General features: G+C 42.3%; 1 protein-coding gene and 1 pseudogene across 3 annotated transcripts in view; both read left to right on the top strand.

Annotated features, from left to right (window-relative positions):
* The first annotated feature begins 7405 nt into the window (after positions 1–7405).
* Positions 7406–44282, top strand: LOC147010508 (cathepsin K-like; annotated as a pseudogene). The gene is made up of 10 exons (XR_015052229.1): positions 7406–7481; positions 7654–7680; positions 9646–9736; positions 13845–13987; positions 19841–20026; positions 30773–30964; positions 34930–35096; positions 35632–35734; positions 39734–39833; positions 43760–44282. The product of XR_015052229.1 is annotated as a cathepsin K-like (transcript).
* A 7203-nt stretch (positions 44283–51485) lies between these two features.
* Positions 51486–67585, top strand: part of LOC147010507 (cathepsin K-like) — a 43272-nt gene continuing 27172 nt past the window's right edge. For both annotated transcript variants that reach the window (XM_085858916.1, XM_085858917.1), the window contains exons 1-6: positions 51486–51602; positions 51761–51797; positions 51962–52052; positions 59044–59186; positions 62177–62362; positions 65170–65361. In XM_085858916.1, coding sequence (XP_085715042.1) covers positions 51789–51797; positions 51962–52052; positions 59044–59186; positions 62177–62362; positions 65170–65361 — 621 coding nt within the window. In that variant the 5' untranslated portion in view covers positions 51486–51602; positions 51761–51788. The remainder of the gene's footprint in view (positions 51603–51760; positions 51798–51961; positions 52053–59043; positions 59187–62176; positions 62363–65169; positions 65362–67585) is intronic.

Raw genomic sequence — 67585 nt, 5'->3', positions numbered from 1 at the left:
GCTCCATCTTCAACATCCTTCTCCCGAGAAATTCTCCCATTGAGAAATGGTGCTTCACCGGGCCAAAAACGATATAGTTCTGTATAGCATGATATTTCAAAAATGTAATGGGCCCGATATGTTCTCGTGGATCAGACTTTGCGTGGTGAAGGTATGCGCTCTACCGAGTGCCCTTCTTGTTTTGAATTTGTGATCAATTGATAAACATTTGGTAAAATATTGAAAAGTTAAATTTTTGGTCATGTTAACCCTTTGAACCCTCATGGCCATTGTCCCAGCTGCTATTCAAACTTCCATATTCCCAAGCGGCCGGATTTTTCTTGAGGGAACCCAGGGTGGGGAAGCCGAAAGTCCAAGGAGCTCAGGGTTCAAAGGGTTCAAAAGTAATTCAGGATTGTAATATCGTTACCACCTTAAATGTGCCTGATTCATTCATGATTCATTTCGATATTGGATGCTAAGTTGAGTTAACCCTGGTTTGTACTTCAGTGGGAGACTACCTGTTATGCCTGGGTGGGCAGTCTGCATGGCTTACTTTGGAAGTATGCTTCCCAAGCCTCAGCAGAAACAAGTATACTGCACAGCACTTGCATTGCATGTACCTTTTATGTACAAAGTGGTAACAACAGTAGGCACACCTTTTTAGAGGTTTCACGTTTCTCAAAATCCAGGTGTTTGAATTCTTCTGAACATCTGTTTTTCTTACTCTGAATTTTTTTTAATACTTCTTAAAGAAACTAGAAATGAGGAAGCTTGCTTACTTACTTCCACATCGTTCTACAAACCACAAAAATTCCCCGAACAAATAGCTGGTGCACATCAACCCACACAAACTCTCACGAGCTCAATCTCTCACTCACACAGCAACATTATTACCCCGCGTGCACAGTGCCAAGCGGGGTCGAACTATTGGCTCACTCTGTTTGTCTGTCTGTGTGTGTGCAGACTCCAGTCTATGATTGAGGAACTACTTCATTGCAATTGAATTTTATACTTTGAACACTGTAGAACACGATTCAGAACACGAATCGGAACATGGACCTACAGTTTTAGCAGTACTTTGGCTCTGAATTTGCAAATTGTATGGAATCTCATCCCGAGTGCGCATGCACTACCCTAACCCTAACCCTAACCCACAAGAGTAAGGTAATTGTTTTAGTCTGTCTGTCTGTCAAACAAAATGACCCCTGCGATCGGACCATAAGGTGGTCCATCTCTTGCCGAAATATCGAAAAAGTTGGAAAGAATGCCTGTTTTGTGCAAGAGGGTAAAAACGAAAACAGTGGAGGATAACGAACCCTGAAGGATTGTTTCCTACGCACAGACCAAGATGTATTTTTGACTCCTGTGAAGAACCCGATGACTTACTGAGACTATCACAGATTACGTGAAGTTCTGCGAGAAATTTGCGACGACAGAGAAAACGCAAGTTTCCCAATAACAAACCCTGAGCTGAAGTGAATGCTTGTTTGACGACGAGAGAAACGTGTGACATTCCTGCAGAAGGATGTCTGCGCCCTCAGGGTGGCAAAGAAGGAACTGCACGCTGTCATTGGCAAGTGGAAACAGTTTTTATAGGGATGAGATTGAAGAACAACTACAGTGGCCTGCAAAACTATTCACCCACTACCAATAATGCCACATTGAGATGAACGAGCAGAGTACTCACCCTATGGGCGATCTTGTTCCAAGCATGCAACACGTTCTTCTGACGCATACTTTTATTTGGGCGGTGCGTAGGCAACTGACAGCTCTGTATAGGAAAAAACGTAAATAACTTGGGTTACGCGCATGAAGCGCAAACATACCTACTGCTTATGATTCAAAACATCTCACTGCACTGGAAAACGTGGGGACAGGAATACTGTATTGTAAATGGAGGAGACTTGTAAATGCTGGACACTTGAAAGACCCTCGCCCACTTGAAGTTGGCATTACACGGTATCCATTTACATAGAGAATTTGCATTCTACCCCCTCACCCGCCCCCCCCCCCGCCGACAACTCCCCAAGACCACCGGTAAAGATAAAAACACCACTATACATTAACTAAGGGAATGTTGTTCCTCTGAAGCAAAAGTGGTTATAATCAGCCCAGAATTGCAGGAGGACGAGAGCGACAAGCACACCCACAAACAAACACCCGTCCGTGAATTAGAGTAAGGACAACGAATTATTCAGAAACAATTTTTCCAAAACATCTTTTTTCTTCATAAGTGCAGACATCAAACAAAACACTGTTATTGTGGCCGGGTTGGCGGTGACTAAACTGTCTCCCCCACCAGATTTCCTGGTGAGGAGGGTGTTTGGATACGTACACCCAGCAAGATTAAAAACAAAACCTGTCAAAGGGTGGCAGAGCTCCTTGTGAGCCAATGGTCAACCGTACTTGGTGCCCAACTGTGTCCGTGGACGTCCTCCTGCAGTTGGGTTACCTTTGTATCGGAGGTTGGTGGCAAGAATTGCACTCCGGCCACCGTAAAACAAATCATTATGCAAAACACAGAAAAAAAAACACAAAGAAAACTCAAAACCCACTCTGTGGGAGTACCTCCTGTTCAGCTGCCCTTCGTAGGGCAGCTCACCACATGACAAGATTAGAGCAAAGCCTTCAATACCCCCATTCTTTGATGATAGGAGGAAAAGCATGGGGTAAATTTCATGGGTCAGATTGTGGTGGTGTGTGTCAGGGTGGTGCTGAGGTGTTGTCCACCAGACGGCGGTCTCTTTGCGTTCACCTGAGGCAGTCCCTTTGGGTGGGTGCCTGGAATGTCCTATTCCTAAGAGAGGATGATATCCTACCTCTGCTATCATCTGAGCTCCAGCATTAGAACATCGGTATTGCAGCACTCTCTGAGGTTCGAAGAATGAATTGTGGGGAGATCATTTTACACCTACTATGGGTCTGGTTGCACTGATGGTTACCATGCCCAAGGAGTTGCTGTAGCTGTGTCCAATAATCTGACTCCATTGATAATTGAGGTAACACCGGTCAACGAGCGTATTATGAGACTGAGGATTCGTCCACTCCTTGGGTGTCATTTCCCTGGTCTCTGTTTATGCTCCGACTGAGGCGTGTGATCTCACTGTGAAGGACACATTCTATGCAGCGCTCCAGTCTGTAGTTGATCAGTGCCCCGGGTGAGATACCATTCTAGTCTTGGGGGCTTTCATTGCGTCGACTGGCACTGACAGGGATGGTTATGAGACATGTTGGTTCCCATTGGTCTGGAACTGCGAACCAAAATAGCACTAAGTTCCTTGATTTTGCAAGAAATCGTGGACTTAGGGTGACTGGTTCATGGTTTCAGCGCCCACAGCCTCATCGCTGGACTTGGTATTCCAACACTGGTGGTGTTGTAAAGGAGATTGACCACGTGATCGTTGATGGTCACTGGAGGATGATCCAGAACTGCAGGGTCCACTGAAGTGCTCAGTTCCTGAACACCAACCACAGGCTTGTGGTGGCAACTCTGAAGTTGCAGCTTAAATCTGGGAGAATAGTATATATTATCGGGTATGCTTTTAGGACGAATCTCGGGTATGCTTTTAGGACGAATTGAAATTTAGGTGAGTTGGCACGAAATGACCCAAATTGACACTTGCGCTCTCAGTGTTGAGGAATATCGAGATTCAGACAAAATTTTGGCTTGTAGGAAATATAGAACATGCTCAGAAACCCAGATCCTGCCCATGTCCATTTTCTCAAGGCTGTGTTTGTGTGGTTCCCCTCAAATTTCCCCATCAAGGCGAAAAAGAGGAACGCACTGGTCACGTCGCTGCATCCACTTTTTGCCGGGACTCCAGGGGCCTCCGTCTGGCTACCCCCCCCAGGCAGATGCCTGGCCTATCCTCATCTCCTTGAGATGCCAATCAATCTGCTGCAACCATGAGGCATGTAGTTGGCCCACTGACCTCCTCCACTCATGAGGCTCTTTTGCTGAGAGAATATGGTGAGCAGCATCAGCATCAAGAAAAAACATGTCCATACAGCTGCAGCTAACGCTCACGGACTATACAGGCAACAAATCTCATCAAAGTCTCTCAGTAATGGCTCATTATGCCTGGTGTTGGCTTAATGGTTAGGGTGGTGGGATTGGGATCCGAGGATCCTGAGTTCAAATACCACTTGGCTGTTGAGTTAATACCAGGTGGGGTTGACTCTGCCTGTCACCCTTCTGAGGTCGGCAAAAATGAGTGCCAACATGTTGGTATACTGTGTCGGAGTGGCGACCCGTCCAGGATTGTGTCCAATAGCCAAGGAGACTGCTTAGGCAGCAACAACGCTCTGCACAGAGTATTGTCCCAATGGATGGATGGATGGAATGGCTCATTGGACACAAAGTCTGACTAGTGATTGTCAATGATTCTCTGAAGAGACCTGGTACCAAATAAGTTAAGTCTCCATCTCCAATCCTCGGTTAGACTCCAAGTCTTACATCCGTAGAGCAAGTCTGCAAGCACCAAGGACTTAAAGACTCAGACTTTCATCCTCCTGCACATGTACAGACAGCGCCACACCCCATGATCCAGTGAATCCGTGACTCACCTGGCCCGACCCAGATGTCTTTTGACCTCTGGCTCACAACATGCGCAGACATGATATTGAACCAACGTAAGCGAATCTCTCCATAACTTCAACATCCTCGCCAAAAGCAGGTACAGATAAGAGAGCAGCATCCAAGGTGTCAATGAAATTCTGGATCTTATTTTTGACCCAGGAAACCTGTAATCTCAGCAGCTCTGACTCCTCATTCAGTGCCTCGAAGGCACCCATGAGGATATCAAGCGTATCTGCGAGATGACTTCATCATCTGCAAAATCAAGGTCACAGATTCTGATATTCCCAAATGACACGCTGCAGGTTGATCTTTCAGATATCCTCCCCAGAATCCAATCCATACAAGTGCTGAAAAGTGTGTGGGCCAGGAGGGAGGACACCCCTGATGAACTTCAGTGACAACTGGAAATAAGTCGGAGATGGAACTACCACCCATGATAGCACTCTCAGTACCAGAGTATAGTCTAGAAATCAGATTGATCAGTTTTGGTGGCATGCCACGAGGAGTGATAATCCTCCAGAGGGCATCCGGAATCATTGAATCAAATACTTTGCAGAGATCAACATAGGCTGTGAGCAGCCCCTGCCGAAACTCTCATCTGTGTTCGTTGAGGACCCAAAGAGCAAGGATACGGTCAATCGTTGACCTCTTTGGTGTAAAGCCTGACTGCTCTGGGCGCTGGTGCTCAAGCAGATGGTGGCGAACCCGATTAAGAATTATCCTTGCAAAAACCTTGTCCGGCACTGAGAGCCGCGTCACCCCTCAGTAGTTGTTGCAGTCCTGGCGATCTCCCTTCTCTTTCCAGAGAGGTACAACAAGGCCCCTCTTCCAGTCAGTTGGAATGATGCCTGTATTCCAGGCAGAGCACAGAACTGCATGCAACAACATGAGTACAGCATTTACATCAGCCTTGAGAATTTAGCATGGATGCCACAGATGCCAGGAGCTTTACCCCCTTTCAACTGGTTCACCACAATCTGTTTCCACAAACGAAGGTGGTTCACAGTTGATTGCAGGGTCAGCAATAGAGATAGAAACACCCCTGACATCCAACTCAACAGCTGGTGTATCAGCCTGGTACAGCCGCTCAAAGTAACTGGCTCAGCAGGCCTTCACGTTGGACTCATAAAAGCAGGATGAGAATCACTTGTCCACAGGTGATGCGATACCCCTTCACAGATTCCTCGCATATAGGCCTCCTTGTCCACCCTCAGAGTACGTTCAGTTTTACGCCACAACTCCATAAACAGCTCAGCTTTGCTATTAAGCCTGGCCCTGCAACACTGGTCAATGGTATCGAGTGTCCCTTGGGAGGCAGTCATTTTTCACCTGACGGTGGGTTCCATGACATCCACTGGCAACATCAAGATGGTAGTCGTGAAAGCACTCCACAACTCTTCAGAATTCTCCAAAACACCCAGACCCCTCAAATCCATACTCAGCCTCTTTGCAAACTCCTCAGCTACCCTCTCTTCCTTTATCTTGCCAACATCTTGATCAGTAAAAATTACTAATTTTCATTGTCTCTGTATATCTGTAAATAAAAAATCTGCTACTCAACTAATCAAATTTGTTCTAATTTATAATTTGCAATCACTTACGAAAGTAATCATTAGCATGTATTTATGAATAAATAACATCCTAATCACTAATGTCTCATAAGAAGCATAATTTAGCCTCATGCGCACCCCTGCAAGTTCACCTTGTTTTGTACCAAGTGGGCCAAATTGCCATATTTGGCTTCCTAAAACTTGGAGTATGTGCTTTCTCGAGACATTCTGATGCCACAATCTGAAATTTTGTATACCAGTTTATAAAATTCTGCAGTAACTCTTTCCTGGATAGTTCCATTAAAGATTTATAAACTTCTGAATCTGAAAAAAGTGAATAATTATAAAAAACGTGCATGTAAATAAAAATTTATTTTACTATGAAGCCATGGGCGTTAGATAAAATTATTCGGTCAGGAGACACATCTTATATGAGGCAATCTTTAGAAAAAAAAAATGAAGGTCCTAAACCCTTAGCCACATGGTCAAACCATGGGACAAAATTGGTCCATTTTAGAGCCCTTGTAGGCAAGGGCTTTTGGTAAAACTTTTATAATTCATCACCTAACTATTATCCCAGCAAAAATGTATCTATGGATAGATAATGACCCTATAATCACTGTTATGAGGAAAAAATTCTAAGTTGTTCCATATTTTCAGGAGGGCTCCTATAGTTTCACCTTATTTTAGCTCGTTTTGGCCCAAAAGCAATTTTAGCTTCCTATAGAGTGAGAAATATGCATCCCAGAGGCTATCTGATGCCATAATTGAAAAAAATTGGATGTCAATTTGTAAATATTTGCAATATTAACTTTCTAGAAGAGTCCATTATAAAATTATAAGCCCCTGAAGTTGAAAAAAAATGCGTTTTTCACATTTGGCATTTTTAGGGCAAAATTTCAAAGGTCTCTAGAGATAGATATTTTTAAACTATGAGGAATTGAAAGCTAATGTTTTGCATGGTGGGTAGAGCCATATAGATCTACATTTAAGAATTTTTAGAGCAAAATCTGAGGAGGTGACCTGGGGAGGTTTTTGAAAATTAGGTGAGTTGGCACGGAATGACCCAAATTGACACTTGCGCTCTCAGTGTTGGGGAATATCGAGATTCAGACAAAATTTTGGCTTGTAGGAAATATAGATCATGCTCAGAAACCCAGACCCTGCCCATGTCCATTTTCTCAAGGCTGTGCTTGTGCGGTTCCCCTCAAATTTCCCCATCAAGGCGAAATTTTATTTTGATCAAGGAAGTGGTGCGGTTTTGGCAGAGATATTAATATCCCACCCCAAACTCGATAAGGGAGGGGTCTCCCCGACTACAAGCAAAGAACATTTGAGACACTCTCCTTCGTTGCAAACTTCACATCCAGGTGAGTATTTTCAAATTCCAAGGATTCTCAACACCACTTGTTCTCATCTCTTCCTGCTATATCTTTTGAGAGATTTATCCTGTGAAGTTGTTTGGTGAACTCAATATTATATCAGAGTTTCTCTCATTGGAAAGATATGTACAATATGTGTGACAGCAGATCATCATTGCAGGTGGAACGTTGAGGAATCGTGAAATAGGTATGTTGGGAACTCAGAATAATAGTGACATGAACATCGAAAAACCACAATCGGAGATTATTATTATTTTGGATTGCTTGATGTTTTCTGGGTTAATCGGATCAGTAAATGTGACTAAATTATCTCTTTTGTTTATTAGGGCTTCAAGCATGGCTGAAGCTCTATTGAAATCGTTAGTATTATTATTATTATTAAAGGCGTTTTTATGTTCTATTGACCGATTTTGTGGCGGATCTGGAGGGAAAACTGTTGGATGAAATTGAACGAAACTTAACACCATAATAACTCACCACCTGAAGTTTATACTATGAAACATTTGATGACGTAGGTCACGTGGTATGGCGGCCATATTGGATTTTATCCAAAACCTAAAAACATCTTCTTCTCCAGAAGGGATAATCTGACAGCCTCAATCTTTTGCACACATTTGCTAAGTTCCATGGGAATGTTAAGTTGTTAATTTGGTTGAAATCGTTATTTAATTTATGATTTAAAATGATGCCGATTCGCCTCATTAAATATGCAAAATATGCAAATGAGAGTTTAAAAAATTTAATGACACTTTTAGATCGGACATAAACAGGGGACTCCCAATATGTTTATACGATGCCTGTGTTTGACCCCAGTGAGGCCCCAGAGCCCCCCAAAGTTGAAAATGACCCATTTTTGAAATGTCATAAAATGAAAACAACGCTTGGAGGAAATTCAATGAAACTTATCCATTTAATAACTCTCCACCTGCAGTTTATACTTTGAAAATTTTGATGACGTGGGTCACGTGGTATGGTGGCCATATTGGATTTTCTCCAAAACCTAAAAACATCTTCTTCTCCAGAAGGGATAACCCGACAGCCTCAAGCTTTTGCAGGCATGTCCGATGTTCCATGGGAATGTTAAGTTGTTAATTTGTTCAAAATCGTCATTTAATTTATTTGATTTTAAATGATGCCGATTCGCCTCATTAAATATGCAAAATATGCAAATGAGAGATGAAAAAATTTAATGACAGATTTAGATAGGACATAAACAGGGGACTCCAAATATGTTTATACCATGTCTGGACTTGACCCCAGTGAGGCCCCAGAGCCCCCCAAAGTTTAAAATCACCCATTTTTGAAATGTCGTTGAATGAAAACAATGCTTTGATGAAATTCAATGAAACTTAACACCCTAATAACTCTCCACTTGATGTTTATACTTTGAAAATTTTGATGACGTAGGTCACGTGGTATGGCGGCCATATTGGATTTTCTCCAAAACCTAAAAACATCTTCTTCTCCAGAAGGGATAACCCGACAGCCTCAAGCTTTTGCACACATATCCGATATTCCATGGGAATGTTAAGTTGTTAATTTGGTCGAAATCGTTGCATAATTTATATGATTAAAATGATGCCGATTCGCCTCATTAAATATGCCAAATATGCAAATGAGAGTTGAAAAAATTTAATGACAGATTCTGATAGGTCTTGAAGAGGGGATTCCAAATATGTTTACACTATGTCTGTATTTTACCCCAGTGAGGCCCCAGAGCCCCCCAAAGTTGAAAATCACCCATTTTTTGACATGTCATAAAATGAAAACCAAAGAAGGTAGACAAAAAGTGACCACACATTCTGGAAGATATTTTAACGTTCTACAAGTTCGCCATTTACATTAATATGCAAATGTGGAGTTATTGGACTTTTTTGGGGACTTGAAAATTTGTCCAGCCTCGATTTGTCCAATGTGAAGTTTCTTTCTTTATCATGTATTGCTATGGGCTTTTCAATCCTTCATCGATATAACATGAGGGACCCCGTAGCTGGACCCCATTGCAGACTTGAACTAACTTTCTAACTCGGAAAACCCACATCATGTGACAGGGTGATAGTGTTGAAATTTGTTAAAATGAAGGCACGCCTTGAAGCCCGGGATTACTGGTTTACCAGTTTTAATTTAATTTTGTTTTCTTCTCCACCAGCAGGAAATGAAGTCCATTTGCTTCCTCCTCTGCCTGACACTGTACACAGTCAGCTCAGATGACTCTGCATGGAGCAAGTGGAAAATGGAGCATGGTGAGAGCAGTGCAGTGTAACTCACCTTGGACATGTGATATCTTCTTGGTGATTCAGCATAAAGTGGAAGTGGATTTATTGAGAACATAATCTTCCAATTACCCTCCTCCATAATCTTCACCACTTCTGTTTGTTTGTTTGTTTGTTTGACTGTGAGCAGGATATCTCAAAAGGTTATGGACAGATTCAGACGAAATTTGGTGAACAGATCAGGTGTGTGATAAAGACAAATTGATTAGATTTTGATGAAGATCCGAATCCAGACACTAGTATTTTAATAATGTTTTTAATGATCCTTCATCATTGAGAGATGGGAGCAAAAACGATATGTAACATTACATTTCAAAAAGTTGGGGACGGATTATGACAAAACTTGGTGGACAGGTTGGGAAGGTGACAAGAACAAGGCAATTAGATTTTAGCGAAGATCCAAAACCTGGATCCAGCCTATCAGTGGGATAGAAAATGTAAACTGTTCAGCCTGGTGGAGATATGCGCTCTGCTGAGTGCCCTAGCCCGTCCTCCGCTCAGCGGAATATGGGGTTTTGCAATCACTTATGTGTGCATCGGATCATATCAGAATCAGTTTTGGAGGGATATCATTGCTATCATTGGAGTGATAATAAATATTTAAATGTGTTATCGTTTTCTTCAATAACTGTGTCATTGTAAACACGTTTCGTTTGGACTGCAGTTAAACTTGCTTACTCTTTGTGTGGAATGCAGTAAAACCACATTGTGATCTCATTCTCACTGTTATCTTGGACATAAAATCATTTCAAACCCTCCATCTCAATGGCTTTTCTTTTTGCTTTCTTTTACACAGCTTGAGCTTCTTGTGCACAGTGAAACACTATCAGAGAGCATGTTGTGAAAGAAAGCCGGAGCACCAACACGAAAGCTGGATTGTTTCTCATTGTACTCACAAAACAAATTTATTTTGCCGGCATCATTAAAGGATATAAATATTCTGTATTCTGTCGTGCACCATAGATTAATTTGATCTCTCAGAAGGACTTTTCTTTCCTCCTCTTGCTCAGGTCACACAAACTAAACCACAATTTACGAAGTTGATTTTGAAGAGGTGTTGTTTTAAATTTTAGTCCGGATAAAAATGAAACTGATCAGTAATGAACTCTTCATCCTTTTCTCAGTTTTAGTTTTATTATTACATTCACAACACCGTATTTATAAATGGATAAAGTTTTGGCTTCTTTGGTGTTTGAGGTTTTTTGGTGTTTTTGTCACCTGGTTCGACGAACTTGTTCATATTCAGAACAATGTTGATGCAAACATGTAGTAAACACACTTTTTTTGCATTCTTTTGTTGAATTACACTGTACTTCAACCATGAGAGCACGCAAGCAGTGACAATCATACATTTGGTCTGAGTCCTGATAGTTTGATATCGCATGTTGGGGAATGGCATTCCACAGTACTGAAGTCAAGATGAAATTGCTTTTAATTTTATCAACTACCGGTTCTGGTTCTTGGACTATTGGTTCTGGTTCTTAAGCTGCTGTAGTGTCTCTCAGGGTCTCTGCCGACCTTCTCAAAGATAAGTTTCCCGGTCGTTTTTAGATCCTCGTGGAGGATCTCTAATTCTTACTCACGTTGTTGTTCTTCATCTTCTTCTTGTGGACTTTTTTGTTTCACAGCCTACAGTTTTCATCGAAACTTCCTGAAACTTGGCATATATATGTAAAAATACCCTGCGCAGACAGTAACCATCTCCGATTTTGAAAATTCCTCCGAGAAAAAAAAGTTATGACGTCAAAATATCTCCGCTAATGGAAATCGCCGAAAAAATTATCTCCGAACCTAGGCAAGCTTTTTGAATTCTGTTTGCGGGAATCGAACAGGGCATTAGCAGAGATGAATTAGCGCACATATGATACATCACTATGACATCATATCAATTTTTATGACGTCATTCCAATTTTTTGACATTTTTTTGTTTCACAACTCAGAGTTTTCATCGGTCTTCATGAAACTTGCCATGTATATGCAGAAAGCCCACGCGCAGGCAGTGACCATCTCCGATTTTGGAAATTCTTCCAAGAAAAAAAGTTGACGTCATAATAGCACCGCTAATGGAAATCGCCTAAACCATTATCTCCGAAACTAGTCAAGCTGTTTGAATTTTGTTTGCGGGAATCAAGCTGGGCATTAGCACAGATAACTTATCGCAAACTTGATACATCACAATGACGTCATATTCGTTTTTATGACGTCATCATTAAGAGGACGAGAATCTTAGCTCATTTGAGCTTGTTTTCCTCACAATCCCTCCACTCTTTCAATACCCTCTGTTTCATGTCTTAAAATATAACAAATAAATAAATTTCTACCTTTTCCCTTCTCACCTCATACCCAACGTAACCATGTGATTTCTTTACCTCCTCTTCTTCCTCCTTCCTCTTTTGCCAATCCATCATTTTCCTTCCACTTTTGCCAATGCACATTTACCATACACCTTAACGATCTGTTATTCAACCTTTCCTTCACTTCATCTTACCTCATCTTCAAAATAAAAATAAATTTATTCTATCTTTTCACTTCTCACCTTACCCCTCCCATCTTGCCCCTCATCCTACCTCCTCTCCACCCTCTTCACTGTCTGCTGCTTTGGTATCAGCTCCATCTCTGGTGTCCCAGACTGTGTGGTGTTTTAACATCTGTGGGCTCCGTTCTAACCTAACAGATATCTCACTCTCTCAATCAGTACACACCTCAACGTCTCAAACATGCTCTTTATTTCCTTCCATCACACCTCTCCCTCTTACCAACCCCTCAAATATTGTGCCTCCCCCTGCCCGCTCCCTTCTTCACCATACCACGACCAAGTCTCATCCTTCCCCTTGCCCCCCTGCCCCTTGCCATGCCTGCTCTCATCGTCTCGCTTCCCTCTCACCTCTCCCTCTCAAAGCAACTTTCACTCTCCCCCCCCCCTCCAAGCTTCCCTCTCACCTTTCTCAAAAACTCCCCCTTCACCCTTCTCACTCAACTATCCTCTCTCACCCTTCTCCCTCCAATCTCCCCCTCACTCCCCCTTCTCAAAGTTATCCCCCCCCCCTCACATCCACAAAGCTGCCTCCTTCCCCCGCCCTCTCTTCCAACTCATTCCTCCACCTCCTCCAATCTTCAACTTCCCTCTGCCCCCTCTCTTATCACTCCCCACTGTGCCTCATCACATCTCACCGAGCCTTTTCTCCTCCCCATCCCCATTTCTCCTCCTCCCCAAATTAAACTGCATTAAATCAGACTTTTTTCCACCTTTATTTACGCATCGTAACCCACAACTTCCAAAGGAAAAACAAATTCGACAAATTTGAGAAAATTGATTAAAAATACAAAACTATAATATCTTGGTTGGATAACCGTCCACCCCCGTTATAATAGCAATTATAAATTAGCTGAGGAAAAACCAATTACCTTCAAAATCACACACCAAGTTAATTGGCCTCCATCTGTGTTACATTGTAGTGATTCTGATTCTTTCATACAGTCAAGACAATCATTAACAAATGGAAGTCGTATGGTATCACCAAGACCCTGCCGAGATCAGGCTTTCCCTCCAAACTGGATGACCAAACAAGGAGGATACCGATCAGAGAGGCCACCAAGAGGCCAATGGCAACTTTGAGAGAGCCAAAGACCGGTCACTGTGTGCAGGTGACAATAATATCCCAAGCACTCCACAAATCTGGCCTGTACGGTAGGGTGGCAAAAAGGAAGCCATTACTTCCATCATCCCCCATCCAAAACCTCGATCTTTTCTACCCTCGTTAATCCACCCAAAACCCACCTCCTTCAAATTCCCTGCTTTTCTTCCTGAAAGTCCCTGTAGTGTCCATCTTGTATTCTCCATGTTCCCCACCCCATCCCTCTCCCTTCCACACATCTCCTAATGTCTCTGTTCCCCCACTGTTTTGTGCTTCCCTCTGTTGCCCCTCTTGTTTCTCGCTCCCTTTGTTATATGTTCTGTGTGTTAGCTCTTCTACGAGCCTCGACATTGTATACAAAAAACACACAAACAACTAGTATCGACTGGTTGCCATGTGAATTAAAGAACTTGCTTGAGGAATGAATGCTTCCTTGTGTGCAGGAAAGAAGTATGAAGACAAAGAAGCGGAAACATATCGCCGGCTCATCTGGGAGTTTAACTTGGAGAAAATTGAGAGGCACAATGCCTTGGCCGATCGTGGTGTGCACAGCTTCCACTTGGGAATGAATCACTACGGAGACCTGGTGTGGGATGGGATCTCTCTACACTGCTTTAGAGACTTTTTCTGAGCATAATTTACAACGCAATTTACTTGTTATTATTATTTCTCATGAAAAAACCCATCCTTATAGATGGGTTAATTCCCACAGAATTGGCATGTTTTCGTATGACTTGAGACACCCGCCCCCACCGAGAGCGACGCTATGCCATACATTTTTACATAGAGATAATTGTGGTCCTCTCCCCACCTCGAAACCCCGAGACTATGAATTTGGTTTACCACCGAAAACCTTCCCGTGCACAACCCCAAGTACAACCACTAGTTCTCAACTCATCCCATCCAGCTGTGCAGGAGTACATACAAGTCAAACACAGAAACAAGCAAACAAACAAGAAATATGTGTGGCACAATATTTGCTTGATCCAAATAAATAATAGTTGACATGGAAACAGCAATTTGGTAATTTCTATAATTTGACCTTTCATGTGTTTACTATGAATGATTGTTATGCAAAACAAATTTGGTTGATGCATTTTGTAATTGTTGACAAAAAAGTGTTTTACATGTTTCTGATGGCCTTTGACTAGTTTTGACCAAATTTTACTCACATATACTATACATCTATCTATAATTCCAGCAAAGTGTGTGTGTGTGTGTGTGTGTGTGTGTGTGTGTGTGTGTGTGTGTGTGTGTGTGTGTGTGTGTGTGTGTGTGTGTGTGTGTGTGACCGCTGTTTCTCGACAACCCCTGGTTCGATCTAATTGAAACTTGCCAGCTATATTGCTGGGGAGCTGAGTATGTGCCTTTTTCAAGGTTTGATATTAATCGGACAAGTGCTTCTCAAGTTATGGCCATTTATTTACCAACCAATGACAAGACACGTTGCTGCGTAGGCATGGCCGATGGGGGAAGAGATTCTCAGCCGTGTTCCCCATTACGGGTTACAACGTACGGACTTCCTCATAGGGATGACTTCGTGTATTCTAATCATTTCTCGATTTCTTATGCGCATTTATAGATAAACACAATGCCCCAATCCAGTCGTCATTTATGAGAGCGAAGGAACGGACTGTGTGTTTGTTTGAAAGATGGTTTTTTTTTTTTGCACGTACGTTTTTTTCTCTCTCTCTCTCTCTTCTCTTCTTTTTGTGTTTTTCCTTGTGATGACATTGCGAAAAGGCAAAATACGTTGGCGCTAATTGAATAATTGGCCATTAAAACTAAATTGCGAATAATCGTAACTGCGATATGCAAACTTCCGGACAGTGAGGACTTAACTTCCGGATTTCCGGATAGTGACAACTTATTATATTCTTTCTCGATTTTTTTCTCGATTTATCGACTTACTCTATTCTTTCTTTCTCGATTTCTGTACTTTCTCGACTTTTTTTTTTAACACAATGCCCCAATCCAGTCGTCGTTTACGACAGCGAAGGAACAGCCTGTGGTTGTTTGAAAGTTTTTTGTTTTTTAGGGGTTTGCACATACGGCCACGCACGTATGGGCACGTGAGAGTGAAGGAACGGCCTGTGTGTTTGTTTGAAAGTTTTTTTGTTTTTTTGGGGTTTGCACATACGGTCACGCACGTACGGGCACGCGAGAGCAAAGGAACGGCCTGTGTGGTTGTTTCTGGCAAGCGGTTTTAAAGTTTTTTTTTTGTTGTTTTTTTTTTGCACGTACAGCCACGCACGTATGTGCCTGCACTAGTATGTATAAATAAGCTGCTTAAGTTTCAGTTTGATATCTTGAAAAATTATTGAGGTAAGGTAATAACAAATTCAGAAAAAGTCCATTCGATTTTTATGGGGGTGAAATCGTTGGCATGGAAACTGTTGGTTAAAACGATTGTTTTGATTTTTGGTGAACCAATTCTGTGACCCAATATGCAAATGATTTTCAAATTTCAAACTAGTAGGATGAAAATTGATGATTTTATAGGACCTTGAGCTTTGACCTTTTGACCTTAAACAATAGGCTCCCATGACCCATTGTGCAAACTCTGTTCAAATTTAAAGTCAACCGGATTAAAATTGATGATTCTACGCAACATTAACCTTTGACCTCTGAAATAATATGTTTCGAGGTTTTGATAGGTGAACCAATTCAGTGATCCAATATGCAAATTTTAGGCCTGGTTGTGGTCACTTCTCTTTGTCCTCTGAGAGATCTGCTTCCAAAAAGCTAAGTAATCATTCTGGATTTGTCTGTGATGTCATAAATTTTATGTTCTCAGTTTGTGTTGATTGCTGTTCATACGAAGTGGTTACTCCTGTGTACTTTTTCATGCTCGTTCTATTTATTTATTTTTGTATACCTTGTCGAGGCTCATATGAGAGCTAACACACAACGCACAGCAAGGGGGGGGGGGGGTGGGAAGGACAAAACAGTGGGGAAAAGAGATATCAGGAGATCTGTGGAAGGGAGAGGGATCGGACGGTGAACACGGGGTAGACAAGATGGACATTACAGGGACTTCATTCTCCTTCATTCCCCATCCATTCTTCTTTTCAATATCCCCAAACCTTATAAAACGTTTCTTCCTTTAAAAGCTTTTAATAACGTTAGAAAAAAAACCGCTTCAAAAATGTCTTTTAAAATGCCTTAATCTCCTTACTACTCTATTCGAAACAACCCATTCATTCTTCTTCATCAAAATCTCTTCCTTTTCTTTTTCACAAGGCTTATTTCTCAAAACCACTTCATTCCTAAACACTTTGTTCATCCAGCCTCATCTTGTCATCCACATGACAATACATTTCACTTCACATCCATTCATGGTGTCAAACCCCTCCATGTCAGTGCCCTTCCACCCCCTATCTGCTTCTCCCTTTTTACACCCCCTTCTGCTTCCCCCTCGTTACATCCCCACTCAGCTTCCCCTCGCCCCACAACCCCCAGTTTCGCCTCAGTCCCGCACCCTCCAAGCTTTGCCCCGGCCCCACACCCTCCAAGATTTCCCCCACCCCGTTCCCTCACCATGCTCCTTTTCACATTCCTGCTCCCTACCAGCAACCCCTCCTCTCCTGTCCCTAACTTTGTGGACCTCAAGCACTTGAAGCCCCTGCTTCTACCTGAGAGATCTCTCAATCCAGGCCGCTGCCAATAAACCAGACATCACCTGAAGTTTTTGTCTTCACCTGAAGTGAAACGTCAACTTCAGCCGCCTCGTGCAGTCCACTGTAAGGACTTGGGAGAACGAGAGGTGTGAGTGCAGATAGATTAGTGACTGCAAAGAGGCCAAGGGTAAAAGGTTGCAAGAATCTGGGCTGTACCTCAGTGAAATATCGCGGTGTTGTATTGAGTATCTCGGTCAGTATTGAGGAACTGAGCACTCCGGTGGACCCTGCAGTTCTGGATCATCCTCCAGCGACCATCAATGAGCACATGGTCAATCTCCTTTGCCACACCGCCAGCGTTGGAATATCAAGTCCAGCGATGAGCTTGTGGGCGCTGAAACCATGAACCGGCCACCCTAAGTCCATGACTTCTTGCAAAGTCACCCTAAGTCCATAACTTGGTGTTATTCTGATTCACAGTTCCAGACCCATGGGGACCAACACACGTCTCATAACCATCGCTATCAGTTCCAGTCGATGCATTGAAATCCCCCAAGACCAGAAGAGTATCTTGCCTGGAGCACTGATCAACCACAGACTCGAGCTTGGCATAGAATGCATCCTTCACGGTGAGATCACTCGCCTCAGTCGGAGCATAAACAGAGACCAGGGAAATGACACCCAAGGAGTGACAAAAGTCCCATAATACGCTCGTTGACTGGTGTTACCTCAATTATCATTGTACCCAGCTTCAACAACTCCTGGGGCATGGTAACCATCAGAGCGACCAGACCAATAGTCGGTGTAACCACCCGCCATGATCTCACTGCAATCCGGCCTCCGAACCTCAGAGAGTGCTGCAATACAGATGTACAAAAACACTTGAGCTCAGATGATAACAGAGACAGGTGATCATCCTCTCTTAGGGATACGACATTCCAGGCACCCACTCGAAGGGACCACCTCAGGTTAACCCAAGGAGACCGCCATCTGGTGGACGACACATCAGCACCACTCCGACACACTCTCCCACAATCTGACCCAGGAATGTTACCCCGTGGTTTCCCTCCTGTCATCAAAGAGTGGGGGTCCCGAAGGCTTTGCCCCAATCCCGTCATCCGGTGAGCTGGCATGCGAAGGTCAGCTGTGCAGGCGGTATTCCCAAGGAGTGGGTTTTCAGATTTTGTTGTGGTTTTTGTTTGTGTTGTGGAGTGAATGGTTTTACGGTGGCCGGAGTGCAAATCCTGCCACCAACCTCCTTATTAAAAGTAATCCAACTGCAGGAGGACGTCCGCAGATTCAGTTGGGCACTCGATATGGATGGCCGTTGGCTCACAAGGAGCTCCTCCGCCCTTTGACAGGTTTTGTTTTTCATCCTGCTGGGTGTCCATATCATACATCCTGCTCACCACGAAACTTGGTGGGGGAGGCGGTTGTGTCTCCGACAACCCGACCATGGAACAGGTTAGTATAGGTTTACATGGTACCTGTAGCAGGTCACAGATCTAATTTGACCTGACCTGACAAAATGTGATCGTGATTTTATATCCAACCCCCTGAGACCTCAATACAATTTAGACCCTTTACACCCTTCAGACAGATGAGACAGCTTCGACCCTTGACCATTTAGACCTCTTGGAGCTTTTTACATTACAAGTAAATTAAAAAAAATATATATATATATCACCAATATTACAAATAAATTTGTACACAAGAAATGTTTGTATTATGATTGATGTAAATCATGACAGCACAGCAAATCTGTGAAACGATGTGTGGAGAAGCGACCATAGCAAGCTGATCCACGCTAATCTATATTATATAGCAGGAGTGTCCGTCTGTCCGCCCATCCGTCCCTGAACTACTCGCTCAGTTTTAAGACGAGCCCCGCCAAACCTTCGGTGGAATATTTTGGGGTTCCAGATATCCTAAGATGAGCGGTTTCGTAAATACCTCGATGCAATGATGATTTTGAGTTTCCACCCGGACGACCCCGCTTTTATCTATTCTAACGTGGGTGGGAGGTTTCATAAATTTCTCAACCCAGTTAGGATTTTAATTTTCGATCCGTATGAAGTGTTTTCTGTCTGTCCTTTCTCACCGGCAGATTCGTCTGCATTGGTTGTCTCGGGAGAACGGAGTCTATATTTGTTTCCCTCACGAATGTTTGCATGAAGAGTTTATGTTCGTTTCCCTTACGAGTGTTTGTATTTTGTTATATTAATGGTGTAGTATTAATTTGTGATTGGGATGATGCTGTTTGGAATGAAAATAATACAGAGATTGAGTTGAAAGCAGAATGAGAAAAAACTACGTGAGGGTTTCCACCCGTAACATTCGCGGTTTCGCCATTTACATCCACTTTACTTTTGTTGGAGTCAGCTGCAGTAAGTTTTTTTTTTCTCCAAGTTCTTCACTAACCGGCTGTCCATGCCTGACGTTCGACTGAAGGTGGCACAAGAATATGGAATTTATTGGTGCAAACTTCTTTTTTTTTGTGATGTCGGCCCCCTCTCATGCACGGGTACCTCGCTCGTCCTGGCTCACAACAGTCGTCTTGATGCTTCACTAAAGTGTAAACAACCTGATCTTGATCAGGTGACAGATCTTGTTGTACGATAACAACCAAGTAACTTGTGCAGATTTCACCATTTTCCAAAGCAATTCTTCCTGGTGGCAAAACAAGCAAAGTTGGAGGGAAATTCCTAATTTTGTTGTTGTCCAAAGGTGATGGCACAAAGGCACACAATGTATTGTTTTTTTTGTGTGAAACGATTTCATCCCTTTCCGTTTTCACTCCTCACTACCCTTTCCCATAGCTTCCCGAAGAATTTCGCAGACGATTTACTGGCTGCTATCTCAACGACACGAGGACCAAATCCCACATGATGTTTGAGGCAAAAGTGACTGGACCTCCTCCAAAATCTGTGAACTGGACAAGTCGAGGTTACGTGACCCGCGTGCGCAACCAGGGTGATTGTGGTTCCTGCTGGGCCTTCAGCTCAGTACGTGAGGATTGACACGCATCATGTATACATTTAGAGCCTTCGGCCATTCTACAACAATGTGATAACAAGAAGTAGTCATTGTATTAACTTTAAATTATAAGAACATAAGCAAAACCTATGCAATCATACTGTAGTAATAAGTGTGACAACTATGATTTTAGAATATCAGGAGGGTGCTGAGGAAGTAGTGCTTGCATTCTGTAGAAATCTGCAATATTGCATGCATTTCATATTAAATATTGCATTTCGTTCGTTACCTTCATACAGAAAGAAGATGTTGTGGCATAAGAAATTTAAAATGTTCAAAAGCTATTGAGATTTATTTGAGGATAGTTTAGAAAGGACAGGGGGTTTTGTATCCAATGTCGAGGCTCGTGAGGAGCGAGAACATAAAACAGATCTGGACGTAAAACAGAACAAGAGGAACAGCAGAAAGAGAGGGTAGAAACACAGCAACAGTTGGGTTGAGGGACAAAATGGAGGAAGATTTGGACAAATAAGGGATGTGGGCCATCTCATTCTAATTTGGAAGCATCAGGATCTGACATGACAGATGCAAGCCAGCCAGGGAGACAATCGAGATCTCAGTTAAATGTCAAGGACCGGGCCAGATGCCTGTTCTACAAAAATAAGTCCCACAAAATAGTGATGCAAATGCTGAAAGTTACCACATTTGAATTATTTGTCAGTCAATTGAGCATGCAGCAGAAACTCAAGGTGATGAAGACCTGCTGCATGTGCTCCATGGTGTGGGCAATGACCTGATGGCTGCAAAAGCCAAATATCACAAGGTATGCTTTTCAAACTACACTAGCAAAACAAACATCAAGCATCGAGATTTTCAGGACTGAAAGATGAAGACAAATGTGTGAGTGCTTTTTATGAACTGGTTAACGATCTTAAACCTGAATTAGAAGCTGGCAAGGCACATGATATGGACATCCATCACAATAAATACAAGTCTCTTCTTGGGGTACAAGGCAGCCACATACACAAAGCAGCATTTAAAGCTCAGCGTGATGAGGCATTTTGAAGAAGAGGTAGTGTTCCACCACCCCCACATAAAATCACAACAAGAACTGGTGTATCGCAGTTCCATCTTTCTGCAGGATGTTCTGAATGTATATTTTAAACAAGCATCTCACTCATCTGAACCCAGTGCCTCGACATGTGATGAAAAATATTGCGATCAGACAGAATGCACCAGGCTTTTGTACCACAATGCGATGTTGATCAGAAGTGATATTGCTCATTGTCATGGAATCTGTGTTAAACCTATAAACACCACAGATTTGAATCTTGTCTCAGCCAAAACGATTATTCTAGACAGTCTATATTGGTTCCCGCATTGGGTTATTTCCACCGATGAGAGTGATGATGCTCCAGAATGCAGAAATCAGTCGGACGAGAGAAGGATCCTCATGGTTTCACAAGATCTTTCGCATTGCTCGTCACACGCAAGAGTCAAGACCCCCCAAGTACACAAGTCTTGCCATGGCAGTACGCCGCATAACTGGATCAAAATAACTGATGACTTTACGAAACAGAATGGGCCATTCTGTTTGTTGTAAATCATGACAGCAGTCAATCCTATGATAGCACCTCTATCCTATGACGAGATAGAGGCCATTGATACTGGACTATGAAAGGAGATTCTGGCGAAGTCAGAAGAACGGGGTTGTCATTCCATCTATCATCTCTCCTGGTGCCATCAAGATTTGTGTAGCAGCAGAGCAAACCTGTTGTGCATTTTGTGATACAAGCACCAAATTTGGCATAAATGTACATTAATATGTTGCGAACATCTTCAGATATTGGGCCACTTGAAATTCTCTCTTTATGTCCGCCATATTGGATTTCAAAATGGCCGCTGTACTGTACTGAATTGGGAGATGCTTAGCAGGCAGACACGAAGCGGAGGAACAGTCGAGCCGGGCTGTGTTGCACGAGTGCGAGCCAGGGCGTACTGTGCCCGCGGCTCTCCTTTATTCCGTACGCGGTACACTCACGAGCCGGCCGACTCCAGTATTACTACGACGCCTCAGACGGCGTGCACACCTCATATCCCTCGCCGAACCCCACGGCCACTCCTCCACCATCACGCCCATCATGCATCATCATCATGCCCCTCCCCGTGAGCATGGCTACACCACACTCCTCCCTCCTAAAAGTATGATTATTAAATGATCAGTATTATAAGAAGCATGCAGAACACGAAGGATTTCGTATAATAATCATGGAAATAAAATGAAAATAACAAAGTATAATAGCACACCACATCATATAATGTGTCGATGCGAGCGAGTGGAGCAGCAAAGGTCAGGGTCTGACCGCGTTACCGATATGAAGCAGCAAAATGAGAAGCACAGCGGCATTATGCAGCAAAAACGCCCCCCCAGGCGGCCCATGCTGACATGATCCTGGCCAAGGTCGTAACGACCTCTCGAGCTAACCTCCTCCGGCCCCATCAAACGCCTCCGGCCCACTCCCCCCAGGCAGACCCGACGTAGATAAACACCCCGAGGCCGGCAGCCCGCTATCTGGAAGCCGTGGCGCCAGCCTTAGACCTTGGCCGGGGGCGCTGAACAGCGCCGCTGGCTGCATGCATTTAATGCGCCAAAACAACTCACGCACCACCATCAGTCGAGACGCCAACGCCCGTCCCAACGGCCTTGAGCGAACACAGCGAGTTGTGCTCGCAATCAGAGGTGGAGGTAACGCAGACCAGGGCACCAGTCTTGGTTCCGAGTCGATCTCCGAGACCCACACGGCCGCTAGACGGGAGCAACTCCACTTAAACCACACTGCAATCATAGGCTCGTTATAAATCATTACGAATAACATTCGAAGCATCGTAAATTCATTTTTCCGTACAGCGCGCTTTTTTGATAAAATCCCAGCACATGACAAAGCAATTACCTGCGGCCTGGAGCAACTGGAGGCTAACAAACCTTCTTTATTCGCCCCCACATCACATTGACCATAATCCAACTCCCATTGACTGATCTCCGCCACATCCACTTTTATATGAGAACTGCTGGCATTTATTTCAACAACGTTAAACTGCATCACTAGAGCAAGGAAAAGCACATATGCCATGAACAACAACCCACAACCCGCATCACGAGTCCGCTTCTTGGTTGTCGACTTGATGCTGCGACTCGCGACTCCCTTTAACGCCACGGGCCCACCGCCACCTGTTGAAACTGCCTGAACCACACCGATGCGCATTGCCTCACGAACCTTGCCACAGCGCGGGAACTCATCGCGAACGAAGCGCGGGAACTCATCGCGAGAGCTGATATGGCTCTCGCCGCTCCTGGAGCGCACATCATCGCCGCAGGCAGCAACGAACGGTCGCTCCCGCTGCATCGACGCGGCCCCCGCCGCCAGAGCCTCGCCCTCGGTATTCGACGAAGGTCTCGAAGAGAGCACTGGCACATCTGGAGGCACGAACCGGAACCCGTTCCGACCCAAAAGGGTCCGGCTCGCCGAGCCCGGCTCCTGCTCCGGCTCGCCGGCATCATCATGCCCCGGCTGCAGGCTGATCTCCAGGTCACTGGGGTCCTGCTGCGGTGCCCCTTCGCTCCCGGTGCGATCGTGCTGCGGTGCCCCTTCGCTCCCGGTGCGACCGTGCTGCGGTGCCCCTTCGCTCCCGGTGCGACCGTGCTGCGGTGCCCCTTCGCTCCCGGTGCGACCGTGCTGCGGTGCGCGCTCTCGTCCCGCACCGCTAGGCGTGCGAGCACCCTGCGGCACTTGAGCCATCGCGCGGACTTGCGCGGTCACCGGTGTCTGCTCGACAGACGAGACAGTCGCGATCGCCGAGTCGAATGTGATGTCGGTCAATGGCTGCTCGCAGACCAGAAATAAAATGATCTCTGAACCGTGCCGGATGCTCCTCTGCCGTGAATTTGCACGGCACAGCCGAATGCGATGCGCGGCCAGCACGAGTGGACTCCACCCGACACCCGATCCGTGCCTCGCCCCCTTCCCCCCCCCCCCCCTGCCACTGATCTTGTCATTTCCGGATCAATCGCAAGCAGGTTTCGACGCGGGACGGAAGGATCGCCTCGCACACCGCCATCTATGACCGTAACAATGGGCGATGACCCTCGGCCCACACACCGTAGACGACCTCGAGAGCCCAGACCGCCGTCCGAGTGATTGCATTGCCACGCTCGCCCACGACCCGCGCCGCAGACCGTGCGCATGGCCGTGCGTGCCTGGCCCATCGCGATGACCCCTAGACCATCTGCTGTGTCCCGACCATCGAGACCTCGGACATTCTCCAGAGCTTGCGCGACGTCCAACGCCGCGTTCGAGCCGAAACGCGTATCCTCGACAAAACGAACAAGAAAATGAACCAAATGAACGAACGTTGCCCACTCGACGTGGCCGAAGTCGATTCCGACGAAGGCGGGCACACGTACGTTTGCCATGCACCGACTCTTTGCCATGTTCGCGCCGGCGAGACCTTTGGCTCCGTAGGCTGGAACCGCACGGGTCATTTGCCGCCCTTACACACGCCGATTCGAAGATCCTCATTCGCCAACTGTGCTGTACTGAAATGGGAGATGCTTAGCAGGCAGACACGAAGCGGAGGAACAGTCGAGCCGGGCTGTGTTGCACGAGTGCGAGCCAGGGCGTACTGTGCCCGCGGCTCCCCTTTATTCCGTACGCGGTACACTCACGAGCCGGCCGACTCCAGTATTACTACGACGCCTCAGACGGCGTGCACACCTCATATCCCTCGCCGAACCCCACGGCCACTCCTCCACCATCACGCCCACCATGCATCATCATCATGCCCCTCCCCGTGAGCATGGCTACACCACAGCCGCCACTTGAAATCTACATTTGCTATTATCTCTGGACGTAATGTAGCTATTGACTCGATTCTGGTATCGAAATGTATGTTTTGGGGGGCAAGGAATCCAATGGTACCATTTTCAACTTAATATTATCTATCACAGTCTGTTATATAATTTTATTTGGAAATTAATCTCGGCAAATATTGGATTCAACACAATACTTTGAAAAGAATGTCTTAGGTATAATACTGACATGCTACATGGTCTAGTATTTCAGGCTAGGTGTACTGGTATCTGAGGCTAGGTATATACCGGTACTGAAGATACGTGTAGATAAACAGTGTCATGTTAACAAGTTCAGCATTGCCACAAGTACATGTATGTTGTTGACTCATCGTCATGTGCAGTCCCCTTCACACACACAGAGGGCTGTGCACTGAAGGGCAGCCTTTTTGCACTTGCAGCGCCTCACACACCCTTTCTTGCACTTGCAAGAAACCAGCTCAATGCAGCTGTGAGCTGCCTCAGTTAGCCTGGTCCAGTAAGGTGTGTATTGTCCTTCTCCAGTCCTTGACCAACCCCAGTTGGTTGGTGGAGGGAGCTCTGGTGCTGGCAGCAGTATCTGACCCCACACACGTCCACCTTGATACACTGCCCTCTTGACATGTTCCTCCAGAGCTGCCTTCATTGGAGGGATGAGCTGCACATTGTTCTTGCTTGCGAAGAGTTTCCTCCTGGCCTTGTCAATGTCTGTGCATTTGCTGGTTCGATCATACAACAGGATCCCGAATCTCTCGATGATGCGCATTGCATCGTCTGGTATGTCACGAGGTGCAGAGGACAGCAGCAGCAGCGCCTCAGTGAGTTCTGGCAGTACCGTCCAGACTGCCCACGCAGTCTTCTTGCCATGTCTATGAAAACTAGACACAGTGTCGCATCCAGTTAGAGCGTAGAACATTGGCAGTGCACGAGCCTTCTCTCGTCCCAATCCAGCTGCTATTTTGTGTGCTGCTCGGTATCGGAAACTCTGGCCTGTTCCGAATGACAGCCACAGTTTTTCTTCTGGTTGCAACTCCTGTGCCAGGGACACTGCCAGCACCACAACATCGGTGTCTACAGTCCGGATGAGTATTGCATGGTGTCCATGCTGGACTGCGTGAGATGCATGCAGCAACATCCGACTGTCAGCTTCTTCATGGTTACATGGGGCGAGTGAGGTCAGATCTGGCAGTAGTGGCTTGCTGAGCACTGCCTCTCCATCAGTAATGGCGAGTTGCTTGTCCTCCTGGTCAAACCATTCCATGAGAGCTGCTGAGAGGAACCTGAACAGCTCGGTCTTGTTGCTGTCCACTCGCAGGAAGTTCTGCCAGTTTCCTGGTATGGCTGCGGCAGCCACCACACGTCTCTGCACACCTTGTCCCCGCTTTGCACGTGTACTACCTTTCAGTGAATCAGCAAGGTAAGTATCCCAGACCAGATCCAGGCGTGACACTGTTTGCAGCTTCGTGGACATATATGGGATGAAGATCTGTTGTGCATACTCTTCAAAGGTCTTTGATGCAGCCGGCTTCAGCATCTGGACGATGGCTGCTCCATCAAGCACAATACAGGTCGTGACAGGAGTCTCTGTCTTTGCGTCGGAGACTTCTTCCAAGCATGTGAGGAGATCACTCTTGGTACCAGTGCAGAGGCTTCCACCATCAGACAATGCAGGAGGACATGCCTGATTCTCGTGACAAAAGAACTCCTCAAGGTTTCCATCCCTCGTCTGGCAGCCAATGTACAGGCGTGCGAAGAGTTCACGGTCATTCTTGATGGAGGCGAGCTGTTGCTGACCTATGCTCTGGCTTCTTGGAGTGGAAGTGCTGAACACCTTCAGCTTGTTTCGAGGAATGGGTGCGTCCACTGCCTTTGTTCTGTCCAACAGACACTCTCTGGTGAAAGCCTAGAACTGCTCTTGGACAATCCTCTTGGCATTCATCACGGTCTTCACAGCAGCAGGATCTGCGATCTCCTGTGTCCAGTTTGACTACATCCTGACTCTCCTCCTCGAATGGGTTGCCCATCTCCTCTATGACACCGACGAGAGAGCGAACATCTTTCACAAATGAGGCCTGTACACTTGGCGTCTGATCATGATGACGTGTGTCTGCTGTTTGCCATCTCCAGTGTTGGTTCCCATTCTAGAATTTTTCGATCACCCTGGCAACTTCTGGTCCCGCAACCATCCAGCGACGTAGGGCACTAGGGTTGTCAGTGAGCCCAACTGCTCCACCGTCTCCTTTTGCAAGTGCAAAAAGGCTGCCCTTCAGTGCACAGCCCTCTGTGTGTGTGAAGGGGACTGCACATGACGACGAGTCAACAACATACATGTACTTGTGGCAATGCTGAACTTGTTAACATGACACTGTTTATCTACACGTATCTTCAGTACCGGTATATACCTAGCCTCAGATACCAGTACACCTAGCCTCAAATACTAGACCATGTAGCATGTCAGTATTATACCTAAGACATTTACAGAACTAAGACATTCTTTTCAAAGTATTGTGTTGAATCCAATATTTGCCTAGATTCATTTCCAAACAAAATTATATAACAGACTGTGATGGATAATAGTAAGTTGAAAATGGTACCATTGGATTCCTTGCCCCCAAAAACATACATCTAGATACCATAATCAAGTCAATCGCTGCATTACGTCCAGAGTTAATAGCAAATGTAGATTTCAAGTGGCGGCCATTTTGAAATCCGATATGGCGGACATAAAGAGAGAATTTCAAGTGGCCCAATATCTGAAAATGTTCGCAACATATTAATGTACATTTGTGCCAAATTTGGTGCTTGTATCACAAAATGCACAATTCTTTTGAATATTTGGGCTAAGCCGCCCCACTAGATGATCTATCATTTATCGTAGGTTTAAACATGTAACAACCTGATTAATTTATGACCAATCCAATCATGATGTAGCATTGTGTTCTGTTCCGTTTGCCCTTCATTTATGTCAGATTGCCAGCAATGTTGCAAAAAATATTGTATTAAATAACACCAGGATGACATCATCGCCCCCATTTCAGACACTTTTTGAGAATCAACCCCGACCAGACATTGGCCTGGAGAAAAAATGTTATACCACAATCTGGAGTGACACCCACCCTATAAGTGTTCCGGAAGGGTTGCCCCAACAGAATATACCACCAAACCTTGTATGTTGTCTGGGTTGAGCGAGACCTTTTTTTCACAGGTTTTGCGCCTGGACCATATGAAGGCGATTTGTAATATATATATATATATATATATATATATATATATATATATATATATATATATATATATATATATATATATATATATATATATATATATATATATATATATATATACATACACCTTGTTTAAGTCGATAATTCAATTTAAATAAAGGTTTAAAGGAGGTTTAGGGGCATATAAATAAAATAATTCCGGGTTTTACCACCGTTTTACACAGTGTATATCACCATGTCTAACATGTTACGTTAGTTCTTCGTACCTGTTGTTTGTGTCCTTTATGACGTCCTTAAAAACAGTAGGTTTCCTGTTTGGATTGATTTGCAATTCTATTTGACTGCCAGACAGGCGGACAGAGTAAAAAATATTGTTCTACTCTTCTTTGCGCATGTGAGATCGGGACAAAGTCAAAGTCAAAGTAAGGTAAAACGGCAAACTTGGCTTCCTATTCACATTCTCATTCCATCCATCCATTGGGACCATACTCTGTGCAGAGCGTTGGTGCTGCTGAAGCATACTCCTTGGCTAATGGACACAATCCTGGATGGGTCGCCACTCTGACACAGCATACCAGCATGCTGGTACTCATTTTGCCAACCTCAGAAGGATGACAGGCAGAGTCAACCCCACCTGGTATTAATTCAACAGCCAAGTGGGGTTTGAACCCAGGATCATAGGATCCCAAACCCACCACCCTAACCATTGAGCCAACACCAGGAATACATTCCGATTGGTGTTCAAAATATAACATTTAATTTAAATAGGCTGCTCCTCGATCATAAACTGATAAGACAGACGGATAGACAGGCATTAACCAGTTGCTTAACCTCGCTTTTCGCTTCACGTGCGTGGGGGAAAAAAAACCCTGAAAACCTCGAGAGGGATGGGCTTGGGACGGAGAGGGAAGATTAACGGGGGTAGAAGAGATCATGGTTTTGGATGAGTGAAAGGGTTGTTTCCATTGGAGAAGAGAATATCATAAATGTATTTCAGATATTAAAGACAGATTGACACAGCAGAGGCAAATAATTATTTTGGAGTATTGAGGTTAAACTGTGGGGTTAGTGGGATCAGGGCATGAAACCTAATATAAGGTCATAGCCTTGTGGTAAAGAAAAGGAAAAAAAAAAGCTAGAACAGAAATGATACAAGTATTTTATTTTTCTCATCAATAACTGGTCATGTGAACAATTTATTGACAAATCGAGCAGAGCATGGAGAGTCATCGAGTTTAAAAGGGAGTCAAGTATGTCCTTCGAGACAGAGAATAGAGGAATATAATATTTTTTGTTCATTATAAAAGATTACGTGATATTGTCTTGTAATACAGGACTATGCATTATACAGTATGCCTGGTGTTGGCTTAATTGTTATGGTGGTGGGCTTGGGATGCTCGGTTCTTGAGTTCAAATCCTGCTTGGCTGTTGAATTAATACCAGGTGGAGTTGACTCAGCCTGTCATTCTGAGGTTGGCAAAATGAGTGCCAGCTTGCTGGTATCCTGTGTCGGAGTGGTGACCCGTCCAGGATTGTGCCCAATAGCCCAGGAGACTGCTTAGGCAGCACCATTGCTCTGCACAGAGTGTGGTCCTAATGGATGGATGGATGGATGGATGGATAGATGGATGGATTATACAGTAGAAAATTACCAAAAGTATTTGAACAGTATACTCAAATTTGGGTTGGCCTGTTTGGTATTCCCAACTGAGTATGGCACTCATGATGTGATGATCATATGATGCTATGACAAGTACTATGTTGATTTGTCCATTGTCTCATATTATATCTTTTATAAAAAATAATTTAAGAACCTTTTTGACCTGTATCTGCACATTTTGCAACGCAGCATGGACTTTGTGACCTCTTAGACACCGTTGCACTTCGGCTTTGATGCAGTACTACAGTGAAGATCCCAACGTCTACATTTCTTGCTGTTCTGCTGGGTGTGTTAGGAAATGGGTCGAGGGCAACAGTGTTTAGAATATGCAGTGATGAGGATAAAGCTCCAATTTAAACCCAATCAAACCATCTGAAATGGTGTAATGTTGTGTCTGATATGAATTAACAACATTTTGTATCAAGTGCTTGTGGCAGGAACGACATTTTAGAAATTTTACAATCATGAATTTACAACCCTGGATAGTTTGTTAAAGTTTCAGTAGTTTTGGTAAACCTGGTGCAGATGGTTGTGATGAGTAAATTAGTCATCGAGTACAAGTGCTTGGGTTGCTCCTCTTCATAAACACTGTCCCTTTCTAATGCTTTCCCACTTCAATATGATTTTTGGTTTTGTTCCTATCTCATCTTTTCCTCTCTCCCATATACAGAAGGTAAATGATAAACCTTTATATAATCCTCTTTCTCATCAACAGCAATTTTTGAAATAAAAAACAAATTTGGACGTCAAAAGTTTACACTTGTAAACTGTAATCCGTCAGCCATTCCCTAATGTGTGGTGTTGCATTTTGGTGCTGCGTACAAGAGATACATCACCTGGAGTTGGGAATTAATTTTTATTTTTCTTTATTGAACATTTTCTGGCTGGACTAAACCTGAATACGATCGTCATCACTGTAAACCTCACCCACCCCCTCACCCCCTCCCACTCTCCCCCCTCCACCACCCACCACCACCTCCTATGTGTCTTGCCTGTTCCCATGCAGACTGGTGCTCTGTCGGGGCAGCATTTTGCAAAAACAGGGAATCTCATCGAGCTAAGTGAGCAGCAGTTGGTGGATTGTTCTACAGACTTTGGAAACAAGGGCTGCAATGGAGGATTCAGGCAAAGGGCTTTTGAATACATAAAATGGCAGGGGGGGATTGAGTCCGAAAGCTCCTACCCATATGAAGGTGAAGTAAGTGCAAGTCCAATGGTGTTATTATACACGAAGTTAATCACTTTTTTTTTCTCATGGTGAAATTGCAAACATTCATAAATTAAAATACCTCAAGCAGCACGAAGACGATAAACTCATGATTCTCTGTTTTCATTGAATACAAAATTATGCCAATATGAAATAGTCATCAATAAAACGAGAAGGAAAGATGGCAGACATTGCTAGAAATGGTAGTGTGGCCTTGATGCTTGGTAGAGGATTATCTTCTGCACAAGATAATCTGTCCAGTATAGACCTGTCTAGTATAGACTATACCTGTCTAGTATAGACTATACCTGTCTAGTATAGACGATATCTGTCCAGTATAGACCTGTCTAGTATAGACTATACCTGTCTAGTATAGACTATATCTGTTCAGTATAGACCTGTCTAGAATAGACAATACCTGTCTCGTATAGACTATATCTGTCCAGTATAGACCTTTCTAGTATAGACTATACCTGTCTAGTATAGACTATATCTGTCCAGTATAGACCTGTCTAGTATAGACTATACCTGTCCAGTATAGACCTGTCTAGTATAGACTATACCTGTCTAGTATAGAATATACCTGTCCAGTATAGACCTGTCTAGTATAGACTATACCTGTCTAGTATAGACCTGTCTAGTATAGACTATATCTGTCCAGTATAGACCTGTCTAGGATAGACTATACCTGTCTAGTATAGATGCTTCCCAGAATCCAAGGATCACCCGTCTGGTGTAGACACTCCCTCGAAGAAAAAAACAAAGCAAACCACATCTTGTACATTCCAAAAAAAAACATTGATTGACGACACGAGCTATAATCAACAGAAGATGGAAAAGTGCTGTGCAATCTGCCAATTAAAGACTCTGCTAGGTACAGACTGTTGGACAGATCATGAAGTCCTTGTGGCAAAACGACGAGTCATATTGAAAAAGTGTAAAAATCAAAAACTCCGACTTCATATGACCTTGAAAATGTATCTAACCAGTATGCAATAAAAGTTAAAAAAAAATACGTTTTGCAGAGTTGGATTTGGTTGACCGAATGCTCAACGAATTGTGGCAAGAGATTGAATACATTGTGAAAGAAGAGGCCAAAATCAACATCCTGAAAGCAATCAGAAAGATGAAGGCTAAATGGCTATTCGAAGAGACTATATATATATATATATATATATATATATATATATATATATATATATATATATATATATATATATATATATATATATATATATATATATATATGTATTGCAGACAGAAGAAGAGAGAAGAAAAGCAAACGTGCATGAAAAGGGGACATTATGCGGCAAAATGCCAACTTCCAATGATAAACTATGAAAGGCAGAGAAAAACTTCAAAGACACAAACATAGAGATAGAAAGTGACGAAAGAGCGGGAAAGAAAAAGAACAGATATTTTGAAAGATCAGAGACCACAGGAAGGTTTCGGACTGCGATTAGGGTCCTTAAGAGTGGAACACAAAGGGATCTCGTGAAAGAAAGATGGAAGGACGATACCAAAACTCTATACAAACGAGATGACAATATGATGGCAACCTTTGAAGAACGAGAATATGAGCAAGACCCAATAGTGCTGGAATGTGAGTGTCGAGAACGTAGAGCCTTGAAAGAGCCAGCAAATGGAAAAGCACCACGTGATGATGAAATTCCAATCTTACTCTTTCAGGTAGTTGGGAGGAGGCAATCAAAATTTTAACAACTATCTGTGCACAGACCTGGAGCCGAATTATATGGCCTAAAAGGTGGAAGTGGTCAGTCTACATTCCAATGCCAAAGAAAGGAGATCCAAGAGGATGTTCAAATAACCAAAACCATTGTTTTGGTTTCACATGCAATCAGCATGTTACGAAGATCATTCAACACAGAATACAAGATTTCATCACGTGAGGAATGCCAGTTGAGCAAGCAGGTTTCAGAAGGGAGGAGGTACTTGAGATCAAATTGCAAATCTGAGATGGATCATGGAAAAGGCAAGAGAATATTAAGATTGCAGCAAAGCTTTTGATTGTGTTGATCATGAATTGATGTGGATTATGCTGAGAGACAGGGGGGATGTTACTGTGCACTAAACATGAAACTACAGTAAGAACAGAGAATGGAGAAACAGAATTAATAGTTTGGAAATGGAAAATGGGTCAGACAGGGGTTCATTATCTTCCCTTACTTGTTCAATCCATGTTGTGAGTACATCATGATGAAATCAAACTTGGATGATACAGAGGCTGGAGTCAGGATTGAACGAAGACGGATCAATAATCTAATCCTGCTCCATTGGCTCTGTTGCTGATGATACTGCTCTGTTGGCAGAAAGTAAAGAGGACTTGATGAAACTGCTGCAGACAGTGAACAAGGAAAGTGAAAACACTGGTCTTTATTTAAACCTAAAAAAAGACCAAAACGTTGTCAACGAAGAAGATCGACATGTTCAGATTGGGAGAAAATCATGTGGAAATCGTGGAAAGTTTCATTCTCTTGAATTCTAAGATGGAAGTGAGTGTAAAATGTGGAAGAGAAATTAATAATAGATGGTTAGCATTGAGAAGAACAACAATGTCTGGATTGACATGGATCTGGAATGACAAATATGTGACCATACAAACCAAGAGGAGTCTTGTGTTTGTTTTGGTATTTCTAGTTGCAATCTGTGGTTGTGAATCATGGGCAGTGAAAAAGAGAGAGGTAGCAAGAAGATTGACTACTGTTGTTGTTGTTGCACATACAAGATGGTGTACTCTTGGGACGGAAGCAATCAAAAGCTCAGACAAGAAAGAGAGAGAGAGAGAGAGAGAGAGAGAGAGAGAGAGAGAGAGAGAGAGAGAGAGAGAGAGAGAGAGAGAGAGAGAGAGAGAGAGAGAGAGAGAGAGAGAGAGAGAGAGAGAGAGAGAGAGAGAGAGATGAAAGAGTGGGGATTATTTGGACCTTGACTTGCATTGAGGGGTACAGCCACTGTGAAGGGTCATCCACAGTTGTTGTAGATTGACAGTTTTGAAATGTGGTGTTGGAGACTAATGTTAAAATTCCATGAACTGCAAGAATAACAAACAAATCAATGTTTGAAGAAATTAGACCACCATGTACATTATTATTTCGTATGCAGCCTGTGGCTGGTGGTTGCATCATTGCTGGGAGCGCAGTTGTTCTGCTGATGCAGTGCCCACTGTTTCCAGTAAGCTCGTACTCATTTTGCCAACATCGGAAGGACAACAATACGAGTTAACCCACCTGGTGTTATTTAACAGCCCGATAGGGGCTGAAACTCCAGACCCTAACATATTAAACCAGCCACCATAACAGTAAAGCCAATACTAGGCTTACCATGTATATTAGAAGCGCTGATGCCAAAACAAAAACTGTCATACTTTGGACACATTATGCGTGCAGAAAACGAAAGTCTGGAAAAATCAACCATGATGGGTATGGTTGAGGGACGAAGAGGAAAGGGCAGACCTTGCAGATGTGCTGGATGGATAGGGTCAAGGCTCCAACCAAGCTGTTACTGGCAGAGCTTTGGGGAGCAGTGCAAGATCAGAATGTTTGGAGAAATCTGATCATGAATGTCACTAGAAGTCGGACACGACTTGACGGAACAAGATAACTTGTCAATAACAAAATAAAGTATTAAAGTGACCCCAAAGCATTTTGGTTCCACAACTGCAATTGTTGAATGCAGGATGAGAGACAAAACCTACTAGATTTGCAGATTTGCAGATCTAGCCTACTAGACTACTAGATCGTTAAAACTAGATTTGCAGCCCAACTTGCAAGCTGTGTTCAGCATTTTGTCTTGTTTGGTAATATGTGATGCGACCACTTCTGAGCAGCAAATTTTACATGGAATAAATATGTTGGAATAGATTTACAACTTTTGTTTATTTCACTGAAAGTAGTGCTCCAAGGACTGTTATAATGGTTTCCTTCTTTTTTATGTTTCAGGATCTGAAATGCAGATTCAACAAGTCCCTGGTGGCAGCAAAGTGCAAAGGATTTCGATACATTCAAAGTCGCAATGAGACAGCCCTAAAAATTGCCGTTGCTGCAATTGGACCGATCTCCGTCGCAATCGATGCTTCATCTATTTTTTTTCCAGTTTTACAAATGTGGTAAAACCATGGGACTGGGAAATAATACATTGTGGTCGAGTAGCCTGGGGTTGTAGGTGTTCAGCCAGGTGGAACAATTCCAGACCAAGTCTTTCTGGAACTAGCTGGCCAGGCCTGACATTTGACAGAAGGTGGCAGCAATTTTAAATTTGTTTAGGATGCCAGCGCTAACTTCCTTTATCTCCATGAAAGATACCATGGGATATTTAATGTCTATCAATGCCTCAAGTGCTGGTAGACAGGTCCTCCGGCTTAATGTCATTCCGATGGATGGTACACATGCTCGTGCCTCATCCAGCATGCGAAACACCAGACCAGGGTGACGTTATTGCTTGGTCAACATTCAAACCCAGACTTATAGACAGCTCAAAAAAAGTGTGCATACCTCTAAGCTATCCTGCCACCACAAGAAATCCACTGTGCATCACAACAATGAAATAAAAAATTAATTGGAAGACCAATACTTCCAACAATTTAATTATCATTTTTCATGAAAAGTGTAAACTGATGGATTTGCATGTTTGCTTACCTGCAGGTGTTTATGATGATCAATCCTGTAACCACCTTCTAAACCATGCTGTCTTGGTGGTTGGATATGGTGAACTGGATGGAAAAGACTACTGGCTCGTCAAAAACAGGTAATTTTAGGCTCACTCTCATTTACTTGAATTCATTTTTCTTTCTTGGGAAAAATAGTTGACTTTTAGGTTCCTTAAAACAAATACACACATTTGATTTGAAGAACGAGTTACCTTTTGTGAGTCTACCTTAAGGAGACGGTATAATCAAATTTTTAAAACTGAAAATATATTCCAACATCAGGTCCGTGATCAATCTTGACCTTAGTTTGAAAAGTTTGCCATTTATGCAGCAACTGCAACTTTAGTGAATTTCACACAGGCAGAGAGGGTGTGTAATGAGCATCTGGCATAAACACATTTTCTATTTGCTGTGAAAGTTAGAATCATAAAACACATCTTCTCTACTGTTTAACCAAGCAGACAACATATTATAACATCCTATAAGCAAACCATTACCTTCATTCATTTACAGTTACCTTTCCACTCATCAGCCGCCGTACACCGAGGCGATGATTCCTTCAATGTCAGCTTTTAAATACAAAGCACTGTTGTGATTGTTGGCAACAGACATTAGGAGGATAAAAATGTTTGTAATCTGGACAATCACTTATGTGCTCAACATCTCTTGGAGGAAAAATCACTTCCAATGAGGAAGTGAGAAGAGAAGGTGAACAGAGGACGGCTTCTTCAGGACCATCAATAAAAGAAAATACAAAAGATTAGGGCACAATGTAACATGTGAGTGAATGAGACTCGGCTAATAGTGAAGAAAAGAGGTCGAGGAAGAAGAATGTGTGAAGACAATTGGAAATAATTATGGTTAGGCTGCAGAAGTACACGACAGATACATACATTAGTCACCAACCAAAAAGGATGGAAAATAAGGAAAAACTTAAATTTGTATCACAACTTCCATTCCTGGGAAAACACTTACGGAAAGTTTTCGTGCTTCTCTTTTTTGTTCTTTTCTTTTTGTTAATTTCGGGGGCATGAGCTGCCTTGCCCTCGTTTTTACGAAAGAGAAGTAGCTGCTGACTTTGATCTTGTCTAATGTTGGGTTAATGGCCGTTATACCTTGACTGCTTGACTTTGTCGGTATTGGTTCTACAGTTTACCAGGTAAAACAGCCCCTTGCCACTAGGTATCCTGATCAGCCATGACATCTATTTTGTTTGAGCCAAAACATTATAGCCAAGCATCAGGAAGTTTTGGGTCATAATTTTAACAATAAATGTAAAGAGGTAAATTTATGTATTCCCTGTTTTTTTTTTAGCGCACCTGGCACGTAGATCCAGGGAGCTTATGGGATGGCACGTCGTCAGTCCGTCCATCCATCTGTCAGTCCACAAACACTTGCAACTTCTTCTCTGAAACTACACACACGATTTCGATGAAACTTCACCACAACCTTCATCACCCATGACGTACCAAAGTCTGTTCACAGCATTAGAAAAGGCGGGGTCTAAGGGGTTTTACGGGGGGGGGTTGCCCCCCAAAATAAGTATTTTGTCTCTTCTCAGAAACTTCGCACACAATTTTGATGAAACTTGACCACAACCTTCATCACCCATGACGTCCCAACGTTTGTTCACTGCATTGAAAAAAACAAATCCATAGGTGTTTACTTTCTTCTCCGTTGCATATTTTGTGGGTTATCCACACCCACCAGTGGTTTCCTGGTTTTCTTATCCAGCCGCTACCAGATGAGCGCCCAGGGGTATTGCCCCTATTTTTGTGCTGGATCCCTAAGCTCCATAAAAACCCATATAAGTTTAGGTTTATAGCAGGTGCTCGGCAATGTACTTTGAAACAGTTGACGGTTATGGTTAACTCAGGTTTACGAGTGGTTGGGGAGAAATTTCGGAAATACTGTATTGTTGAGCAATCAGGAAGAATTCTGGTATGAACACTTTCCGGAGTATTAGTTCCACTTTAGAGTTGGGCTGGAAAGAGGGTCCAGAGGTACACACCTGCCTCGAAGCTGACCTGCTTCTCAGCTGTCTAGCCTGGGTTCAATTCCTGACTCAGCTATAAACTGTCATCCCAGTGTTTCATAGGCAAGGTGATTCATCAATATGTGTGTGCTGTCCCTTGGATGGATGTTAAATGAGAATCCTGGCTGCCAGCATTTGTTGGTGGATGTTAAGGATCCCATGGTGTCCTTTGAAAAGAGTAGGCAAGTCATCGCTGGCACCATAGCCAAATTCCAAATTCCAAATTCCTGCCCTAACAACCTAAATGTCAGGCCTGGCCAGGCTGTTCGTGAAGACTCGGGCCAAGCTTCCCCTGGCCGACCCCACAATGTGGGATAATAGTGGCCATTAATGAAGAAGAACAAGAAGAAGTTCCACTTTAGAGTTCTTAAATAGGATTAGATTCTTCAATATTAAATCTGTTGATGTTTTTGATTTTTCGACCTCGTATACAATTTTGGATTTAGCACTGGTTAAGGATGCACTCTTTAGTGTTGTTGATAAAGTTTTAAATGCTTCCAATGAGTTTTTATAAATCACGTTTGATGAGTCATTCTTTTCTAAGAAAAATATTTGGGTTTTAATTGTTTTGACCAACAGAAATGTAAAGATGCTGTTAATTTTATTATATTTCACACTTTTGAATTTTTTGTGGGAAAATATTTCAACAAATAAGGCATTCCAATGAGAGTGAACTGCCCCCCTGATAGTGGACATTTTCCTTGTTTATTTTGAGGTATTGAGACACATGAAATATCAGAATAACAAACGGCAAATGGTCAATAGACACAAAATGGTGAGAAAGGACAATAGTTGTTGAAGAACAAAGGGATGTTTGACAGCACAAAAGGAAGAATTGTGGTGACGGGGGGGTAATGTTCCTTAATTCTCTTCCTTCTTTTCCCAACATCGCCACAAACTTTTATAATTCCATCATAATGCAACACAAAAGCCCCTCCCAAAAGTATCAAGACAAATCTGTTCACACCTGCCTTTCAAGGGAGCTCAGAACTCAGAAGTCCTATAGTTTTTATACCTTGGGTCTACTTTGTACCTTGGGTCAACGCGCTGCTCCGACGCGTGCTCCCATCCCTGACCTGGGTCTACTGGATCTCGTCAGTCGTGTTATGTAAGGACAATAAGGATGTAAAGTGAAACATTCGATAATCGTCAAACATGATAATTCTCAGCATTTGGAATTTGAGTTTAGTTCCCTTCAAGGTCCACATAATACACATTTACATTTTCATGTACAGTATACTTTAGTTTCGTTCATGAATAAGTTTTAATAAAAGAACAAGTTATCTTGCTTAACTCATGCAGACAGTTGTTACAACATGCGTGCGAAGCGAAAAGCAGGATTAAGTAATTGGTTCACTTCTGTCTGTCCGCATGGTCCACAAATGTCAGTTTATGATGGAGGACCAACTTAATTTCACTTGATTGTTATATTTTGAACACGAATCGGAACATGAATCACAAAACGAACCTGCAGGTTAGCATTAGTTTGGCTCTGAATTTGTCCCAATCGCACATGCGCAGAGAGGAGTGACATAATTTTTTTACTCTGTCTGTTTGGCAGTCAAACAAAATTGAAAATCATTCCGAGCAGGAAACATTGTTTTTAAGGATGTCATAAAGGACACAAACAACAGGCATGAATAACTAATGTAATGTGTTAAATATGGTGATGTAATAGCCACTGCGTGAATGGTGGTAAATTTCTCGAATCCGTTTGTTTATACAACTTTTACAATGTTTATTTTATTTAAATTTGATTATATATTTGAACACTGCAGAACACAAATCGCCTTCTAATCGCTTCCAAAAACCTCCAGTTTTACAGTACTTGGACATGTCATATAAGGCGGTATATCAAACTACATAAACAGCTCTAAATTTCCGGATTCTTTTAATTCTTCCTTTAAAATCATTATTATAGTTCAATTGAATTGCAGCCTATACTTTAACACAGCAAAGGGTAAGGTGTTCTATGAACTCTCTAGTTGTCATATTGTTGACATAAATTATAAAGGAAAATATTCACCAAATGTCCGAATGCATATCCATCTTGTGTTTGCAGCTGGGGTACATGGTGGGGAATGAACGGATACGTGCTTATGAGTCGAAACAAGAACAATCAGTGTGGAATAGCAAGTCGTGCTGTTTTTCCCCTCGTCTAGGTATGAATTTTTAAAGTTTACTTGTTGGGATTTTACTCCATCATTAATTTTGCAGATTTATGAACAACCACAAAAACTACAACAAACTGCTCAGCACATCTCATTATTTTTATCAGCACATCAAGTATTTTGTTGTTGTATGGAATAGACAAATGACACACTGATGTTTCTTTCTGAACTAATTATATGCTGTATATATTCGCACCTTGATATTGTGAATTCTCACCCGCCGGTGTGCGAACGACCGCGTTTAGCGAATGGCGGCCGTCTCGCCCACCGAACGGACAATCCAGTCGTGGTTTTCCAGATCAACGCCGGAAACCAGCCACGGGTGTGTTTTTAAGCACACGACAGCCTAGTCAATATTCCACCCACGCGCGACAGGGTCAATCGCCGAATTGTCGATATACCTAATTATTCGCGCGGGCAGACTACCGAGAGACTGTACCTCAACGGGGCCGCTTGGAAACGAGCCGCTTAAGCAGCTTGCTTCCTTTTGGGATAACCGAGCGGGGTATTATCACGCAGTCCCGCTGGACCCGATCACTTTACCGGCTATTTAAAAACCAACTATATTCCGAGTGCAAGATGGCAGCTCAATTAAGGGAAGAGGACGCAACGAACGGGTTAACATTTGAACAAGAACATTTATTTACAAAGCACACGTAAACAATGATGCAGTCATGCAGGTATGTAATTATGCAAGGCCGAACATGTATGCAATTATACAAGGCCAACACGTATGACAGGAGAACTACAACGGTTCTACACAATCACTTAACAGTTTTTACTACTTAGTAGACACGGGCCCACGGACACACGTACGCACACACACACCCAAGAAATGGTGGCTGAGACCTTTAATAACGGGCTCCAGCTCGGAGGACAGGTGAGCTGAAACCCAGAGCCTATCTCGAACCTCTCCACCTCGTGTGGTCTTCAAGTTGTCCGGACCAGGGCTCCAGCGAGAGCGAGCTGGATCCAATCGCCGTGAGCCGCGATCCTTCCCGAGCTCCTGCGAATCCTCCCGTGCTTCTCAACACGTGCTGGTGAGACGCGGCACCGATCCTTCCCGTCGATGCGTCGCTTCCCCGAGGAACAACCTCCAAGAAGAGGCCGATGAGTCGCACCAAGCCGGGAACCAAACGGAGAACAAAGAGCTCCACGAACCAAGAAGAAGAAGAAGCCACCATTCGCAGCTCGAGCCGAGCAACCGGCTCAACTTTCTTCCAAACAAAGCAGCTCTCCAAAAAGCCTACCGAGCCAAGAAGGACCCGAAGGTCTGCTGAACGACGCAGAACCCGAACAAAGAAAGGATCTCCTCTTTATCCTTCTCCGCCCCCTTCCCCGCGCCTGGTGTGACTCATGCCCTCGTGATCCATCCCCCGCTCAACCACGGGTGGGAGGGAGTTGTTGACGTCATGAATCACGGGACGGCTGGGCTCTTCTTCCTCTTCACAGAAGATGGGGAGGGACATCTCCATTGTTCGCTCCCTAACAATTAAATCGATCCGCAGCGCATCTCATCGATTTCTGAACATTTAAACAATGGAAGGTGAGCTATCTAGGGAACATGCACTTATCGACATAGCTGATTAAAGGAACCTGTATGTTGTGTGCAATCAAATTCCAAATTCGTAACAATATAAAGAGTGTATCTTTACTATAAATTATTGCACAACATGGTGAACTCTTGTGAGGACGGGTGGGTTTAGGATCGTTCATCTTAACAAAACATCCGTTTCAATCAGGATTTATAAATTTAATTTATCTTTCTTTTTCACAATTCATAAAGAATCTTGAAAGAGTTTGATACATGTACTACTGTACAAGGAGTTCATAAAACAAGGATGTATCTTCATTAGACCATGTATTTGCTCACCTTTTCTCCAAACATGCATCATGCCCCAGGGTTTTCCTCAGAAATAAGTGGTCAAAAATTGTCTGTAAACTGACAGGGGAAATATATTTGTTATGTACATAAATAGGGTGACATTTTTCACCCTCCCACATGCTTCATACTTTCCCCTTCCCTTGCCTTATTCCGAGCTCCTAAAAATATTTTCCTTGTCTCCCAACACTTTATTTTATGGTTTTAGCCTCACCCTCTCTCCCCTTCCCACCTTACCACATCACCATCACCGAGCATCACCTACACTAGCAGATGATGTAATATATAGATCGAGCCAAAACAAACTGAATCGATTCACCGTCAGTCAAACCATAAATATTTATGAAACGAAAAATTTCACACTTATGGAAGAGTAATAATTAACGAGAGTAATAACTAACGAAGCCAGACAACAAAGAAGCTAAAAGCACGAGAGGAATGGCCCCAGAACAAATAATACGCAATTTTCAAAATGACAAAAAAAGTGACGAATACTTGTTGTTCCACGGATTTTAACCATTATGGGATTGCCTCGGTGTGAGGATCAGATCATGAACCATGTTCTACACAGAGCGTCGGTGCTGCTGAAGCAGTTTCTTTGGCTATGGTTACAATCCTGGGCAGGTCACCAATCTGCCAGGAATTTGTATTTTGGCCACGGTGCCGGTGATAGCTGCAAGTGCAAGGACCAAACTTTTAAACATTTCAGGCTCGATATTCTGCAGTGCTTTGGGGGAAACCCTGAAATACTGCATCTGACAGGACAAAACAACTTAGGTACTCGTTTGAGGAATTTTAGCTTTGTGCTTCACATGAGTACCATGAAGGTCTTGGTCCATCAATCTGAAATATCCCACTGATAATCTGAAGCACCCAGGAAATGTCATATCAGCAAGGTGTGGTGCTTACAAGGCTCTGCCACCTATATTCTGCCATAGATCCCTCTTCCTCTGCTCAGAGCCGGACTATCGTTAAAATGGGCAAATGGAGAGTATACATTGCTCACAACAGGCTGAAAGCTTGCTCTAATGGGATGATGACTCGGCAGCAAAAGCCATTGCAATGTACTGTTGCAGAACTCCACATCTCACAGAGTGATTGACTTTTGACTGTGGGGGAAGAAGCGTGAATTTTTGGTGTCAGGCCAAGGTGTTAGCAATAACTCACTTACTCTTTGTGGAAAGACACACACGTGGGATCACCCTGCCTATGAAGCACCAATCCATCCATTCATTGGGACCAAACTCTGTGCAGAGCATTGGTGCTGCCAAAGCAGTCTCCTGGGCTATTGAGCACAATCCTGGACAGGTCACCACTCCGACACAGGATACTCAAATGGCTCAATCATCCCAGCAAGGTGGTACTCATTTTGCCAACCACAGAAGGATGGCAGGCTGAGTCAACCCCACATGGAATTAATTCAATGAAAGAGCAGGATTTTAACTCAGGACCCTAGGATCCCAAGCCCACCACACTAACCATTAAGCCAACACCAGGCATATGAAGCACCAATCTGACAGTTTATAGTTGGGTCAGAATTCAAATCCAGCCCTCTCTACATGTCCTATCAATACATGTGTCTCTCTCTCTCTCTCTCTCTCTCTACTCTTCACAGAGCACTGTTGCCACCAAAGCAGCTTCCTCAGCAAGGACTATACTGGGGTGGTTTGAGCCATTCCAGCAGTAGTCAGGGCAGGAATTTGTTATTTGGCCATGACACCAGCGATAGCTCAACTACTCTTTGTGAAGGACACCATGGGGTCTTTAACATCGACCAACTAATGCTGCCAGTGGAAGGCAGGACCCCCTTTAATGTTGACGCAAGGGACGGCACACACCTTGAAGAATCACCCTGCCTGCGAAACACCGGGATGACAGTTTATAGCTGGGTCGGGATTCCTACCCAGGCTTGATAGTTTAAAGGCGAGTGTGTTTACCTCTCAGCCATCCTGCCAGTAACTCGAGTTTAATTTTCTCTAATCAAATGCTAAACTGTTCATATCTTGAATGTTTTTTTTATTATCCTGTTTTTCAGTTTCACACAATCATGGCATGAAAGTGGAAGTTGCACAATGTCCATCCACTCCATAACCTCAACTTGCTTTTCATTTACAACCAATATTTCATTGTATTTGTGTTCAGTCATCAAACCGAAGATTGTAAAATATAAAAATAGGATTGTAGAGTCAAGAAGCGTTTTGGAACAGCAACGTGTCACACAAGAAGCCATCTACATATGACGTACACTGTAGTGGTGAAACTTTTTCACCCCTTTTTCTACCCCTAGCACTCTACTCCGAACATTCCCTTACCCTTTTTATCCCCTCAATCCTTTCCTTTTCACGCTCCTCCTTTCCATACAGGTGGTATATGTAGATGGACCCCTATGAACAATACCAATTAAATGGTCTAACTGTCAGGAATATACAATCACTTATACAATGTTAGTACTGGTATTTTTCACATTATGCAGCTGTTATATTTTGTAATCATTGTTTGATTCTCATTTCATTTCATTAATGTTTAATCATCATGTTGTTTTACTCTATTTTAATCATCATGTTATTTTACTCTATTTTAATCATGTTGTTTTACTCTATTTTAATCATCATGTTGTTTTACTGTATTTTAATTTTGGTAATGTTTGATCATCATGTTGTTTTACTGTATTTTCATTTTGGTAATGTTTATTCAACATGTTGTTTTACTGTATTTTCATTTTGGTAATGTTTATTCAACATGTTGTTTTACTGTATTTTAATTTTGGTAATGTTTTATAATCATGTTGTTTTACTCTATTTTCATTTTGGTAATGTTTAATCACCATGTTGTTTTACTGTATTTTCATTTTGGTAATGTTTATTCACCATGTTGTTTTACTGTATTTTAATTTTGGTAATGTTTGATCATCATGTTGTTTTACTGTATTTTCATTTTGGTAATGTTTATTCAACATGTTGTTTTACTCTATTTTAATTTTGGTAATGTTTAATAACCATGTTATTTTACTCTATTTTAATTTTGGTAATGTTTAATAATCATGTTGTTTTACTGTATTTTAATTTTGGTAATGTTCAATAATCATGTTGTTTTACTCTATTTTAATTTTGGTAATGTTCAATAATCATGTTGTTTTACTGTATTTTCATTTTGGTAAAGTTTAATCGTCATGTTGTTATACTCTATTTTAATTTTGGTAATGTTTAATTATCATTTTGTTTTACTCTATTTTCATTTTGGTAATGTTTAATCACCATGTTGTTTTCTCTATTTTCATTTTGATAATGATTAACCATTTTATTCTCCTCTTATTTCATTTTGATTTGCTCGTTTTATTCTGCATAATGCAATAATAATTGTTCTGGAAAAATAATAAAAACCTGTTGTTGACTAATTCCACAAGTCCACTGACACTTGCAATGGCCCCCCAACCCTCCAAGAGCATGTAGTTGGTACAAAACCGGCAGGTGAGTGAAAATTAATTTGTACAACATGTAAAAGACATTTCATAAAGGCAATCTCTTTTAAAGGCAACCATAGAAAATGTATCCAGCATTGGTGATTGAGAGAATTTGGGAAGGTTGGTATCACATCAGGACAATACAGTATGTTGAAATAGCTTTACACTGCTTATTAACATGGAACTACAAAGTGCATCAATTCATGGTAACAACTGGTACAAAGCTACTTTAATATTGAGCACAAGCAAGCCATGTCCACAAATATATCACCTTGGGAGGTTCTTGAAAAGAAGAAGAAGAAGAAGGAGAACCAATTATTTCACATCTTCAGACGCATGCAGCTTTCGAAGCAGTTTTTCCTTGATTCGGGGGCACAATCCTGGAGGGGTCGCCACTCTGGCGCAGAATACTTGAGAATGGCTCATTCTTCCCAGTAAGTTGGAACCAGGGGTGGATTAACTGTACTTGGGGCCTTAGGCTAATTATATTTTGGGGCCCTTTTCTCTGATTTGTATTTACAATATATGTACTTGTGCAGTAGCCTACATAATTTATGTATGTGGTACTTAAGCTAATTGAGAAATCGACATAAAAGGCTAGTTATATTTTGAAGCCCTTTTTCTATAAATTTTATTGATAGTACATATATATATATTTACAAGATTTACACATAAGGTACTGAAGTTAATTGAGAAAGGAGCATCAAAGAAACTTAACACATTATATTTTGCTGTTTGTCTAAACAAAACAGTATGAAACAGATTTTACTTTAGGATCTATAAAATGTAAAATAAAACAGGGGATTTACATGTTTGTGTAAAATGCCATATTTGATCAGAGTCCAAAGATTCCAAAGAAGTTTGCCTTTCGAGCTTTCTGTTTTGTGAAATCTCGAATTACATCATCGAAACTCAGTTCCCGCAAAATGTCACTTTCTATGTACATCAGTGAGAGCATCTTCATCCAATCTTGCTTCATGTCTGCCCCAGCTTTATCCTTTATAGGCTTCAGCTCTGAAAACTGCGTTCACAAGTACAGTTTGAGCCCATGAGGCAAAGATAGATTTGAAAAGCTATTTCCACATTCACAGACATCTTTCAATCCATGTTGCAAAACCATTAGATATAGTATCAATTCACTGTTATAGTCATTATTTTCAGCCTTGTTCTGGAAACCATCTATTCCAGCAGCAGCATATTATGCAAATTGAATATTATTGTCTTCCATATATATTATATATGGCTGACAATGATATTCATTTATCACACTCACTCACACCCCTCAATAGCTTACAAGTTACAAACTCGAAACATATATATATATATATATATATATATATATATATATATATATATATATATATATATATATACGGTACCTCTATCCAAGAATATGAGTGTGGCACAGTGTTACTGTAGTCACATCAAGTTGTCAACCCAAAGATACACAGCCTGCTCTGGCTGTTCCAACCTGCTCCGAGCAGAGTTGCTTGATTCCAAAGGACGTATAATCAAATTTGCACTGAAAATCGCCAATCCACTCAAATTAAATCAAGTAAGCAAAAGATTTGACAAATTATCGCTAGTGCTATTATATGTGTATGTAACCTTCAATAATCGTAACTTAGGAATTTTTTTGCCAATACCGTGTCATGCACCTTTCATCAGTGCCAATTTGTTCTTACTTTTACATCATGAACTTTGTTCCATTTACTTGTCCAACCAATATCATTAGGGTAGATGTGGTTTTTTGAAATCTGGTTTCTAACAAATCATTTTGCCCCACACTACTACCGGACTCTTGAACCTCCCCCTCGGGGGACGAGCAGGGAAAACAGCCTTAATGAAAGGGTAATGACACTTCTTTGCCTGGTGGCTCGCTATTTACACCGTCGTGGAAATGATTCATGGATTAGAGTTTCACTGGAGTTAAACAGAAGTTCACTGGAGTTCATGGAATTTTGCTGCAATTCACTGGAGTTAAACTGCATTTGCAGCCCTATCTTCAACGACACATTTCCTCTCTGGACTAATGGATCTACGTACCACGTGCTGCATGACTCGCTATCTATAGTGGGTTTTCACTCCTTTTAACCATGGTACTTCTATCATCATAACCCTTTTGGTGAGCAGCTTATTCCCATGGGCACTTGACATGTATGACACCCACGTCATCGAGTGAATCATATTATTTCGTGGACATGACGCCGAATTGACCCACGAGTGATACGCCATTTCTTGCTTCTTTTTTAACTTGCAACTGTATTCACTTGTACTCAAACTTAACAGATTATGGGGCACTGCTCAGACTAGATGAAATCATCAACCTTTAGCGGTGAGTAGAAGTTGATAATTGATAACTCAATCTTCTATATTGGTAACCCCGATGTGATTACTTATTATCATGTCTGTCGATACTAAGTCTGGTGTTGGCTTAGTGGTTAGGGTGGTGGGTTTGGGATCTTAGGGTCCTGCATTAAAGTCCCATCAGCTGCTGAATTAACACCAAGTGGGGTTGACTCAGCCTGTCATCCTTCTGAGGTCGGCAAAATGAGTACCAGTGTACTGATAGTTGGGGCATTGCTTCAACGGTGCCCCAATACTCGGGAGCAGTGGCGATGGACCATTGTTCATAGCCAGTGGAAGCATGAAATCATGCCACCACAATAAGTGAATCAAACAAAAAAATGTCTGTTGAAACTACATCTGATGATGGCATCCACCAAGGTGCATTTGCTGACGTATCCTATCATTGGTAGCGTCCGTTAGTTTACAACTCCCTCCCTTCTGGCTCAACGATCCTACAATGCAGTTTGTGCAAGTTGAAGCACAGTTCCTAACCAGGCATGTCACCACTGCATATGGTGTCCTAACCAGGCATGTCACAGGACACACACTTTGCATATGTTGTTGGATCTCTCCAGCCAGAAATAGTGCAAGAATTGAGGGACCTCCTAATTGCTCCTTCAACCTCAGAACATTATATCACACTCAAGGCTGAGCTCATCAGGTGTACCTCAGCCTCAGAGCAAAAGAAACAACACCAACTACTCATTTCTGAAAAGCTTGGTGACAGAAAACCCTCTCAGCTTTTGTGAAGGATGAGACAGCTGCTTGGGGACAATACATTGGAGAATACCATCTCAAAACAGCTGTTTCTCCAGAGACTTCACACCAACCTCCAACTGATATTGTCCTCAACTAAAAAGGCTGTCAACATCGAACAACTGGCGGACCTCACCGACAAGATCATGGAAGTCTGTTCTCCTTTTTCCTCCACTATGCACATAGGAGCTATTTCAAAACCTCAACAGTACCTTGCACCTCAACCAGACCAAGTCTGTTCTTTGTCCACCCAGGTTGAGAACTTGACCAGACATGTACAAGCTCTGATGACGCAACTACAGGTGAAAAGAGATGGGAGTACAAGCCGTAAGCATGGTTCATCTCAAAGTCAATGAAAAGGACACAACCCCAGTTCAAGCGCACACAAACACGCCAAACAGATGTGCTGGTACCATTGGAAGCATGGAGGAAAGGGTCACAAATGCATCAGTCAATTCTCATACCAGTCCCACCCTTTGGAGCAGGGAAATTCCAATGTGAGCAACTCGTGGCGACAAGTCAGCCAGGCAGTGGGATCCACATCTATTCGCCTATTCTACATAACCGACAAGGCAACAGGTACCAGGTTTTTAGTGGATACTGGTACTACGATCCAGCTGCAGGCAGTGAATCATTCACCCATCACCACGTATGGGGGAGAGGTCTTTAACGCTGGACCTTGGACTATGACAATAATTATTTAATTTTCAAAGTGATTCTTCACTCTTGAGAGAAGGAGCCAAAAACGATATATAGCATGATATTTCAAAACTTTATTGGGCCCAATATGTTCTACTGGATCAGGCATTGTGTGGCAGAGGTATGCGCTCTACCAAGTGCCCTTCTAATTGCAAAGTGTTTTTGTTGACACAGCTCAAGATATTTACTCTGATTTACCGAGTGACCAGTGTCCACAGTATGATGAAGTAAAAAAAAACAAGAGGAAATTCTTAAAACATATGAACTGGTCCCAGAAGCTTACAGGCAGAAGTTCAAGCAGTGTAGGAAGAAATACAATGAAATCCATGTGGAATGTCCTTGGAAAAGAAGAGACTTTGTTTGATCAGTGGTGTACTTCCAAGGAAATTTTGAATGACTTGCATAATAAGGCAGTTAATTTCAGTGGAGGAGTTGAAGCAGTGTGTGCATTCTGACATTCGGATGCATTTGTATGAACGAAAGGTACAGGAGTTGCACACCACAGCAACTATAACTGATGATTATGCTTTGACTCACACAATCTATCTCTATCTCTACAAACCGGGTTTTCCAACCAAAAGTAACCTGGGGAGCTACAGTGAACCAATTGAGGGAAATAGACCCTTATTTAAAGGTCCTCCAGAAAACTCTCATGCAAAGTTTGATTATTTTAAGCCTGCCGACCAGAAGTTAATCTTTCCTGGTGTTCAGAAACCGACCACAGAGTTTTCATCTGGCTTAACTGTGCCTATTGCAAGAGGAGAGGACACCTAATCTCTCAGTGTCATATGTTGGAAAGGAAAATCCAAACTGATTGTCAGCCAAAGGCTATTCCAACTGCTTTTGCTAATGTTCAAAAAGGGCCCATTGCAGGCAGTGACTATTGAAGGGTCACCCAAAAAGGAGGCGACACCAGATGTAGACGTTATTAATGACGGATATAAACCTTTTATTATAGAGTGACTCATTCCAAGTCGAGGAAGCGCTCTGAAGAGTATGGAGTGAAATAAAATTTGGACTTAGAACCCATGTAAACTTTAGAGGATAACTTTATGGAGGAGGTCAATGATTATGTTGATGCTAATGAAAACTTTAGAGGATACTGGGGAACTACTTAATTTGAATTTAATTACATATTTTGAAAATTGTAGAACAGGAATCAAAACACGTGCCTGCAGTTTAGCAGTACTTTGGCTCTGAATTTGGCAAATTGTATGGAAGGTTATCCCGGTCCATCCATCAGGACTATACTCTATACAGAGCGTCAGTGCTGCCGAAGCAGTCTCCTGGGCTATTGGGCACAATCCTGGATGGGTCGCCACTCTCATGCAGGATACTAGAATGGCTGAATCATCCCAGCAAGCTGGTAATCATTTTGCCGAACTCGGAAGGAAAACAGGCTGAGTCAACCCCACCTGGTATTAATTCAATGGCTACGGGATTTGAACTCAGGACCCTAGAATCCCAAGCCCACCACCCGAACCATAAAGCCAACACCAGGCATTCATCCTGGTCAAGCATCCAGAAAGTGAGATAAAAATAAAATTTCGTCTGGCAGTTAAACAAAATTGAAAATCATTCCAAAGAGGAAAGTTACTGTTGGGGACATTCCACTGGTTTCTGTTAAAGAGTATCTCTGGGTAAACAATAGTTCAAATTTCACCAGCATGTGTCACCCATTATACAAAGAAGTGTCACGTGCAGGCACAGAGACGGGGTCCTTTAACGGCTTGCTTTAACACAACTCTGACTGCAAAAACAAACCACTGGAAGTTTGCCAAGCCACAATCACAATCGAGAACAGAAAAAGGAACAATGCACATCGCAAAATAATGACGACCGTTACATCAGGAGAACCGTGATGAATGTCAAAACGCAGAGATCACCTACCGACCATAATACCATCAAACTGAGACAATACTATGTTATTGCTCACTTGAGTATATGATTCTGTGGAGGGTGAAAAACAGAGAGGATTAACTAATATAGAGCAGCAAAGATCGTCAAGGTGCAACAGGACCCGTGTGACCCGTAGAAACCCTCTCATAATATGTGGTGGCACGTCAGATGTCATGGTCTTGTGGCACAGAACGAGCTCCTGACAAAACTCCACCCAATTGGGTGATTTCCAACCTCAGCTCCGCACATCTTCACACTTTAATTATGAAAGGCATTCTTTTTGGTGTTGCACCCTCTGCTCTTTTTGAGGTTTGAGGAGAGGGAAGAGGCAGTCTCCTGTCTGTCAGAAGCATGAGGAATGTCACTAACCCTAACCCTAACAAATAGTCATCAGCAAAGAGAGAAGGAGGTTGTCCAAAAATACTGCATCAACACGTGATATTAGTTATCCAATATTCATTCGAAGAATTATCCCTGATGGCATAATATTGTCAACTTATCTATATAGTGTGTGTAATTGTGTGCTTTATTTTAAGATACAGTAGTTCGACTCGTAATTCCTGTATCAAGGCAACATTTTTTCTCAATGAAGGAAGTGGTGCGGTTTTGGCAGAGGTACTCATATCCCACCCCAAACTCGATAAGGAAGTTGTCTCCTCGAGTAAGAGCAAAGTACATTTGAGACACTCTTCTTCGTTGCAAACTTCACATCCAGGTGAGTATTTTCAATTCCAAGGATTCTCAACACCACTTGTTCTCATCTCTTCCTGCTATATCTTTTGAGAGATTTATCCTGTGAAGTTGTTTGGTGAACTTAATATTATATCTGAGTTTCTTGCATTGGAAAGATATGTACAATATGTGTGACAGCAGATCATTGCAGGTGGAACGTTGAGGAATCATGAAACAGGTATGTTGGGAACTCAGAATAATAGTGACATGAACATCGAATAACCGCAATCGGAGATTATTATTATTTTGGATTGCTTGATGTTTTATGGGTTAATCGGATCAGTGAATGTGACTGAATTATCTCTTTTGTTTATTTAATTTTGTTTTCTTCTCTACCTGCAGGAAATGAAGTCCATTTGCTTCCTCCTCTGCCTGACACTGTACACAGTCAGCTCAGATGACTCTGCATGGAGCAGGTGGAAAATGGAGCATGGTGAGAGCAGTGCAGTGTAACTCACCTGGGACATGTGATATCTTCTTGGTGATTAAGCATAAAGTGGAAGTGGATTTATTGAGAACATAATCTTCCAATTTTCCTCCTTCCAAGAATGGATAATTATCCTTTTCTGTCACCTCTAATCTTGAGAAAGATTCGTTTTTGATTTTCTCTCTCCTACCTTTGCTTGCAATTGCTCTTGATCCCTTTCTTTATCATATAAAACATCATATAAAAATGTCTTTGTTATGCTTCTCGAGCACATTTCATGCACAAACTACACATTTTAATACATTCAAAATGAAATTGTGAAATCGCAGCTTTCCGTTCATTGTGTTTGTACTGAATATTCACACTGGATCACATTTCCACTCACATGAGACCTTTGCCTGTAAACGGTCTTGCCAAGATTCGTATTTTCATATCATAGTACTAGCAGAGCCTAACCATCGTTTTATTCAGGTCAGGTCAGGTTTGGGAGCTTGTGCCAGAGCAGCGCATTGCTGCATCCACTTTCCTCTCCAGGGGCCTCCGTCTGGCCATCTCTCAGGCAAATGCCTGGCCCATTCCCATCTCCTTGAGATGCCAATCAACCTGCTCAACCACATAGCATGTGGTCGGCCCGTTGGCCTCCTCCACTCATGAGGCTCCCTCGCTGAGAGAATCTGGTGAGCAGGATCAGCATCAGGAAAACGAGCCACATGTCCATTCAGCCACATCTGATGCTCATGGGCCATGCAGGTAACAAATCTAATTTGAGTCTCTCTCGGCAACTGCTCGTTGGACACAAGGTCCGATCAGCGATAGCCAAGGATTCTCCGAAGAGACCTGGTACCGGTGGTGTTAAATCTTCATCTCAGGTCCCTGGTTAGAGTCCAAGTCTCACATCCGTAGAGCAAGACTGGAAGCACCAAGGACCTGAAGACTCAAATATTCATCCACCTGCACAGATACCGACAGCGACACACCCCATGATCCATCAATGTTTCCTGACGGACCAATTAGTCATATTTTCCAAAAAATTTGGGGGAGAAAGAGAAGGAAAGGAAGACACATTTACCCATGCATAGAGTGCTTTAACTCCTCAACCTCACCCCAACTATCGGCATCAACAATGACTAGTATTGGATAGTCGATGTAGTCGAAAAAAAATTAAAAAAAAAGTTTTTTTTTGAAATTTGTTCTACCCTTATTATCAGTATTTCCGTCGATATGTTTGTCTCTCTGTTCGGTCCAGTGCGCCGTTAATACAATGGCGATTTCGATGAAACTTGGTTGGTAGGTTCATACCATGACCTAGTTGTGTGCAAATGAGAACCGTTGCTATGGAACCATCCATTGCCTAGCAACGGGACTTTGAAATTTTTGAAAAATCATAAAAAATTAATTTTTTCGAAAATCAAATATCGGGCCACGAGCGACTGTGGGCAGTACATTCAGCCATATTGTCAAAAATTTCCAGCCGGATCCTATGAAAACTGTCGGAGAAGATAGACTGAATGAACCCTGGTTGAAAACAATAAAAAAACGAAGTTCGTTATATCTCAGAGACTATGAGTCAGATATACATGAAACTGGTATGGTAGGTTCATGGTATGTCCGAGTTATGTGTGAGAAAGAACCGTTGCTATGGACCCCTCCGTTGCCTAGCAACGGCCGAAAAACCTCTAAATGTGGGGGTATTTTAACGAAAAAACAATCTGCAGCATTAACCCTTGAAGCTAGAATCATGAATTTTCTTGTGCTTAATCCTCAGGTCATTCCCCATCGAAAGGGCCCATCGCGACTACCCATGTCCGCCTACTGGCTTGTTTTCATACAAGCCGGCAGGCGGACATGGGTAGTCGACTACCCAATAGAACCTGACGCGATGGGCCCATTCGTTGGGGAATGACCTGAGGATTAAGCACAAGAAAATTCATGATTCTTGCTTCAAGGGTTAATGCTGCAGATTGTTTTTTTCATGAAAATACCCCCACATTTAGAGGTTTTTCGGCCATTGCTAGGCAACGGAGGAGTCCATAGCAACGGTTCTTTCTCACACATAACTAGGACATACCATGAACCTACCACACCAGTTTCATGTATATCTGACTCATAGTCTCTGAGAAATAACGAACTTCGTTTTCTTATTGTTTTCAACCAGGGTTCATTCAATGTCTATCTTCTCTGACAGTTTTCATAGGATCTGACTGGAAATTTTTGACAATATGGCTTAATTTACTGGCCACAGTCGCTCATGGCCCGATTTTTGATTTTCGAAAAAATTAATTTTTTATGATTTTTCAAAAATTTCAAAGTCCCGTTGCTAGGCAATGGTGGTGTCCATAGCAACGGTTCTCATTTGCACATAACTCGGTCATGGTATGAACCTACCAACCAGGTTTCATCGAAATCGCAATTGTATTAACGGAGCACTGGACCGAACAGACAAACATATCGACGGAAATAGTGATAAGGGTAGAACAAATTTCAAAAAAAATTTTTTTTGAAAAAAATTTTCTTTTCGACTAGATCGACTACCCAACATATCGACGGAAATACTGATAATAAGGGTAAAACAAATTTCAAAAAAAATTTTTTTTGAAAATTTTTTTTCCGACTATATCGACTACCCAACAAGCGGTAGGCGACACGGCTGCTCGCTCGAGATGGAAAGCTGGCCGACGCGACTAGCCGATATTGATGTACATGCTATCAATCAATTTTGCACAATAAATACGATTATCACAGCCCTCTTAGTTTGCGCCCAGAAACCCGCCTTGTGAAATTTCAGGCATGTTTCCAAAGAGACTAACAAATGGCAGCCCTGGTAATTCCATTTATCTATTCGCTAAAGATTTTATTTTTTTATATGATGCTGTAAGATTCTCCTTGGGCACAAAAAAACAGGTCCCTCGGAGGTCCAGTTTCCCAGGTATTGATTTTTTTGTACAGTCCACAATAAGTGTACGATGTACGATAAAGTATTTTAGCTGTTGCTAAGCAACGGAGGTGTGTATAGCAACCATTCATTTTTGTGTACATGCTAGCCACATTGTACACATTTCACCCAAGGTTCATCAAAATCAGACTCTTTCTCTTAGAGATATTCGCAATTAACCGTTTCTGCAATGTTCGACATGTACTCGCCCAAAACCTGTCTCCTCCTACAAATATTTTTGTTTGGGCTGCAAATTGGCATAAAGGGAGCAAGATAGATTGTGCACAGAACTGTAAGCTTCGATTTTTCGAATTTTTTTTGATTTTTTTTTCGATTTTTTTCGTGGTTTCGTGGTTTAGCCCCTAGGCTTGACCAAAGTTTCGCGGACAGACAGATGGAAATGTCCAGAATAAGGGTGCTCTAAGAGCAGCCAACAAGCACAGACAGACAGACAAACATTTTGACAGAAATACTGATAATAAGGGTAGGAAAAAAAAAATCTCAAGTTTTTTTTTCGACTAGATCGACTACCCAACAAGCACAGACAGACGGAGAAACATATCGACGGAAATATTGATAATAAGGGGAGAAAAAAAAATCTCAATTTTTTTTCGACTAGATCGACTACCCAATAAGAATATTTTGACAAACAACGACTCGTGCTTTCATATAATAGTATTTTTTGGTGTTTTTGCAAGGACAATGCAGTTTTCACATAGACAGGAGATAGAAAATGTCCTCAATAACATTTTATATGTCGTAATAATTTTGGAGGCTGATAGGATGGCTTTGATGTATGCACACTCAACTCAAGGCTGTCTAGCCTGGGTTCGAATCCTGACCCAGCTTAAACTATCATCCTGGTGTTTCACAAGCAGAGTGATTCATCAATGTGTGTGCTGTCCCTGGAATGGATGTTAAATTGGACTTACTGTCTACTGACATTTGGTGGTGGACGTTAAACATCCCACCGTGTCCTTTGTGCAGTGGGTAACCCATCACTGGCACCATGAACAAGCTCGATGGTATTCATAGAATACATACCCTGTGCAGTCTTGAGAAGGACTTGGTGTGAGCCAACTCTTGTTTTTTTAAGGGTTTTTTTTTTCTTTGATCCAATATGGCTGCCAGACCACATTACCAATGACGTCATCTTTATCAAACCATATTTCCAATGGGTTGTTTATCAATTAATTAAATTTTGCATTGATTGATTAAGCGGTTTCTCCTACGAAGATTTTCAAATATTTCCCCTTCGATCCAATATGGCTGCCAGACCACGTGACACATGATGGTCATTTTTATGAAAATCCTATTCAAATTTCAAGTCAATCGGATGAAAATTGAGGATTTCAGAAATTTGGTCTATGTTGATCTTTTGGCTTATGTTGACCTCAAAAATATTTGGTGGTTGAATTCAGTGAGCTGATCTAAAAATCCTGTTAAAATTTCAAGTCAATCAGATGAAAATCGACAATTTTAGAAATTTGGCCAATGTTGAACTTTTGGCCTATGTTGACGTGATAAATAGTTGGTGGTTGAATTTATTGAGCTGGTATGCAAATCCTGTTCAAATTTCAAGTCAATCAAATGAAAATTTAGGATTTTAGAAATTTGGCCGATGTTGACCTTTTCGCATATAATGACCTTCGCATATTCGCTGACCTCAAAAATAATTGGTGGTTGAATTCAATGAGCTGTTATGGAAATCCTGTTCAATTTCCGAATCAATCGGATGAAAATGGACAATTTTAGAAATTTCAGCCGATGTTGACCGATGTTGACTGAAAAATAGTTGGTGGTTGAATTCAGTGAGCTGAAAGGCAAATCCTCTTCAAATTTCAAGAGTGACCGCAATATCACATGGGCATGCAACATGTAGTTTTAATTTTCCCCGTTGAACGGTTTTCGATGTACGCTCTCAACAAAATGCAGACACTTATGCCATACGTACATACACCATACGTACATATGCCATGCATACGCTACTGATCGCTTAATCCTGCTTTTCGCTTCGTGAGCGCAGGGTAATTACAAATTCTTGTCCTAATTCTATACAAATCGTCCCAGGCTGAGAAACTGCTTTGGCAGAACCAACAATCTGGCAGAAGGCCTGCTGGGCCAGTTACTTTGAGCGGCTGCACCAGGCTGATCCACCAGCTATTGAGTTGGATGTCAGGGTTATAGCTATCCCTATCGCTGACCCTCCAACCAACTGTGACCCACCTTCGTTTGTCGAAACAGACTGTGGTGATCCAGTTGAAAGGGGTAAAGCTCCTGGGATCTGCGGAATCCATGCTGAACTTCTCAAAGCTGGTGGAAATTCTGTACTTATGTCGTTGCATGCAGTTCTGTTCTCCATTTGGAGTGCAGGCATCATCCCAACTGACTGGAAGAGGGGTCTTGTTGTCCCTCTCTGGAAGGGTAGGGTAATTGTCAGGACTGCAACAACTACCTTAGGGATGACGCTGCTCTCAGTGCCGGGCACGGACTTTGTTTGGATAATTATTAATAGGTTTCGCCACTTTCTGCTTGAGCACCAGTGCCCAGAGCAGTCAGGCTTCACACCAAAGACGTCAATGATTGACCGTATCCTTGTTCTTCGGGTCCTCACCGAACGCAGATGAGAGTTTTGGCAGGGGCTGCTTGCAGCCAATGTTGATCTTTGCAAAGCGTTTGATTCACTGAATTGGGATGTCCTCTGGAGGATTCTCAGTCTTCTTGGGATGCCACCAAAACTGATCAATCTGATGTCTGAACTTTACTCTGGGACTGAGAGTGCTGTGAGGTGTGGTGGTTCCATCACCGACTTATTTCCAGTTGTGACTGGAGTTCGTCAGCGGTGTGTACTGCCTCCACCCTTTTCACTTTTTGTATGGACTGGATTCTGGGGAGGATGTTGGAGAGATCAAGCTGTGCTCCATAATTTGGGTTTGTCAGAATCTCTGTCCTTGATTTTGCAGATGATGCTGTCATCTTTGCTGAGACTTTGGATATCCTTGCGGCCCTCCAGGTTCTGAGTGAGGAATTGGCGCCACTGGGATTACAGGTTTCCTGGGTCAAAACTAAGATCTAGGCCTTCATTGACATCTTGGATGCTGCTATCTTGTCTATACCTGTTGATGGTGAGGATGTTGAGGTCACAGAAAGATTCACTTCCTGTACCATGGCAGTGATATTCACGTCTCTGCATGTTGTAAGCCAGAAGTCGTGAGATGTTTGGGTCGAGCCTGGGGAATAAGGGATTCATTGCATTATGAGATGTGGTTCTGTCAATACCTATGCAGGACAACGAAAGTCTGAGTCTTTAAGTCCCTGGTCCTTCCAGTCTTGCTCTACGGATGTGAGACTTGTACTCTGACCAAGGATCTGAGATGGAGACTTAATCAAAATAAAGACCAATTGCTGCACCATAGCCCCCAATAAGGAAGCCAGACATAACAACACACACACACACACACACACACACACACACACACACACACACACACACACACACACACACACACACACACACACACACACACACACACACACACACACACACACATTATGTACTGGTAAGTACTTACAAAAACTATTTTATCAGTTTTAACCTTAACGTATAAGCAATTTATTGATTTCCCAACTGCCAGGATCATCAGCTGGGCACCATTATTCATGGAGGTTTCGAACCTTTGTTATTTGTATAGTCCGGGAGCATAAGCTGCGGCTGTCTGGACATGTGGCCCGTTTTCCTGATGCTGATCCTGCTCATCATATTCTCTCAACAAGGGAGCTTCGTGAGTGGAGGAGGCCAACGGGTCAACCATGTGCCTCGTGGTTGCAGTAGGTTTCAAGGAAATTGGGGATGGGTCAGGCATCTCTCTGGGGAATGGCCAGATGGAGGCTTCTGGAGTACCGGCAGAAAGTGAAGGCACTGATGCTCTGCTCCAGTGCATGCTCTCACACCTGATCAGACCTATAGTCAAGATTAAATTGCTTTCAATTTTATTGACCAACATAGACTTGTTGCCATGTGAATCAAAGAACTTGCTTGAGGAATGAATGCTTCCTTGTGTGCAGGAAAGAAGTATGAAGACAAAGAAACGGAAACATATCGCCGGCTCATCTGGGAGTTTAACTTGGAGACAATTGAGAGGCACAATGCCTTGGCCGATCGTGGTGTGCACAGCTTCCACTTGGGAATGAATCACTACGGAGACCTGGTGTGGGATGGGATCTCTGTCTGTCTCTCTCTCTCTCTCTCTCTCTCTCTCTCTCTCTCTCTCTCTCTCTCTCTCTCTCTCTCTCTCTCTCTCTCTCTCTCTCTCTCTCTGTATCTCTGTATCTCTGTATCTCTGTATCTCTGTATCTCTGTATCTCTGTATCTCTGTATCTCTGTATCTCTGTATCTCTGTATCTCTGTATCTCTGTATCTCTCTCTCTGTATATCTCTCTCTGTATCTCTCTCTCTCTCTCTGTATATCTCTCTCTGTATCTCTCTCTCTGTATATCTCTCTCTCTCTCTCTCTCTCTCTCTCTCTCTCTCTCTCTCTCTCTCTCTCTCTCTCTCTCTGTCTCTCTCTCTCTCTCTCTGTCTCTCTCTCTCTCTCTCTCTCTCTCTCTCTCTCTGTATCTCTCTCTCTGTATCTCTCTCTCTGTCTCTCTCTCTGTATCTCTCTCTCTGTGTCTCTGTCTCTGTCTCTGTCTCTCTCTCAACTGCTTTAGGGACTTTTCCTGAGCTTCCTTGTGTGCAGGAAGCTTCCTTCCTTCCTTTCCTTATTATTATTACTCGTGAAAAACCCATCCTGAGAGAAGGGTTAATTTCCTGAAAATCGGAGTATTTTAGTATAACTTTAAATACCCAAGATTGAAATAACCCCACCGAGAGCAACGCTATGCCATACATTTTTAAGTGGAGAGAATTGGGTTCCGCTCCCCACCTCAAACCCCGGGACCATGAATTTCATTTACCACCTCAAACCTTCCCGTGCACAACCTCGAGTACAACCACCAGTTCTCAACTCATTCCGCCCAGCGGTTCAGGAGTAATACAAGTCAAACACACAATCAAACAAGAAAGATGTTGTGTGTGGCACGATACTTGCGTAATCCAAATAGAGAATAGTTGACATGGAAACAGCAATTTCATCATCTCGAAAATTTGACCTATCATGTGTTTACTATGATTGATTGTTATGCAAAACAAATTTGGTTGATACATTTTTTAATTGCGAACTAATTGGTGTTTTACATGTTTCTGATGGTCTTCACCTCAACCTTTGATCAATTTTGATCAAATTTTACTCAGTTAGACTGTACATATGTATAAATAAGCTGCATAAGTTTCAATTTGATATCATGAAAAATACTGAGTTATAGTAATAACAAATTCAGAAAAAGTCCCATTTGTTTCCAATGGGATGAAAATGTTGTCATGGAAACTGTTTTCATGTCAAAACAGCTAAAACAACCGTTCTGATTTTTGGCAAACCAATTCTGTTACACAATATGCAAAAGCTTTTCAAATGTCAAGTTTAAAGGATGAAAATTGATGATTTTATGTGGGCTTGAGCTGTGACCTTTTGACCTCAAATAATAAGCTTCCATGACCCATTATGGAAATGCTTTTCAAATTTTAAGTCAATGAGAAGAAAATTAATGATTTTATGCGACATTAACCTTTCACCCTTTGAGCTTTTGACCTCTAAAACAATATGCTTCAAGGTGAACCAATTCAGTTGTCGCTTCTCTTTGTCCTCTGAGAGATCTGCTTCCAGAAAGCTAAGAAATCCTTTTGGATTTGGCTGTGCTGTCATAAATTTTATGTTCTCTTTTTGTGTCGATTGCTGTTCATATTAAGTGGTTACTCCTGTGTACTATTTCATGCCAATTCTATTTATTTCAATCTGATATCTGAGGCTCAGATAGTTTTGGGCCGACCCGTTTTTTTGTTGTTTTTACCAAATTATTTACCATATCCACGACTCCAATTATCTCCGTTTCATTCGTCACCATCTTCACTTTATTTCCTCCCTTGTACCTTATGTTTAATCGAAACTAATAAATGTGTGTGTGTCCTCCATAACTCCAGAACCATTAACCTTACAGCCTAAAACTTTGCATGCATACTAAGGGAACTACAAGGAAGTGTATGACTGAAAATTGGGTGTTTGGGATAATTAACACACCCCTTTTGAAGATAATTATCTGCCTTATTTAATTATATCCTTTATCAAGTGCATCAATGGTCATATCATTCTCTATGGGTTCTTAAGACTCAGAAGTATTTACTGTGTTACCTCACTGGGGTTTGAAGCCGCCATGTTTTTTGGCCTGCTCAACAATGCCTTGGCTTGGAGCAGGCAGCAACGATTTCGGAACGATAAACTTTTTTTTCACTTTCCTCACTCATATTATCGAATGCCGTTTCATCATTTTTACGAATCGCTGTATACATCGCTTTTATAAGTGCTATAGTTGCCAAATTAAGAGCTTGGAGCAATTTCATGCATTATAACGATGCAATTTTCCAGTCTACTCCCGCGAACTAATTAAAGTATATCAGTGAAATATTATTTCAGCTTTGAGGATTCAACTTCTCCCTTCCAGAAAATGCTACAGATCACTTATGAACAGAACAACATGCTTCAAAAACAGATTCTTCCCGACAGTAGTAATGACTCTGAGCGCTCGGTAAACCTATTTAGCACTTAATCGAAGAAAACCAAGCACTTAATATTCAGTTAATATATTGACACACTTGACATGCCAAAATGCATTTACTGTCTCCTGCACAGTATATTGCTTGTGTAATCTGTCTTTGCTTTGTTTTATGTACTGCAAAATGATGTATCATAGTTGATTGCTGTAATGTGCCAAACCAAATTCCTACCAACCGAGGTTGACTGGCAATAAAAATGTTGAAATCTTGGAATCCGAAAAAAAAATCTTTAAATCTTCTTGATGCTTCACCAAAGCATAAACAAACTGATCTTGATCAGGTGACCGAACTTGTTGTACGATAACGACCAAGTAACTTCTGCAGATTTCACCATTTTCCAAAGCAATTTCTTCCTGGTGGCAAAACAAGCAAAGTTGGAGGCAAATTCCTCATTCTATTGTTGTCCAAAGGTGATGGCACACGAGATTTTGGTTTTTTTGTGAAACGATTTCATCCCTTTCCGTTTTCACTCCTCACTATCCTTTCCCATAGCTTCCCGAAGAGTTTCGCAGGCGATTTACTGGCTGCTATCTCAACGATACGAGGACCAAATCCCACATGATGTTTGAGGAAAAAGTGACTGGACCTCCTCCAAAATCTGTGAACTGGACAAGTCGAGGTTACGTGACCCGCGTGCGCAACCAGGGTGATTGTGGTTCCTGCTGGGCCTTCAGCTCAGTACGTGAGGATTGACACGCATCATGTATACATTTAGAGCCTTCGGCCATTCTACAACAATGTGATAACAAGAAGTAGTCATTGTATTAACTTTAAATTATAAGAACATAAGCAAAACCTATGCAATCATACTGTAGTAATAAGTGTGACAACTATGATTTTAGAATATCAGGAGGGTGCTGAGGAAGTAGTGCTTGCATTCTGTAGAAATCTGCAATATTGCATGCATTTCATATTAAATATTGCATTTCGTTCGTTACCTTCATACAGAAAGAAGATGTTGTGGCATAAGAAATTTAAAATGTTCAAAAGCTATTGAGATTTATTTGAGGATAGTTTAGAAAGGACAGGGGGTTTTGTATCCAATGTCGAGGCTCGTGAGGAGTGAGAACATACAACAAATCTGGACGTAAAACAGAACAAGAGGAACAGCAGAAAGAGAGGGTAGAAACACAGCAACGGTTGGGTTGAGGGACAAAATGGAGGGAGATTTGGACAAATAAGGGATGTGGGAAGGAATGAGGGCTCGGGTCGGACACAGAGAGTGAACAGGTTGGACACAGCCGTAATTGAAGGAAAAACTGGACACTTGTGAAGAAGTGGGCTTGGTGGGGTGGGGGGGGGGACGGGGAGGAGAGATCATGGTTTTGGATGGGTGAAAGGGTTGTTTACATTGGAGAAGAGAATATTGCATGGGAGTATTATAAATGTATTCCATATATTAAAGACAGATTGACACAGCAGAGGTAAATAATTATTTTGGAGTACTGTGGGGTTCATGGGATCAGGGGATGAAACTTAAGTTCATAGCCTAGTATGAAAGTAAAGGAAAAAAGCAAGAACAGAAATTATACAAGTATTTTATTTTTCTCATCAATAGTTAGTCTTTGAGTTTAAAAAAGGGAGTCAAATATGTCCTTTGAGACAGAGAATAGAGGAATATAATTTTTTTGGGGTTCATTATAAAAGATTATATATTTTCTTTTTTTTGATCATTATAAAAGTTCACCACCCCACAATTCTCTTTATCGATTGTAATTCTTGCTTTTTCTTTTCTTTTATCTTTTACTCTCTGTGCCTCTCTTTTGTTATCTATCTCTCTCAGGAGAATTGAATTATTGTAGAATTTTTTCTGTAAGGGTCACATGGCTGTGCCTGGATGGGTTTGAGGGTTGGAGAGTAGTGGCTGAAACCTGAATCCTGTCCAGGTTCCTCCTGATGACCCCATCTTTGCTCTTTAGTACTTTGGGTTCCTTCTTGGTCTTCCATTTCATGATATTGTTTTGTAATATAGGACTGTGCATTATACAGTTGTCTATTACCAGAAGTATTGGGACAGCACACTCCAACTTGGGTTGGCCTATTTGGTATTCCCATCTGAGTATGGCAATCATGAAGCTGTGATCCCAAGTTCAAACCTCATAGATGAGTACAATGTTGATTTGCCCACTGCCTCATATTATGGCTTTTATAAAAGTATACAAATGTCCCTAATGTGTTTGTCCTGCGTTAAGTTCCAGCTCTTTCTTGAGCCTTTGATCACTGGAGAAATGAAAAAAAACAATTTAACAAGAACCTTTTTACCTGTATATGCTCATTTTGCAAAGCAACATGCACTTTGTAAAGATGTCTTATTGTGACCTCTTGCACAGTGTTTAACATTGTTTAGAATGTGCACTGATGAGGACAAACCCCAATTTAAACCCAATTAAACCGTCTGAAATGGTGTAATGTTGTGTCTGATCTGAATTGCCAACATTTTGTATCAAGTGCTTGTGGCAGGAACGCCATTTTAGAAATCTAACAATCAGGAATTTACAACCCTGGATCGTTTGTTAAAGTTTCAGTAGTTTTGGTAATCCTAGTACAGATGGTTGTGATGAGTAAATTAGTCATAGAGTACAAGTGCTTGGGTTGCTCCTCTTCATAAACACTGTCCCTTTCTAATGCTTTCCCACTTCAATATGATTTTTGGTTTTGTTCCTATCATCTTTTCCTCTCTTTCATATACAGAAGGTAAATGATAAACCTTTCTATAATCTTCTTTCTCATCAACAGCAAGCCTGGTGTTGGCTCAGTGTTTAGGGTGGCGGCTTGGGATCCTAGGGTCCTGAGTTCAAGCCCTGTTGGTCACTGAATTAATACACCAGGGGGTTGACTCAGCCTGTCATCCTTCTGAGGTTGGCGAAATAAGTACCAGTTCCAGTGTGTGTACTGGTAGAGGCGACACAGTCATGCTTCAAGAAATGATAGCTACCCTGGCAGCTATGCTGCCATACGACCACCACCAACATCAACAGCAATTGTTGAAATAAACTAGTCTAATCATATTTTTTTATAAAGCATTGCAGTAAAGTCTGATCCAAATAATTTTAAAGCAACATATGTATTTGTATATTGTAATCAGTAAAAAATAGTGTGGTAGATAAAAATATTAAAAAGGAAATAACTTGCACCAAAAACTTTGAACATTTTCATGCTCATGCCCACGCCGGGGGTATCGCTATAGCTCTCTGTTCTTCGAACAGGCAAGCTAAAAAAAACAAATTTGGACACCCTCAAAAGTTTACACATGTAAACTATAATCCGTCAGCCATTCCCTAATGTGTGGCATTGCATTTTGTTGTTGACTACAAGAGATACATCACCTGGAGTTGGGAATTAAATTTTTTTTTCGTTATTCAACATTTTCTGGCTCAGATCAGCTGGGCTCAACCTGAATACGATCATTATCACTGTAAACCTCACCCTGCCCCCCCCCCGCCCCACCACTCCACCTCCATTGTGTCTTACCTGTTCCCATGCAGACTGGCGCTCTGTCGGGGCAGCATTTTGCAAAAACAGGGAATCTCATCGAGCTAAGTGTACAGCAGTTGGTGGATTGTTCTACAGACTTTGGAAACAAGGGCTGCAGTGGTGGACGTATGCAGTGGGCTTTTGAATACATAGAATGGCAGAGGGGGATTGAGTCCGACAGCTCGTACCGATATGAAGGTGAAGTAAGTTGAAGTACAATGGTGTTATTGTACACAAAGGTAACCACTTTTTTTTCTCTTGTTTTCATTGATTACAAAATTATGCCAATGTTAAATAGTCGTCAATAAAATGAGAAGGAAAAATGGCACATATTGCTAGAAATGGTTGTGTGGCCTTGATGCTTGGCAGTAGATTCTCTCCTGAACAAGAGTTCACCTGTCTAGTATAGATGGCTTGGAATTCAAGGATCACCTGACTCGTATGGACATTGCCCAAAATAAGGAAATGGCAAACCACTTCTGCACATTCCAAGAAAACAATAACGATCAGAAATAGAAGGGTCAAAGATATGTTGCTAGATAATGAGCCCCCAGGTTTGAAAGCATCCAAATGGCTTCAGGGGTTATAGCAAAGTGCTTTGATGAGTATGACTGGCCGATATGATGGGACTGTATCAAACGGAACCCTCAATGAAATCCAGTCACTGAGGTCACCAGAACTGAAAAGCAAACTCTGAGCTTATTAAATGTTCACAAAATTGGAACAAGGAATGTAAGGTTAATGAATCACAGAAATATAGATGTGATAAAGGGAGAGATGGAGAGGAGAAGAACTGAAATTTTGAGGATAAGGTAACTTAGATGGACTTGTTTGGAGCAGTTTCAATGTGACGATAACATAGTGTTCAAAGAAACCTGTAAAAGACATGGAGTGGCAGTGATTTCCAATCAGAAGATTGTATGGTCAGAACTGGGATAAACCCAGTCAATGATAGGTTAATATCAGTGAGGTGGAAAAGACATCGAGTACGCACCACCATCATTCAAATATATGGTACATCTTCTGAAGAAATGAAGAAATGAAGAATGAAGAAAATGTGGATGGCCTTTCATAGAAAGTTGCAGGAACTGGTACAGCAGGTACCGAAAGGAGTTGTTTTGATTATTATGGGAGACTGGAATGAAAAAAATTGGAGAAGCAGGAGCACCAGGGATTGCAGGAAAGCACAGCCTTGGAATCAAAAATGAGCCAGGGGAGTAAACTTTGGAGTTGTGTGTGGAGAATGATCTCATAATTGCGAACACATGGTCACACATCCCAAGTGTTTCACCTGATGGGCAACATACAAATCTGATTGACTGCACTCGCTGTAATTAACAGAACATGGAGAAGTACTGTACAATCTGCCAATACTCCGCTCGGTGCAGAGTGTGAGACAGATCATGAACTCCTTGTGGCAAAACCGCGAGTCATATTGAAAAAGTGTAAAAAATCAAAAACTCTGACCACATATGCCCTTGAAAACGTATCTAAAGGCCCTGTCACATCTTGACGTTTTAGCCAGCGTATGGCAACGTATCAAAATGTATGTAAAACGCTGGCGTACGCTGAAGTATTGATGTTTTTTTTATTTTTTGGCATATTCATAACGAGTTGGACGTATGCATAACGTATTAGTAATGTACACAGAATGTTTCGATAAGTTATAGATAACTTATAACAATGAATGCTTAGCATGTTGTCGGCATTCACAACGTATGGCCAACGATAGTCTAATGTATGCATAGCGCGGCAGCGTATCGCCGACAATCACGTGGCGTAGCCTATTAACAGGCTGCCGCTCGACGATTCAAATCATAACCGCACTAGAAATCGAACTGTCACACCTTGACGATTTAGCCAGCGTATGCCGACGTATGAAAAATTTGTCTAAAACGCTGACACACGTCGAATACGTTATGGGTAAGTTTTGTATATTTTAAGAGCACGCTGAAGCACGCTGGCATATGTCGTAGTACGCCGAGTACGTCGACAAATTTTCAGCATGTTAAAAATTTTTCGACGTATGCCAGCGTATGACTCACGCGTTCTGCATACGCTGGCCATAAGTTGTAGGCACATTACGCGATCGTTGACACACGTCGACACACGTTACTTGCAAGTTACTCATGAGTCGAAACACGTCGAGGTAATGGTTAGCATACCCGAAACTTATTTCTAACCTATGAGTAACGTGATTTGAACCTATGAGTAACTAGAGTGTACGAGGTGCAGTGGAACACGAGAAGCAAGCATGCCAGCATCAACTCCGCTTTATTGCGCGTCCGGAAGTACATTCCTGCCACCCCTAGCGGGCGAGGCATGATATACGAAAACCCAATCACGTGATACAGCATACTCCTACCCTCGTAAAATGACAAGTCAAATGATGAAAGGACAATCATAACATGACCACCCGAAACCAAT

The sequence above is a fragment of the Eptatretus burgeri genome, chromosome 16 (genome assembly GCF_056783735.1).
Source record: "Eptatretus burgeri isolate ZD-2024b chromosome 16, Ebu_testis_v1, whole genome shotgun sequence".
In the NCBI taxonomy this organism is placed as follows: Eukaryota; Metazoa; Chordata; class Myxini; order Myxiniformes; family Myxinidae; genus Eptatretus; species Eptatretus burgeri.
This window is presented reverse-complemented; position numbering and strand designations above follow the sequence as displayed.